The sequence below is a fragment of the Helianthus annuus genome, chromosome 10, assembly GCF_002127325.2.
Source record: "Helianthus annuus cultivar XRQ/B chromosome 10, HanXRQr2.0-SUNRISE, whole genome shotgun sequence".
Taxonomy (NCBI): Eukaryota; Viridiplantae; Streptophyta; class Magnoliopsida; order Asterales; family Asteraceae; genus Helianthus; species Helianthus annuus.
The window spans coordinates 115,112,555-115,184,643 of NC_035442.2; the positions used below are offsets into that span (position 1 = coordinate 115,112,555).

At 39.5% G+C, this 72,089-nt stretch overlaps 1 long non-coding RNA gene across 1 annotated transcript; it reads left to right on the forward strand.

The window, feature by feature from the left end:
• The first annotated feature begins 41,511 nt into the window (after positions 1-41,511).
• Positions 41,512-44,368, forward strand: LOC110881468. Its single transcript, XR_002559746.2, has 3 exons — positions 41,512-41,837; positions 42,842-42,940; positions 44,107-44,368. It is a non-coding gene; the product is annotated as an uncharacterized LOC110881468 (long non-coding RNA).
• The last annotated feature ends 27,721 nt before the right edge of the window (positions 44,369-72,089 follow it).

The window sequence follows — 72,089 nt, forward strand, 5'->3', positions numbered from 1 at the left end:
GGATCAGCATCCGATCGCACGACGATCCGACCAGGTGACTTGTGATTTTCAACACTTAAACATTTTTTTACAAAACTTCGAAGAATATCAGTTCCAAACGAATAGTAATCCGATCGGACGACCATCCGATCGAATGACTATCCTACCAGAAGACCTGAATCTTTGTAAATGTTCTACTTGGACGGATCACCATCCGAGCGAACGGCCATCCGTCCCGATGACCGTCCGATCAGACGACCTGATAAGTATAAACATTTCTCATCTTTTAAAATGCTAAAATGAAAACTTCAAAGTTCAAACAATACACAAACACATCCTTCCCAAATGAATGACCCTCCGACCTAATGGTCATCCGTCCGGATGACCATCCGTCCGGACGGTCATCCGACCGAACCACCATTCGTCACTCGTTTCACTCGACACTGTTTAACGCACCGTTCAACGCTTATACTGTCGTTATCTGATCAGGCTAATCTCTCCAGCGCTCCCTTCAATCCAAGGCTGTGTTTATTTATTAAACACGATCAGTGAGTATACTCGATCCCTTTTTACTTAACGCACTTTTGGGTGTTACATATGTTACTTATATCAAATCACTTCGACACACGACGCAACTACTTTTATACGATAACCGCTCTGCATGTTATATGTGTTATTCGATGAATGCTTGTATGTTATGTTTACACAGTGATTGTTGCCTGACACCTTAGCAACGATAGTACTATAGTTTGGACTCAACACCTGTCGTGGACATGGGTTGTTAAGGGTATTACTTCACGTGTCGCACTGGCGATATGTGTTGCGCATTCTACAACTCGCAGTCATGTTTGTGCATATTTCATTGTCAATAGCTTACATGCTTCACAATTCTACGTGTTACATGCTGGTTATGCGTAAACCGCTTTTCGCTACTATTATACTATTAAACTTGTATGCTCACCTTTACACGATGTGTATTGACCTATTTTAACGTATGTAACAGGTGTTTAGGATGCTTGCTATGTTGCTGAATTTCTGTGGAATCGAGCTAGGGGAGTCTAGAAACAAATTAAACAATTTATGAGTTGTCGGAACACTATTTGTCTTTGAGAACACTATGTCTGTAATAACTGTTTTTATTTGATATGTTATGGTATGGGACGTAACGTTAAATATCTGGTAATTATAGTTGTTATGGATTCTCCTGGACAATCTGTTTCGCTCAGTGCCTCACTCCGATATTTCCGCCATCGATTAGGATGTGACATGAACCCTCTCAACATGATAGGGAGTGACAGATTGTCTTCACAACTTGATAACTATAACTACATCAGTTTTGTTTTCTTTTTTCCTGTGTGAAACTACTTTCATGAACTTAAGTCAACTCTACTCCATTGTTTATTGATTAATTGCTGAAATATTATGCATTGAGTATTGGTACATGTACATTCTCTCATTGCATAGAATTTAATTTCTTTGGGATTTTTAACTTTTTAGCTAATTGAACAATATATTATTGACTATATATGCCATTCAGTTTCTATATGGGCTTTAGTCTCAGCAAAGTAATTGGGCTTGATGGGTGGCTAAAAGTGTGTTATTTTATTCAGATGTATCCTGGTTTTCATCTTCTTCATAGCCTAGGATTAGTTTAATAGAGTAACACCTCACAACTGGACGATCAGTCCACATATCAAATAAAAACTTTTGTGGTTTAGAGAGTTATCAACAGTTACTTTTAGATGAGTTAATTATGTCCTTATAAAACAATGCACACTTATCTTGTTTATGATACTACTGTTTCAAGTGATAATACTATTCTCGTTCAAAAGAGATTTGAGGATTTGAAGAGTTCTAAAGGCTTTAAGGGATTGTACTTTGTGTTTTAATACTTGTAATTACTTAAACTCATAAATTTATTCTCTTTAATTTGAGTATGATGTTACTGTAGTTTCTTTTTAATGTAAAAAAAAAAAAAAGTTAAACATGTTACGTTATAACCAATGTTGTTGATCACGTGGTCAGCCCTCTAGTATCTGTGTGTATATATGTATGATTAAATAGTTAATAAACAATAGAAACAAACTGTGTGGATTAGAGAAGGAAAAAGGTCAGGGCCTCATGAGTAGAGGTGCACAAAATAACCGGTTAATTAATCGTAACCGGTTATTAACCGAAACCGTAACCAGTTAATAACCGTTTGAGAAAATAACCGGTTAGTGGTTATTTTTTTACTGTAGGTTAGTAACCGGTTATAAATATTTAGTATAGTAACCGGTAAACTGGTTAACCGAAAAATTCAAAAAAAGTAAAAAAAAAAAAAAAAACGGTTATTAACCGAAATAATCGGTTAATTAATTGGGGTAGTTAAAAAATAACTGGTTAAAGTAATAACAACCGGATAAAGTCAAAAAGTCAAATTAACCGATATAACCGAATCGATTATTGAAATTAACCGGTTTGGGCACCTCTACTCAGGAGTCACGGTCACGGGATTAGGATGTTGTATGTTGGATCGCATATCAAAACTTGGCCCGAAAGTAGCCCAATGGATTCAAACTCTGTATAGTTCTGGGCTTGAGGAATGTGAACATTCAAACATCAATAACATTTTTCATTTAAAACCCCACTAAAATGATCTTTAACGGTTTAGATACGGCCCACGGGTTTACGTTTGTTTGTTTTAGCAGTTACGAATGCTTATTACCGGGTTGACACAAAAACTATTGATTTTCAGAAAATAAATAACTAGCCGTGAATTATCAACACGATGTTATTTTTTCAATAATATTCTAATCGCTTTTATAAATGACTTAGGAGGTAATATGTCTTTACCATATGATTGTTTTCTTGTTAGCAAATTTTATATTTTCACGTTGAGCACGTTAAATAATAACATTACCTAAATGGACGGATATATTAATAAATGCATTAACATAATACCCGGTTTGCCAATAATCTCTAGATCAAGTGGTGAAAAACTTGCATTTCTCTTGAGAGATGCAGGTTCGACTCCCACTTGGTGCAGAGTGAGGCACTGGTGGGCAATGATAGGAGACCCAGGGAAACCTGGGTTGGATCCTTGAGCCAAACGGGTTTTACCGGTAATTTCCCCGTCTTGTCTACGGGCGGGAGGGTTACCGGGTTTTCCCCGGAATTGGTGGTGGACTCGGGTTACTCTCGGAGTACTCCGTTTGTCTAGTGGGTGCCCCGAGAGTGCTCGGGATTGATTTTGTTGGCCGTTCAATATATATATATATATATATATATAGGTAAAAGATCCTGTACAAAGTCATACTTTTGTAAGAAGTGTGAGAAATAATTTGGTGATGACAAGTGTCCTCTATCTTAATTAATTCAAAAGGGTATATTAGTAATTTACCTTTCTTATTAATTAATTGAGTTTCAAGATAACTGAAAAAAAAAAAAACTGTCGTCCTATTTTTTTGCAAGATCCAATTCCATTTTCACCTACGTATCATTTCTTCATCATCTTAATCGCAACATCTTTTAATCGTATATTATTCATATCTTATTTTCATCATTGCAATACAATGTTTTTTGGATTCCAGATAAAACACCATGACTTGAATCATAGTCAATGTCTCCAGAATGTATCCAGATGTTTTTAAAACACCACGCCATGAACAATGTCTATAGAGAAAACACCATAGCTTGAATCATACTCATGGTGTTTTAAATTCTGGGAATGTTTTGTATTGATTCTCCAGATGTTAATACACCATGGATGTAATCACAATACAATGTTTTTTGGATTCCAGATAAAACACCATGACTTGAATCATAGTCATGGTGTTTTAAAATCTGGGAATGTTTTGTATTGATAAAACACCATGACTTGAATCATAGATGTTTAAAACACCACGCAATGAACAATGTCTCCAAATAAAACACCATGACTTGAATCATAGTCATGGTGTTTTAAAATCTGGGAATGTTTTGTATTGATAAAACACCATGCCTTGAATCATAGATGTTTAAAACACCACGCCATGAACAATGTTTCCAGATAAAACACCATGACTTGAATCATAGATGTTTAAAACACCACGCCATGAACAATGTCTCTAGATAAAACACCATGACTTGAATCATAGTCATGGTGTTTACGATTTTTATACAATGTCTCCAGATAAAACACCATGACTTGAATCATAGATGTTTAAAACACCACGCCATGAACAATGTCTCCAGATAAAACACCATGACTTGAATCATAGTCAATTTAGCCAGTTGTTTTAAAACACCATGCCATGAATCTGATTACAGTTCTCATTATGATAATGTATGACGAATATGCAACCAAAGACCTCCTACAATTAAGGTGAATCATTAATTCCGATATTTAAAGAAAAAGGAGTAAATGTAGGAGTTTTTTGGTCATGTATGATATGGTTACCATATTTCAAACATTGAAAAAGACACTATTGCCCTTCAATTTTACATAAGTTCCCTCTAATTAAAACACAATTTACATTTTTATACTCTATTGATCTCAACCATTAGATCAAATATCCAATGGTTTAAAACACTTCTTACCCTTCTTACATTTTAGACACTTTTTACTATATCCCTACCCTGTATATATATATATATATATATATATATATATATAGAGTAAGGTTAACATACAAAAAGCCTTATCATACATCACGTAGGAGACAATGGTAACCGTTGGATCAGGGGTATAATCACGCATGGGACCACATAATCACGCATGAGACCACATAATCACGCATGGGACCACATAATCACGCATGGGACTATAATCACGCACGTTCTATGATAATAACGCACGTTATATTTTTTGTCATGTATGTTAATGTAGGTTAAGCACTGATGTACATTATACTTTATCTATATATATATATATGTGTGAAAGGTTCAAATGTGAAGAAAATTTTTGTAAGAATAAAAAGAATAAGTTTTAAACCAATAGAAATGCTCCATTTTAGTTCATTTAATATGTGTATTTAATGTTATTAATAAGGGCATATAGGTAAATTTCTAATTGTAATTAATTAGCTAATTTATTAAACTTGTAACTCCCATTTTAAATATACTCTTTCAAGATAAAATAATTTAGGGTGAATGACAATTTTCGACATGTGTAGGATAAATTTTAGTATGTGTAGGATAAATTCTTAAATGTGTATGATAAATTTATATATGCGTAGGGTAAATTTCGGTAAGTGTAAGATATATGTAGGATAAATTTTGAAATGTGTAAGATAAAATGTTTTTTTTTTTTTTTTGCTTTATTAATGAGAGATAACATAATTAATGGGAGGAGTTATAGACTATTTAATGTATTACCATTATGCCCTTTCTTCTTTTTCTTCTCACATTAAATTTCTTCTCAAATGAACATTCCTCATATATATATATATATATATATATATATATATATATATATATATATATATATATATATATATATATATATATATATATATATATATATAATACCCGGTTAAAAAATAACATTAAATAAATGGACGCATTTATCAATAAATGCATCAGTATAATGTCTAGTGGCGGATTCAAGATTTTTTATTTCTAGATAGTTTCTTTTGGTAGATGCTTCAATTTCATATGATTAAACATAAAGATTCTTACTAGTCATTCCAAACAGAATAGGTTGCTGAAAACCCAATTTTTACATACGGGATCCTCCCGATAATGCCTATCCATTTGCTTCAAAGTTCATATAAACATTTTTACGCCAAAGATAATTGCATGAGCTGGAAAAGGCAGCTGTGGTTTAATATCCTTTTGGAAGACCAATAAGGCTACTCGGTATGGGCGAGGCTCGTCCTTGGAGGATGGCCCTCCACCTCAGCGTCATGTCATAGTCCTTGGAGGATGCCCCTCCAAGGATGAAACCAAGGAAACGAAGGATGAGCGTACCCTACCAAATTTATTTATTTATTTTTTAAATAATTTTTTTCTAGATAAAGCAAACTATTAGGCAATCCATAATTATTGCCTCAAAATATTCATAGAGATATTATTATTCAATTGTACATTTATGTGTAGATTTCTTAATTTTGTCAAGGAGTAATTCTCTCCTTTAACTTTGTACAACCTCTTGTATTTATAGAGACATAATACTCAATAACAAATCATTCAAAAGTTATCACAATCCCATGGTATCAGCTTGAGATCCCTGCCCTTCTTCTTTCTTTTTTTTCCTAACTGTCATTCCTCTCTTCTGTCTTCTTCCATCACACACATGGCCTCCTCATCTGATCTCTCTACCATACCCCTCCATTCCCTTACTCATCTCATCAATATCAAACTCAATTCTACCAATTATCTTACATGGGAAAAACAAGAGTTAATTGCCAAAATCACCCCTGAGGTTTGAGCACATTTGCCATTTTCATCCAAAATGACACTTTTGTACCATTTTACCCCCCACGTTTGTAACTTTTTGCCATTTTCATCCAAAAAACTAACTTAGTTTATTTTTTCTGTTAAATTGAAGGATATTTGGATGAAAATGGCAACTATAAACCACAGGGACGAAAATGGCAAATGTGCTCAAACTCTTTTTAATTTCTTTTAGAGTTAATTGCCAAAATCGCCCCTGAGGTTTGGGCACATTTGCCATTTTAGTCCAAAATGACACTTTTGTACCATTTTGCCCCCCACGTTTGTAACTTTTTGCCATTTTCATCCAAACCAGTAACTTAGTTTATTTTTTCTATTAAGTTAAAGGATATGGATGCAAATGGCAAATATAAACCACAGGGATGAAAATGGCAAATGTACTCAAACTCTTTTTAATTTCTTTTATTTAGTTAATTTTGTCATATATATAATAAAAAAGAATGTACATGCAATTTTTATACGAAAAAAATAATAGTTTTGTCAAATATTTTTTATAAATTTTCATCCATCCACTAATTAAGTTAATTTTTTTCTATTAAGGCGAAAGATGTTTTAAATTTTATAAATTAATTTTTTTCTATTAATTTTATAAATTAATACATGATCTTTTATTTATTAAATTTCAAAAGAAATCTAAATACAATTATGAATATTGTTGTATTGTAAATTAGGTATAATATTCTTTTTAACGAGCAACGATACCATACTTCTTTGGTATTGGTACCAAACTGCACCATATCGGTACCAGTTCTCATTTTACATGTTATGGTTACCACCACTATAGAATGAAACATCAGACGCGGTCCACGTTTTTTTAGACACGGTCAAAAAAAAAAACCGTCATAAAAAAGTGAGATAAATATTGTTCAAAATTTGTTTAAGAAACAGCCAAACCCCGTCTAAAGGGTTTTATAATGAACCAATTTAAAATGCATGCATCTTCCGAGCCATCCTACTTCATTTGCTGGATAAAAACAAGTTTAAGTTTTAAGTTGATTTTTTAAAAATTTATTTATTATTTGTATCAAGGTTATTATATGTAGTCTTTTGTTCAATAGAACTTTGTTTTCTTTCTCTAAGTAACATGAATATTTCGATTCTGTTTTTGAGAGTTTAACAAGAAAATAGCTCGTCGTGAAAAGTGTTTATCACAAAATATTAGATGGCATTATACTTACTATTTGGTGAGTAATTTTAAGGTTTGGTAATGGTACGTTGTTTGATGGGGGCACTGGCTTTTGTTTTTCGTTAGGAGCGAATTTAAAAGAGTAGAAGATGAATTACAAACTTGGTATATATGATAATATTTGTTTATTTGACATTTTTCTATAAGGTCACAAGCATTTTAGTTTTATAAAAATTAGAGGTTTAAGTAGATTTATTTTTATAAAATTGATCTATATAAACAATTGGAAATTAATTTTTGTATTAATTTATAAAATTTAAAACATCCTTCGCCTTAATAGAAAAAAATTAACTTAGTTAGTGGTTGGATGAAAATTTATAAAAAATATTTGACCTACTTAGTCGAGTTCAAAGGGTCATGCATAGTAATGTTATGACCCCGAGATCTATGGACGTAGTTTTTAAAAGGCTTAGTTTTGCTATTCAAAAAGGGGTAGCGGCGCAGCTTGTAGCCCGTTTACCAACTATCTCGATGTAAATTATTATTATTGTTAATAAAAGGGTATCTAGGATATAAAAATTGCATGTATATTCTATTTTATTATATATGTGACAAAATTAACTAAATAAAAGAAAGAGTTAATTGCCAAAATCACCCCTGAGGTTTGAGCACATTTGCCATTTTCATCCAAAATGACACTTTTGTACCATTTTGCCCCCCACATTTGTAACTTTTTGCCATTTTCATCCAAACAACTAACTTAGTTTATTTTTTCTGTTAAATTGAAGGATATTTGGATGAAAATGGCAACAATAAACCACAGGGACGAAAATGGCAAATGTGCTCAAACTCTTTTTAATTTCTTTTATTTAGTTAATGTTGGGATTGAACCCTATCAGAGGAACAGCTAATTAAAGCCAAAACTGGATCAGAGCAGTGGATCCAGAATAAGCAGATGTTGACATACAAATCTCTCCCCTTGAAAGTGATTACAACTACTGATGACCTCCTATCTGCTGATCTTGCTAAACTGCTGACCCATAACTGCTGCTCAACTAAAGATCTGATGGAAGACTAAAGTCCTGCTGATTTAATCTACTGCCTTGAGTCAAGCACTGCTGATCCGGACAAGTGCTGCTGGGTTCACAGCAGTAGAAGGTTGCAGCAGCTGTTCTAAAGTCTGTTTTGTAATAGAATGTATTAGCAGTAGTTAACACAAGCAGTGTCTGTATAGATCAGAGGTTAGAGTTTGTTAGGAGGTTAGATTTCACTTTCATGGTGACGTCAGCTAAGATGCTCAGTAGTTTGCAAGTGTCTATAATTAGTTCAGTACTTTGTACTGTTCTATTAGCTCTTTGCATCATTCGTCTTCTTTGCACGAACAAACTACTGAGCTCTGGCTGAGGGGGAGTTTGCAATCATTCATCAATCATTGTAATCGTGTTTGAAATAAATTCAATCTTTCGGTTCATTGTGTAAAGATGTTTGATAAAAGTATTACTCTCGTTTGATTGTATGCAAAGTTTGTGTTCATTATAATATCCGCTGCACACTCATCCATCTTCATCTTATTTACAAACATAAAATACAATCAAAAACAAACTCAGATCCAACAATTGGTATCAGAGCTAGAACAGTCAAATTTGATTTAACAATCATTTTGACGTAAATAGTTCAGCTCAAAACAGTTGATACTGATCGTTTGTTCGTCGTTGAAAAAAAGAGTAAGGATTAATCACCGTTAAAGTTGATTTCTCAGTACCTGTAAAACAACAAGAATGACGTCACAATCTCAGGACGATAAAAACAACATTGGTTCTCTTTTTAAACCACCTATGCTAAAAAGAAATGAGTACAACATCTGGCAGAGGAGGATGGGTCACATCCTCGCTCAACAAAGCACAGGTTATTGGAGGTCTGTCGTCTTTGGTCCCCATGTTCCTACAGTGCCAAGCGCTGAAGATACTAAAAAGTTCGTTCCAAAACCAGTTGAAAACTATACCGAAACCGACTTTCAAAAGTTCGAACTAGATGCTAAAGCGTTTAGCATCATAGCTTCAGCGCTGCCCAATGAAATATATGCTGGACTGTTACACTGTAACAGTGCCAAAGAATTGTGGGACACGCTTAAGGAACAGTTTGGGGGTACTGAAGAAGTCATAGAAAACAATAGGGAAATCCTGAACCAACAGTATGAAACATTTTGTCATGTTAAAGGTGAATCACTGACGTAACAATTTGAGCGTTTTAGTTGTCTCATCAGTGAACTGAGGCTTGTTAAAACCACTTTTACAAACTCAAGTCAAAATAGCAGGTTCCTCAGGTCACTGCCAGAAAAATGGGACACCATAGCTTTTGTCACCCGAAATTCACCTGAGTTCAAGGATCTGACCTTGACCCAACTCCATGGTCGACTCCTGACCTACGAAAGGGAGTTGAACCAGAAAAGGAAGTTACAAGAGTCAGGAAAAACCGTTGATGATTATACATTCGGTAACACTGCTCTTTTGGGTCAAGAAGAATCTGGGAGTAGTGGTAAGGATCAGGGTTTTGATCACTTCATTGACATAACTGCTGGTGCTAATTTTAACAACCCTGATCCTCACTCTACAAGTTATGCATTCACTGCAAACGAAAACCAGATGTCAGACAATCTAAGCTTTGAACTCAATGATCTATAGCATTTTGACCCCACTGATTTAAAGGAAATGGACATCCTGCATCAACTGGCCTTGCTAAGTGTTAGAACTAGCAAGTTTTATAAAAGAACAGGGCGAAAATTCCCAGGGTTGCATGGGAATCTAAGGGTTGGGTTGGATAAATCGAAAATCAAGTGCTACAAGTGTAATAGGTTAGGACACTTTGCTAGGGAATGTAGGAGTCAAACTGCTGGCCCCATAATCACTCATCCTAGTTCAAACCCTAGACCTCAAAATCAAAACACTGTGCACTATGCCCAATATGCCCCAACAGCTCAAGTGAACACTACTCACTATGCTGTTGCCCCTGTGCTAGTACATTATGTCCAAACAGCTGCTCCACAGATCCAATATGTTCAAACCCCTGTCCCTCAGGCACAAGTGCAACCTGCACCTCAAACCACTGCTCCAGCAGCAGTACAACCAGATCAACAAAGCTTTTTCACTCAAGGGTTTGTTGACTGGAGCAGTATGCCTGAAGACCTTAGTGATGAAAAGTTTGCACTCTATGCTTCCAATGTTTCTTCTCATGATGAATTTTGTTTGATGGCATTAGAGTCAATACAGGAGGATGTTGAATCTGAAGAGGAAAAACTGGTTTCTGAAACAGTGGATGTGGTGATTGAAGCAGTGGTTACTGCTGTGGCAAATGAAGTACCGTTGGGAGAAAGTTCAGGCACCCTGATTGAACCACTGACAGATCCATGGTCAGAAGAGAACAAAGAAGAAAAGGTAGGTGAGAAAGAAGAGAGAGCTGAAGATGAGGAAAATCCTCAATGTGATTGTGCAATGATGGCTGCTGCCAAGGTATCACCCCAAGTTCTTGAAAAACTGTGTTCTGACAATTGCATTATTGCTTTTGCTAACATCAAAGAGGTGAATGAAGACCTTCGTTGTCACACCCCCAAAATCCAACTGCGGAGTATCACCGCTTGGGAGCGTGACTGACCAGGATCTTAACCACCAATCATATTGAACGTGTAATATAGTTAAGTATAGCGGAAGCATTTAAGTAAACCCAAGCATAAATATTAATGTATGAAACATCATAAGTGTTCAAATAGCATTCATGATCCTTTGCCCACAACGACCTGCTCCTCCCTGTGCAAGCTCCAATATGTACCTAAGGTCCTGCAAGGCATGCAGCAGAGAGTCAACAACTAGTTGAGCGAGTTCACAGAAAGTAAGTTCAGTAATAGAAATGGTATAGCAAGCATTGCGTTCGTTCATCTAATCATGCATTGTTTTAGTTCGTTCATTGTTCATGTATAGTAATGGTTTCCATCGCGGGCCCTTTCGGCATGTAGGCGAAGATTTGGGTTAATACTCCCAAATATCCTAGACTATGTATATTTGTATCGCTGGCCACCCTGGCATGTGTGCGAAGTTCTAATATGTTTAGTTCGCAGCCTTCCCGAGGCATGTGTGCGAAGATCAGTCATAATTATCGCAGCCAACCCTTGGCGTGTGTGCGAAGATCTGTTCAAGTAGGTATACTAGTCTAGCCGTATCTTATCATTCACCATCCTCACCCTGAGGACTCATATCATTAAGTTCCGTTAACTAAGTATGTACGTATATTTCATTCAATCCCATTCCCACCCTGGGAACCCCATGCCTTGGCTGTGTGAACTCACCTTGGGTTGCTCGGCAGATACACAAAGAGAGAGAGAGAGAGTTCTTGAACTAACAGTGGTCAACCACGTCCTAACAGGGTTACCACATAAGTCAGGTTCGGTTCAAGTAATGCACGTATACATCAAAACAAACACGTATGCACGTAAACAGTCAGCACGTTAAGTACACCACTTGTACGATTCAAATGCCTAAGCCCGAACTATACCCGACCCAACTTATAAGAGGTCCAACATAAAGGTCTCGGCCCAATTAACATAAGCAGTCCAATTAGCAGATATGTAAACAAGTCCAATTACTTGGCCCAATCAATTGGGCCCGTGATAGTGTAGGTCTAAAACAGTGTACGTGCATAGCCGGTCTCGAGTCGCAACCAGCGATCTCGAGTCGCAACAAGGGATTACGAGTCGCAACATGAGATTACGAGTCGCAACTGTGGTTTCGGCTCATCATGGTCCAGTTACGAGTCGCAACATGACTCGCAACCGTGGTTGCGGCTCGTGCTGCTGTGGTCTCGAGTCGCAATCCGGACTCGCAACCTCGAACCCGTGTTGTGCTGCTGTGTGTGAGGTTCCGAGTCGCAACTGGACTCGCAACCGTGCTAAGTCTATCAACTCGTAACCATCTTCCTGATTTCATGCAGATCGGTTACAGGCATATACACAAATCAATTAACATAATTGGTTTCCATGTTTATTAAATCAATTAACAGTTTCCAACAAATCATACAACATATTATCGATCAAATGGGTTTTTATCCTCAAATCCTTATGAACCCTAGCCGGAACATACATGAACATCACTTAAAAACATAACAATTTACATGAACATGCATCATCACATTCAACCCGGAACATATAGCACATCGACTGGTTTTTCATGCATCAACGATTACCATTTGATTTATATCATACCATCCGATTCTTGTGAACATTAACCATACATGTGAGCCGATTAACACGTAATTACATCACAGCCGAATATATATATTCATACATCCGATTCTACGTTAAGATCATAACATCATCATCACATAAAATCAATTCATGATAGCCGATTTACAAGAACATACATACTTAGATCATATAGTTCATCAAATCATCAACCCTAATCATTCAAGTCTAAGCATGTAATCATACAATAAGCAAAACAATACAAACACTAACCGAGATGTAGGAATCGGTTGAATGAGTGCCGTCGGGTTTCCAAGCAAAACGAGAGAGAGAGAGAGAGAGCAAGTAGGGTTTGTGTGTGTTAATGTGTTTTGCAAAACAATGAAATCAAATCCCTACACTTGGTTTTGTGTTTGCGAGTGGGGAGTGGGCCGAGCCCTACTCGGCTGCCTAATGGGTCCACGTACAAGGTGTGGCCCAAATGACTTGTGCGCTCGAGTATAGTGTTGTGCGATCGGATCAAGTTGTGCGGTTTGGGCTCGTTTAACATACATAAATACAATCACATAACATATAGCACCATGCACATAATAGCATAATCACATAGTTATTCAATTAATAACGTTCTCATAAACACGTATCGTTACACAAAGTAATTCTAAAGTCCGAGTTGTCACATTATCCCCAACTAATTGGAAATTTCGTCCCGAAATTTGGTATTTACTCACTGAGGAAGCTAGGTAAACTGATTTTCCTGGGGTGTCACATCCTCCCCCCGTTGATCTGGAATTTCGTCCCGAAATTCCGAAGTAGTAGCTTCAGCCTCAGTAGTGGTTGCGTTGGTTTCGAATAACTGGGGGTACTTTTCTGTCATCCTGTCTTCGCGTTCCCAGGTGTACTCTGGACCACATTTGGAGTTCCAACGAACTCGAACAAGAGGGATTCTCTTGTGTTTGAGGACCTTCACATCCCGGTCCGTGATTTCTACTGGTTCCTCGACGAACTGCAACCGCTCGTCGATAGTGAGTTCCTTAAAAGGAATGATGAGGGTTTCATCTGATAGGCACTTCTTTAGGTTCGACACATGAAAGACATTGTGAACTGCCCCGAGTTCAGCTGGTAGGTTCAATCTGTAGGCTACCTTGCCAATCTTTTCTATGATTTCAAATGGTCCGACGTATCGCGGATTCAGTTTGCCCCGTTTGCCAAAACGAACCACACCCTTCCAGGGTGAGACTTTTAGTAAAACCCGGTCCCCGACCTGAAATTCCAAAGGCTTTCTACGCTTGTCCGCGTAGGCTTTCTGACGGTCGCGTGCTGCCGCCATGCGTTGTCGTATCTGTGCTATCTTTTCTGTGGCGTCCACTACTATCTCTGGACCCGTAATCTGACTATCCCCCACCTCTGCCCAACAGAGAGGTGACCGGCATTTACGTCCGTACAATGCCTCGAATGGAGCAGCTTGAATGCTGGTGTGATAACTATTATTATACGAGAACTCCACCAAAGGGAGGTGCTTTTCCCAGCCGTTGCCGAAATCAATAACGCATGCCCGAAGCATGTCTTCGAGAGTTTGGATCGTACGCTCAGACTGTCCATCCGTCTGAGGATGATATGCTGTGCTCATGTCTAATCGTGAGCCGAAAGATTTATGCATCGCTTGCCATAGTTCTGACGTGAATCGTGCATCGCGATCCGAAATGATGGATGTGGGCACCCCGTGCCTCGAAACAACTTCTTTAAGATAAACGTCTGCTAGAGTGGAGAACTTATCTGTTTCTTTTATAGGTAGGAAGTGTGCAGACTTGGTGAGTCGATCCACGATCACCCATATGGTATCATTCCCACGCTGGGATCTAGGTAGGCCTGTAACGAAATCCATGGAAATTTCTTCCAATTTCCACTGAGGTATCTTAGGCTGTTGAAGTAGGCCCGCTGATTTCTAGTATTCAACCTTGACTCTCGCACAGGTCAAGCATTTTCCAACGTATGTAGCGATGTGGGCCTTCATGCTAGGCCACCAATAAATAGTTTTGATGTCGTGGTACATTTTGTCCGACTCTGGATGTACCGAGTAGTGAGACTTGTGAGCTTCGTCCATTACAAGTTCGCGTAGTCTGCCATAAAGTGGGACCCAAATACGCCCCGTTACATAGTAAGCGCCGTCTGCCTTCTGTTCCAATCGTTGTCGTGAGCCGCGTAAGGCTTCAGCCTTGACGTTTTCGGGTTTCAATGCTTCTACCTGAGCATCTCGTATCTGTGCAGGAAGGCTAGACTGAATCGTAAGCTGTAGCGCTCGCACGCGCTGTGGTAGAGTGTCTTTCCGACTGAGGGCATCAGCCACAACATTGGCCTTGCCCGGATGGTACTTGATAGCGCATTCGTAACCGTTCAGTAACTCGACCCATCGTCGTTGACGCATATTCAATTCCTTCTGCTTGAAAATATGCTCGAGACTCCTGTGATCGGTGTAAATCGTGCACTTGGTACCGTACAGGTAGTGTCGCCATATCTTAAGCGCGAAAACTACAGCTCCCAGCTCTAAATCGTGCGTCGTGTAGTTCCGTTCGTGTATCTTAAGTTGGCGTGAAGCGTAAGCAATGACCTTGTCGCGCTGCATTAACACGCATCCAAGACCCTGGATGGATGCATCACAATATACTACGAAATCGTCCGTGCCCTCTGGCAATGAGAGGATAGGTGCACAGCAAAGTCTATCCTTTAAGTACTGAAAAGCAGTCTCCTGGGGCTCTCCCCAGCGGTAGGTGACACCCTTCTGTGTCAGTAGCGTAAGCGGCTGAGCAATCTTTGAGAAATCCTTGATAAACCGTCTGTAATAACCTGCCAAACCCAAGAATTGGCGTATCTCCGTTGGCGTACGTGGTGCAGGCCAGTTCCTGATCGAGTCTACCTTGGATGGATCGACATGGATCCCATCCTTGTTCACTACGTGGCCTAAGAAGTGGACTTCTCGAATACTATGACGAACTTGTCTAGGTAGGGTTTGCACACCTTGTTCATAGGGTCCTTAAATACGGCAGGTGCGTTCAAATATATCAAACCATCCATCATATCAAACATAAAGTATAGTAGTTAAAATAATTCATAAAATCCAATACGATTGATGTTCAAACCAAACTTTGTTTGAGTAACAGAGACATAATAATGAAAACCCAAAATAAGTTATAAGTTCAAATATCGTTCATTGCGTCTCCTCGTCCTAACATGAAAGCTCGACCTCTTGCCTCGTTGCCATTGTTGTTGTTGTTGTTCCCGTTGCCCTGGTTATTGTTGTGGTTCTGATTCTGGTTCAACTGAGGGCAATCGCGTTTGTAATGACCTTCTGCCCCACACTGGAAACATCCCCGATTTCCACGTTGTGGCTGCTGCTGCTGTGGGTTTTGAGGAGCTGGTGGTGGAAGTTGCTGATTCTGGTTTGCAGGTCGTGAGCTCCTGCAATCTTTGGCTTCGTGCCCTATCTTGAGACATCTCTGACAACGTTCCTTGCGACACCTTCCACTGTGGTGCCTGTTACACTTGTTACATAGTGGGTGTACTCCCCTGTATCCACCCTGCTCCTGACTGCCAGATGATTGCTGACTCGGATTCTGGTAGTCATTCGTCCTGCGCTGCTGTGCTTGAGACTGAACGGAAACTGATCCCCTGCTGGAATCCCCATCCCATTTCCGTTTGTTGTCGTTGGGTGTAGCAGAAGTAGCAGCTGGAGTAGTAGCACTGATGCGTTTGGGTAACTTGTTTTGATCCACCGCCTGATCCGTGAGGCGATGAGCAAGACGCTGAATGTCTTGGATGTTATCGAGGTTTACCGATGTAACATGGCTCTGGATCTCTGGCGCAAGTCCCTGGAGATACAACTCAATGCGCTTCACTGGGGGGTCCACCATAGTTGGACACAGAATGGCCAGTTCGTTTGACCGTTTCGTATAGGCTTCAATCTCTGACCCCGTCATTTTCAAGTGATATAGTTCGTTCTCCAGCTTGTGGATGTCATCACGCGTGCAGTATTCCCTCTTAATGAGTTCCTTGAAGTCGTTCCAGGGTGTGGCGTTAGCAGCTGCCAACCCTAAGATTTGAACTTGGGCGTTCCACCAAGTTAGTGCTATTCCTTCTAGCGTGCCAGTGGCGTATTTCACCCTGCGAGCCTCAGGGCATTCACACATCTCAAAAACTGACTCTAGCTTCTCGAACCAGTGGAGGAGTCCAAATGCTCCTTCAGTGCCACTAAAGGTACTTGGACGACAGTCCATGAAGTTCTTAAAGGTGCAAACTTGCTGCGCTGGTTGACCTATTGTGTACGAATAGGGCAAAGTTTAAATACAAGGGCTAGTTTAGGAATGTAGGATCTAAAGATCCTAGCGTAAGTTGTGACTACAGGATATACTACCTGCTTGAGCAGCTGCAAGTGCCGCAGCAACTTGAGCTTGAACGAGAGCCTCTAGCTGGGCTTGTGTCATGTTAATTCTTCCAGACATGATCTTCATAGTAAAAAGTAACGTGAGTGAGAGTGGTTCGCGAGTAGGGCGATGACAGAAAAGCGTAAGCGCGTAGGTATTCTCATGCAATAAAGTCATGTGTATCTAAGCGTAATGCGAGCAAAGTTCTAAGCAGTTCTAGCAAACAGGCAATAAACATGAACCTTATTACCTAGGATGTCGAGTCTTGCACGTGGAGCGAAGCGTCGTTGTGGATCGTTGAGAGCACTGTTCTGGTTATAGTCTGGTTTTAATAAAAACGTTTTCCCATATTAAAACCAAGTTCTCTATAACCAATGGCTCTGATACCAATCTGTCACACCCCCAAAATCCAACTGCGGAGTATCACCGCTTGGGAGCGTGACTGACCAGGATCTTAACCACCAATCATATTGAACGTGTAATATAGTTAAGTATAGCGGAAGCATTTAAGTAAACCCAAGCATAAATATTAATGTATGAAACATCATAAGTGTTCAAATAGCATTCATGATCCTTTGCCCACAACGACCTGCTCCTCCCTGTGCAAGCTCCAATATGTACCTAAGGTCCTGCAAGGCATGCAGCAGAGAGTCAACAACTAGTTGAGCAAGTTCACAGAAAGTAAGTTCAGTAATAGAAATGGTATAGCAAGCATTGCGTTCGTTCATCTAATCATGCATTGTTTTAGTTCGTTCATTGTTCATGTATAGTAATGGTTTCCATCGCGGGCCCTTTCGGCATGTAGGCGAAGATTTGGGTTAATACTCCCAAATATCCTAGACTATGTATATTTGTATCGCTGGCCACCCTGGCATGTGTGCGAAGTTCTAATATGTTTAGTTCGCAACCTTCCCGAGGCATGTGTGCGAAGATCAGTCATAATTATCGCAGCCAACCCTTGGCGTGTGTGCGAAGATCTGTTCAAGTAGGTATACTAGTCTAGCCGTATCTTATCATTCACCATCCTCACCCTGAGGACTCATATCATTAAGTTCCGTTAACTAAGTATGTACGTATATTTCATTCAATCCCATTCCCACCCTGGGAACCCCATGCCTTGGCTGTGTGAACTCACCTTGGGTTGCTCGGCAGATACACAAAGAGAGAGAGAGAGAGTTCTTGAACTAACAGTGGTCAACCACGTCCTAACAGGGTTACCACATAAGTCAGGTTCGGTTCAAGTAATGCACGTATACATCAAAACAAACACGTATGCACGTAAACAGTCAGCACGTTAAGTACACCACTTGTACGATTCAAATGCCTAAGCCCGAACTATACCCGGCCCAACTTATAAGAGGTCCAACATAAAGGTCTCGGCCCAATTAACATAAGCAGTCCAATTAGCAGATATGTAAACAAGTCCAATTACTTGGCCCAATCAATTGGGCCCGTGATAGTGTAGGTCTAAAACAGTGTACGTGCATAGCCGGTCTCGAGTCGCAACCAGCGATCTCGAGTCGCAACAAGGGATTACGAGTCGCAACATGAGATTACGAGTCGCAACTGTGGTTTCGGCTCATCATGGTCCAGTTACGAGTCGCAACATGACTCGCAACCGTGGTTGCGGCTCGTGCTGCTGTGGTCTCGAGTCGCAATCCGAACTCGCAACCTCGGTCCCATGTTGTGCTGCTGTGTGTGAGGTTCCGAGTCGCAACTGGACTCGCAACCGTGCTAAGTCTATCAACTCGTAACCATCTTCCTGATTTCATGCAGATCGGTTACAGGCATATACACAAATCAATTAACATAATTGGGTTCCATGTTTATCAAATCAATTAACAGTTTCCAACAAATCATACAACATATTATCGATCAAATGGGTTTTTATCCTCAAATCCTTATGAACCCTAGCCGGAACATACATGAACATCACTTAAAAACATAACAATTTACATGAACATGCATCATCACATTCAACCCGGAACATATAGCACATCGACTGGTTTTTCATGCATCAACGATTACCATTTGATTTATATCATACCATCTGATTCTTGTGAACATTAACCATACATGTGAGCCGATTAACACGTAATTACATCACAGCCGAATATATATTCATACATCCGATTCTACGTTAAGATCATAACATCATCATCACATAAAATCAATTCATGATAGCCGATTTACAAGAACATACATACTTAGATCATATAGTTCATCAAATCATCAACCCTAATCATTCAAGTCTAAGCATGTAATCATACAATAAGCAAAACAATACAAACACTAACCGAGATGTAGGAATCGGTTGAATGAGTGCCGTCGGGTTTCCAAGCAAAACGAGAGAGAGAGAGAGAGAGAGCAAGTAGGGTTTGTGTGTGTTAATGTGTTTTGCAAAACAATGAAATCAAATCCCTACACTTGGTTTTGTGTTTGCGAGTGGGGAGTGGGCCGAGCCCTACTCGGCTGCCTAATGGGTCCGCGTACAAGGTGTGGCCCAAATGACTTGTGCGCTCGAGTATAGTGTTGTGCGATCGGATCAAGTTGTGCGGTTTGGGCTCGTTTAACATACATAAATACAATCACATAACATATAGCACCATGCACATAATAGCATAATCACATAGTTATTCAATTAATAACATTCTCATAAACACGTATCGTTACACAAAGTAAGTCTAAAGTCCGAGTTGTCACATTCGTGATAAAATCTTATCTGATGAAGTCAAATTTGAAAGATCTCTAAAAGAACTTAAAAACAAATTGGCTGAAAAAGAGAAAGAGATTAGCAGCATGAAAGAAGAGCAAAGCATAGCCAAAACCCAACTCCAAACCTTGGTAGAAAAATACCAAGCTTGCAAAAAGGAGTTAGAATCCACCCAGATCACATGTGAGAAATGGGTGGAATCATGCAAAGGGTATGAGCTTATGCTTGAGAAACAGATAAAAAGCAATGTGAAATTTGGGGTTGGTTATAGAAAACATGATGATGAAAACACTGCTTTTGGAAAATCTATTTCAACCACTGATGTAACTGCTGAGTTCATCCCCACAAACAAGAATAGCTAAGAAGTGAAAATCACTGACAAACTTGGTAACAAAATCACACTTGACAGACCAATGGGCCCCTCTGCTTTTGAGGAGATTGAAAATCATCAATTTAAACCAAAATGGTCTGATGAGTGTGATATTCTTGAAAATTTTAAGCCAATGGACTTTACATCAACTGATGGTGTTAAAGCTCCAAAAGCTAAAGTCATACCTCTCAAGGACATCCCAGCAGTGGTTAAAACCTCTGCTACAAAGGAGTCTGAAAAGAGAAAGAAGGAAAAAAATTGATAACTTGTTTTGTGAATTCTGTGAGAAAAGGAACCATCTAACAAAAGATTGTTTCCACTTAAAAGCTTATGATATAAACAAAACAAGTGTCATAGTTTCAGCTGAAATTTGCATTGTTTGTGGTAAAACAAACCACAAAACTCAAGCATGTGTGTATCTCAAAAACTTTGATATCAAAAAGAATGAGTACCTTGCTAAAACATCCTTGAGTCCATCAGCATCATCATCGGTCAAATTCACCAAAAAGCAACCACTGTTTGTACTAGTTCAAACAGCTGTCACAAAACAGCTGAACCAAACATCTGTCAAAAGAGATGTCCAGGTTACTGATGCACCCCCTGCCAATCAGTTCAGAAAAGGCAAGGAAAAACAGTCTTACCAAAGGATTCCACAAGTTTATGAGGTCTACAAAAAGCCCTCTAAACCCAGAGTGAACAGGCATCCTTTTGGTTATCAGCAGGTGATTGGTCAAGACCCCCAACAGTGGTTAGCTAGAAACAGTACTACAACTGTCCAAACCTCTGACTTAACCACTGTCCATCACACTGCATCCATACCAGACACTGTTGAGACTCCATCCAAAGCCTTGTTGGCTTTGGAGTCCTTAATGAACTAATCCTTTTACTTCATGTGCAGGGAGCTTCTGCATGCTTTGATAGTCTTTGGTATGTAGATAGTGGAGGCTCCAGGCACATGACAGGATGTAAAGCCCTCCTCAAAGACTTTAAAATCCATGGAGGGGGTGATATATCCTTTGGGAATAATAGTAAAGGGAAAGTTCTGGGGTCTGGTACAGTGCAATCTGGTAATGTAAAATTTGAAAATGTCAATCTAATAGACAATCTGAAATTCAACCTTCTGAGTGTGTCTCAAATGAGTGACAAAGGGTTTGGGTCATTCTTCACAAAAGATTGTTGTAGGATTGTTGGACCAGAAATGGTCAAAAAGATTGAAGCAATAATAAAAAATGGTCAAACTAAACTTGTTGCTCAAAGAAGTGGCAATGTTTATGTTGTTGACATGTCAAAAGAGTGTCCCAGAGCTGATGCCTGTCTGTTCTCAGCTGCCTCTAACAAAGAGACAGAACTTTGGCACAGAAGGCTGGGGCACACAAATCTTAAGACAATCAGTGAAATCTCAAAAAATGGTTTGGTGAGAGGCCTACCACAAAAATTGTTTTCATGTTCTGAACATTGCATTTCCTGGTTAAAAGGAAAACAACATAAAAGTTCTTACAAGTCCATTGAAGAGTCCAAAACAACCCAGTGTTTGCAAATGCTACACATGGATTTGTTTGGCCCAGTTCAAGTCATGAGCCTCAAAAGGAAAAGATATTGTTTGGTTATAGTTGATGACTTTTCTAGGTTTACATGGACTTTCTTTTTGCACTCTAAAGATGAAACTGCAGGCATTTTGCAAGACTTTATGACACAGGTTGAAAAGCAATTTGATCTTCCAGTGAAAAGCTTTAGGAGTGACAATGGCACAGAATTTAAAAATAAGGAGTTGGATGCCTTCTGTGTGAAGAAAGGGATTGTAAGGCAGTACAGCATCCCTAGAACACCAGAGCAAAATGGGGTTGTTGAAAGAAAGAACAGAACTTTGATTGAGGCTGCTAGAACTATGCTTGCAGATTCAGGTTTGCCATTAACTTTCTGGGCAGAGGCAGTAAACACTGCTTGCTATGTCCAGAACAGAGTTTTAATAAACCCAAGCACAAAAAGACTGCTTATGAAATTCTGTATAAAATTAAACCACTGATCTCATACTTCAAGGTGTTTGGCTGCCCATGCTTTATTTTGAACTTAAAAGATTCCATTTCAAAATTTGAGCCGAAATTGATTGTGGTTATCATCTGGGATACTCAGCCACTGCCAAGGCCTACAAAGTGTTCAATACACGAACCAAGGCAGTGGAGGAGACTTTGAATGTAAAGTTCAATGAACTTTCCTCAATGAAAATCCCAGCAAATCCTGCTGGTCTGTTTGATCTTGAAAGTTTACTTTTGAAAATACTGCTGTCAAGACTAACAGTGCAGGTCCAACAGAGGATACAACACCAGACTATGGGTATGAAATCATCATCCCTCAAAGGTCTGCCACAAATGGAATAGCATCAGTTGTTCAAAACAGCTGTCAAAGCTCAACCACTGCTACATCAACAGTTCTTGACCAAAGTAGCCCTTCTACCACTGCTTCCACATCCTCAAACACTGCTGACAAAAGTCCTCAAACAGTGGATAAAAGTCAGCAGTGGTCCACTTCATTACCACCCATTCCACCACCTTTTGAAGCCACTGCTGGGTCATCAAAGTCACCAGCAGTGGTTAGCTCAGATGATACACATTTGCAGCCTTCACCAACAAATGCCATCATACCATACCAAGGAGATTTTATCTTCTTGAGATCTCATCCACCTGATCAAATCATTGGAAACATCAATGAAGGGGTGCTCACAAGAAGCCAAACCCAAAACATTTGTCTTTTTGCTGGCTTTCTATCACTCCATCAGCCAGTCAAGTACCAAGAGGCACTAAAAGACAACAGCTGGGTAGAAGCCATGCAAGAGGAGCTCCAACAATTTAAAAGACAACAAGTATGGGAGCTTGTACCACTGCCAAAAGAGGTTAGTCCCATTGGCACAAAGTGGGTCTTTAAGAACAAAACAGATGAAAAGGGCATTGTTGTCAAGAACAAAGCCAGGCTTGTGGTTCAAGGTTATAGACAGGAAGAGGGGATTGATTATGATGAAACATTCGCCCCTGTTGCAAGATTGGAAGCTATCAGACTGTTCCTGGCCTTTGCTGTCAACCACAACATGAAGGTGTTTCAGATGGATATCAAAAGTGCTTTCCTCTATGGTACATTGCAAGAAGAGGTGTATGTATGTCAACCTCCAGGCTTTGAGGATCCATTTTATCCTGATCATGTCTACAGGCTAAACAAAGCCTTGTATGGCCTGAAACAAGCACCAAGGGCCTGGTATGAAACTCTTTCCAACTTTCTACTCTCAAATGGTTTCAAAAGAGGTACCATTGATAAAACACTGTTTCTTAAATGGAGAGGGAAAGATTTAATGATTGTCCAAATTTATGTGGATGACATTATTTTTGGAAGCACATGTACCAAAATGTGTGAAGAGTTTAGAGAACTCATGACAGCTGAGTTTGAAATGAGTGCAATGGGTGAGCTGCAATGCTTTCTTGGTCTCCAAGTACAGCAATTGCAAAATGGAACCTTCATTCATCAAAGCAAATATGCTAAAGAACTTTTAACCAAATTTGATATGAATGATTGTAAACCATGCAGCACACCCATGGCCACAAATAAGCTGGTCATGTCTGATGAAAAGGATGAGCTGATTGACCAAACACTTTATAGAAGCATGATTGGGTCTTTATTGTACCTAACTGCATCTAACCAGACATCATGTTTGCAACATGTGTCTGTGCAAGAAGTCAATCAGCTCCCAGAAAATCAAATCTCATTGCTGTAAAAAGGATTCTCAGATACATAAAAGGTGCTCCCACACTTGGTATCTGGTATCCAGCTAATGGGAATATCAAGCTTTCAGGTTTTTCAGACAGTGACTTTGCTGGATGTCATACTACAAGGAAGTCCACTTCAGGAGGGTGCCAGTTTCTAGGTGATTGCTTAGTTTCTTGGCAAAGCAAAAAGCAAGCAGCAGTTTCAACATCCACTGCTGAGGCTGAATACATTGCTGCTGCAAGCTGTATAGTCCAACTCCTGTGGCTTCAAAATCAGTTACTGGATTTTGGTATCACTGCCTTAAAGACACCACTCATGTTGGACAGCCAGGCAGCAGAAAATATCAAAGGTTTGATTTCTCTGCAACATGTCCCAACTAAAGACCAGCTGGCAGATGTGCTCACAAAAGCACTTGATACAGCCACTTTTGAAAGCTTGGTCTCTAGGATTGGGATGCTAAACATGGAATAACAAGCAACATCTTGTTTTTCTATGAATAAAAGCAACAAAATGTTTTCAGAAAATCAAAAATCCATCCTTAAAAATAGCTAAAAATGAAAATTTCATTAAAATCCTTAAAAGTCTGCCATAACCACTGATCGTTCAAAAGTCTGCTCCACTTCAAAAAGCCTGCCCACTGCTGAAAGGTAACCTCTGTTCTCTCATTTCTTGATAACCTCTGTTGTTCAAAAGTAGTGTCTTATCCACTGATATGCTATCCACTGATAGTGAAAATCATCCACTGCCCCCGTTCCACTGCTTTCATCAGTTGCTTTCATCAAAAGTACTGTCCTTCATTTTCACCAGTGGTTGTCACGTGGGCAGTACATAGCAGTCAGACCTTTTGTAACGGCTGCCACGTCAGCATTCATTCTCTTTCCTATAAAATTCCCCACTCACCACCAAAACAGGGTTTTACTGTCGAATTGAATTCTTAAAAATTCTCTTCTCAAAGCAGTTTTTCTTCTCATCTCTCACAAATTCCTTCGATCATTCGTTTCAAAAATGACAAAATCGAAGTCATCTGCAAAACCCACATCAAAATCATCGAAAACAGCCTCTCAAAAGGCAACTTCCACTGAAATTCCATACAAATCATCTCACAATCTCCTGGGTCTTCTAACAAAACCAGGAACCACCGATGTTTTCGATTCCATCACCAACATCATGGCAAAATCAAAGTACAAAACTTTGTTCACCGCCGATGCACCAATCTATTTGGCGACCCAAAGGGAGTTTTGGAAGAATGCAACCCTTGACAAACAAGGAGACATTGCAACCACCATACACTCTTCTATAAAGGGTAAAAAGGTCCAAATCACGCCACAATCCATCTCCGAAGTCTTTCAACTCGATGATCAGGCAGGTAAAACTTCCTTCACTAAAAACGAGTTGCACATTGACTTCATTGAACGAGGGTATGAAGCCACAATGATGAAGAAACTAACCTTAGAAAAAGGTTATTTTCCTCCTGCACCCAGATTCCTATTTCATACCCTCCTACTATGTGTTTCAAACAAAACCACTTCTTTTAATGAGATCCCTATAAAGATTCAAAATCTGGGATATGCAATTCTTCAAGAAGAAAATTTTAACTATTCTCGGAAAATCTTTAAAGATTTGGTTAATAATGTTGAAACCAAATCATTCTTACTATTTCCAAGGTTTTTAAGTTACTATTTTGAAAAGAAATTCAGTAAGGATGATTTAGCTTTAATAAACCAAGGTGAGATAACTGTAATAAACTGCCTAACATCTGAAACTTTTTCACGTATGTTAGCACCTTGCAAAACACAAGCAGGGGTGCCTGAGCAGAATTTAGCAGCTACCACTGCTCCTCAGGTATCTGCTGCTGAGCCTACTGCTCTAGGTGATCAAAGCAGCAGACTAACTATTTTGAAACCCACACCTACAAAACCCAAAAGGCTTTACAAAAAGAAAATCAAAAACCCCCCAAACCAATCAAAACGGCAACTCTGGAGGATGAGATACCAGAGTTAATGCATGTGACAACACAAATGTCACAAGAAACCACTGCTGCTTCTTCCTCACAGCAGTTGGTACAAATATCTCAACCCATAACCATAACTCCTCCTGCTTCTTCACAAAAAGAACAGGTTGTACACAAAGGGCCACCATATTATGATGCTCTGGATACACTCGTTTCCATCTTCCACAGCTCAATGCCCGGAGCAAGTCCGCTTTCTACACCAACCATCACATCCACAATTCCACCAAAAACACAACTACTGTTGGATGCAATTGATTTGAACCAGGCATTACCCAGTCCTTCTCACTCACCTGTCAATGAGAATATGCCTCAACAAATGACTGAGCCTGCTGTATCATTCATTGCTAACCCACCAACACAACTTGAGGAGGTTACACCCATTGAGTTACAAATAACTCTTTTTGGTAATCCAAGTGAAGCAGCCACTACAACTGTTGAACCCACTGGTTTTACAGTTGGACAGTGGTTACATCAATAAGACTTCCTTGGAGACAATTCCTTTTATAGCACCTCTGCCAACCACCAGTGGATTTATTTATCCTACTGGCAACATCAAAAGGTTGTCAAGTGTTGAAGGAAGAAGACCCCAGTACCAAGAAAAAGGGGCATCAGTGGTTAATGTTTGGAGTCAACTCCCTACTTCAACCACTGATAAAACCACTGTTAGTGGGAAATCAGATGATCCCATTAAATTGGGTGATGATTTAAAGTACCAGAAATTGACGGCTCGTGTTGAAAAACTTGATAACTCTGTTGTAGAGCTCAAAGATATGCTCCAACAGTTGTTACAGGTACAAAAGGTACAATCCACTGTTGTTCCACCTCAAGCACCTGCTCTCCAACAGGCACCTGCTACAAATGAGCTCTGGAATCTCTTTCAACCTTTTCTCCATCATCAAGCACAAGTAGTAGATCAGCAACATGAAAAACATGTTCAAGAGCTGAGAAATGCTATGGAGTCTAGGTTCAAAGACACTGAGGCTGATCTAAAGGCTCTCAAAACTCAGATCCTGCACAACTCTGGCACTGCTCCTCCACCTGTGTTCTTCATTGATCACCTCCCTGAAGATAATGCGAAAAAAGGGGGAGAAAATTCAGGAGTGGAGAAGGAAAGGAATAACATATGGTCTCTACCTTGCACCAGAAAATTCAAATATGACCAAACAGATTCCTTTGCCAGATGGGAGTAAGAAAATTGATGTGACCACAAATGCACTTGCAGAAGCACTTGCATGTGTGAAAAGGGATAGAGAGGCCAAAAAGAAAGCCAGGGTGGATTATCCGGATCAGGGTACTTCAGGATCAAGAGATGATGAAAATCTTATTGATGAAAAGAAGAATCCTGCAAGAAGAGTAAGGCTACCCAAATCCATTCCAGTCAGACGTTCAAAGTCTGCTAAAAAACCATCACCTAAAACAGCTGTTGTAACTCCTGTTGTATCCGCTGTTGTTGGTACTTCAGTAGTTTCAACATCTGCTCCCACTTCAACACACACCACCTCAACACACACTACATTCACTACCTTACCTCCATCACCACCAAAAGCAAAATCATCTCCTGTCAAAAGGCAGAAGACAGCAGTTGTTATAACTTCTGCTGTAAAGACAACAGTGGTTGGAACACCAGTTGTTTCAACAGCTGTTAGTCTATCACAAACCACTGCCACTACAACCAACCTTCCATCCAAAGCATCATCAGTCTCTCCTCAAATAAAGAGGAGAAGGCTAATTCCTAAAGATGATGTCACTTCACCATCCCAAACATCTTCAAAAATGTCAGTCAACAAATTTCAAAAAGAGCAGCTGAAACCTTGAAGAAAGAGTACATTGAAAGCATTATGTTTTACAAAAGATACAAAGGAGAGAGACACATGTACAAAGAGTGGACTGTTCCTGAGCTTGAAGTTGAAGCAGCAAGAATTCAAGACATGATAAAAAGGAAAGTCACTCACACTCCTCCTAATTGGGCAAAGTTCAGAAAGAATGTACCTGACAAACAGATGGAATTAAAGAGAATGAAAGAAGAACTTGTTGCTGCTGATTATGGTACCAAAAGACAAGTTGCTAGATGGAAAGAAGATGTGGTCAGGACAACCTACAAAAGGTTGGAGGAAATAAGAAAGAAAGATCCAAAAGTTCCTCAAAAACCTGACTATCCTGAAGCAGTGGTTTCAAAAAGACCATCAAAGCTGCAAATCAGGAGAGCCACTGCTCCAACTGGTAATGCCATCTATAAAAGAAGGATACAAAAACAGTTGAGAGATGAAACCATCCAAGAGATGATAGAAGGAGATGACCTTGTAAAAGAAGGCATAAAGAAAATGATCATAGAATCTCTTGGCTTGGGTCAAACTGCCAACACTGCTCAGCCAGTGATGAATAGGCCAGCCTCACCAAATACTTCTGCTAATAAACATCTCCCAAGAAACCCACCAGGCTCAAAAATACAAAAGTGGGAAACTGACAAACAGACCTGCGTATTGACTTTGCTCAGGTCTGGTGGAGAAGTGGAGAAAATATCAAGGGAACAAGCTCTTGGCCTGAGTCTTGAAGATTTGCAGGATCTCCTTGATTTTCCACTTAGCAGGGATGATGAAGATACAGATGCCCTTGACTTTGAATTACAATTTAAAGGTCAGATAAGGGAGCTATTAATGAGGCAATAAAATATCCACAAATAATGAAGAGTTTTGGCATTATCTGTTCCAGGGGGAGATTGTTGGGATTGAACCCTATCAGAGGAACAGATAATTAAAGTCAAAACTGGATCAGAGCAGTGGATCCAGAATAAGCAGATGTTGACATACAAATCTCTCCCCTTGAAAGTGATTACAACTACTGATGACCTCCTATCTGCTGATCTTGCTAAACTGCTGACCCATAACTGTTGCTCAACTAAAGATCTGATGGAAGACTAAAGTCTTGCTGATTCAATCTCTTGCCTTGAGTCAAGCACTGCTGATCTGGACAAGTGCTGCTGGGTTCACAGCAGTAGAAGGTTGCAGCAGCTGTTCTAAAGTCTGTTTTGTAATAGAATGTATTAGCAGTAGTTAACACAAGCAGTGTCTGTATAGATCAGAGGTTAGAGTTTGTTAGGAGGTTAGATGTCACTTTCATGGTGACGTCAGCTAAGATGCTCAGTAGTTTGCAAGTGCCTTTAAATAGTTCAGTACTTCGTACTGTTCTATTAGCTCTTTGCATCATTCGTCTTCTTTGCACGAACAAACTACTGAGCTTTGGCTGAGGGGGAGTTTGCAATCATTCATCAATCATTGTAATCGTGTTTGAAATAAATTCAATCTTTCGGTTCATTGTGTAAAGATGTTTGATAAAAGTATTACTCTCGTTTGATTGTATGCAAAGTTTGTGTTCATTATAATATCCGCTGCACACTCATCCATCTTCATCTTATTTACAAACATAAAATACAATCAAAAACAAACTCAGATCCAACAGTTAATTTTGTCACATATATAATAAAATAGAATATACATGCAATTTTTATATGAAAAAAAATAATAGTTTTGTCACATATTTTTTATAAATTTTCATCCAACCACTAACTAAGTTAATTTTTTTCTATTAAGGCGAAGGATGTTTTAAATTTTATAAATTAATACAAAAATTAATTTCCAATTGTTTATATAGATCAATTTTATAAAAATAAATCTACTTAAACCTCTAATTTTTATAAAACTAAAATGCTTGTGACCTTATAGAAAAATGTCAAATAAACAAATATTATCATATGTACCAAGTTTGTAATTTATCTTCTACTCTTTTAAATTCGCTCCTAACGAAAAACAAAAGCCAGTGCCCCCATCAAACAACGTACCGTTACCAAACCTTAAAATTACCCACCAAATAGTAAGTATAATGCCATCTAATATTTTGTGATAAACACTTTTCATGACGAGCTATTTTCTTGTTAAACTCTCAAAAACAGAATCGAAATATTCATGTTACTTAGAGAAAGAAAACAAAGTTCTATTGAACAAAAGACAACATATAATAACCTTGATACAAATAATAAATAAATTTTTAAAAAATCAACTTAAAACTTAAACTTGTTTTTATCCAGCAAATGAAGTAGGATGGCTCGGAAGATGCAAGCATTTTAAATTGGTTCATTATAAAACCCTTTAGACGGGGTTTGGCTGTTTCTTAAACAAATTTTGAACAATATTTATCTCACTTTTTTATGACGTTTTTTTTACCGTGTCTAAAAAAACGTTGACCGCGTCTAATGTTTCATTCTATAGTGGTGGTAACCATAACATGTAAAATGAGAACTGGTACCGATATGGTGCAGTTTGGTACCAATACCAAAGAAGTGTGGTATCGTTGCTCGTTAAAAAGAATATTATACCTAATTTACAATACAAAAATATTCATAATTGTATTTAGATTTCTTTTGAAATTTGATAAATAAAAGATCCTGTATTAATTTATAAAATTAATAGAAAAAAATTAATTTATAAAATTTAAAACATCTTTCGCCTTAATAGAAAAAATTAACTTAATTAGTGGATGGATGAAAATTTATAAAAAAATATGTGACAAAACTATTATTTTCGTATAAAAATTGCATGTATATTCTTTTTTATTATATATATGACAAAATTAACTAAATAAAAGAAATTAAAAAGAGTTTGAGCACATTTGCCATTTTCATCCCTGTGGTTTATATTTGCCATTTGCATCCAAATATCCTTTAACTTAACAGAAAAAATAAACTAAGTTAGTGGTTTGGATGAAAATGGCAAAAAGTTACAAACGTGGGGGGCAAAATGGTACAAAAATGTCATTTTGGACTAAAATGGAAAATGTGCCCAAACCTCAGGGGCGATTTTGGCAATTAACTCGAAAAACAAATTACCCCAGTTATCAACTACCTAAAACTAATCAGTCACATTGATGGCTCTTCCTCATGCCCATCCAAAACCATTACCACCAACAACGAAACCGCCACCAACCCGGCTTTCACCGAATGGAAATCCGCAGACCAAAAAGTCCTTCTACTTATCAAATCCACCCTCATCGAAGAGGCTATGGCCGAAAACATCGGTCACACCACTTCGTTGTCCGTTTGGAAAGCATTAGCAAATGCTTACACTCATTGTTCTATTGAGCGTATTCATAATCTTAAGGACTCTCTTCTACCCTCCAGATAGGAACCGGATCTGTAACCGAATACGGTAAAAAGTTTAAGGCCCTCTCTGATCAACTTGCGTCTATTGGTCACCCGGTTAGTGATGAGGATAAATACCACTGGTTTCTTTGTGGTTTAGGCGCCTCCTTTGAAAATTTTTCTACCTCTCAACGAACCATACATCCCGCACCTTCCTTTCGCGACCTTCTTGCAAATGCTGAAAATCAAGAAATTTTTCTTCAAAAACTTCATTGTCCGCAACCCACTAAAGCCGCTTTTTACACCCATCAAACCGACAAAAACTAGTCCGCATCTTCTCGGGGTCGAGGACGTTCCAATTCCTCAAGGGGCCATGGTAGTCACTACACCAAAGGCGTCCCTCATTGCCAGCTTTGTCGCAAAGAGGGTCACTATGCTATTGCTTGTCCTACACTAACCTCTTATGCTCAAAAAGACGTCACGCTAGATGCAAATCTAGCCCACGCCTTCCATACTCAATGTAACATTGCATCCGAAACTCCGGATTGGACGGTTGTCACACCCCGATTTCCACGTGTCTCACCGATGGGCCCGGTGGGGGATTACCGTGACGTGGTTGGCAACATAATAGTCAAACAACACAATTATATGAATGCACAGCGGAAGCAAAAGGTAAAATATATTACAATCCGAGTATAAGTAATATCCAGTATTACAACGGAGAGTAAAAAGATCCACAGGCGGATCGATAATAAAACAGAAACAATAGTTCAACAGACTTTGACATCTAGAGCTTGCGAGACTTGAGTAATGATGTCTGGAATAGCCAGCCTATTACGTCTAGCACCTGCGCTTAACCTTTTTGGAAAATACGTCAGTTTACACTGGTAAATACAACTCAACTGACTCGTTTTGAAAAGAGTTTGTAAATTGATTTGAATGCACTTCGGCACAAAACATCTTTATAACTTGGGACAATTATTTGTATATAATCTTGTATACAGATTTACTTATTTGCCGTCCATTAGTACCGGTTAGAAGAGCCGGTTTAAGTTATCTGACACACCACCGGTATAATGCCCACAAGGTAGATTCCTTTAGTGGATTACCAGTTTTTACATAATGCATCTGTCAGGTGTACGCCTACACCCCGTGCTTAGGTCGTGGCCATTTCATAAAATGATGCCAAGGATATCCGGGACATGGTCATTTAACCCCAAGGGCCATACATCAAATAATACAGAACAAAGCGGGTTATGTAAATACATTAATCACAATCCGATTTAAATGACTACATACCCGACCAAGCAGTACTTTTATAGTACCGTATCCCAAGCCCGTATAGGGAAATAAGTTAAGAGTATTTACCTGAGCAAAGTATAATTCCAATACAGTAACTGTAAGTACTTTTACTGGGCTCCTAATCTGGAACGAAGGTTTATTATAACCTATTAGATTTCTAACGGGTCTTTAATTAAGCCTTAGCTTAGACCGGTCAGTTTCAAAGGATAACTATGGTTTAATCGCGTGAAAGCGAAAACCGGGAATGGAATGTGATTTGGACCCAACAAGTTTGAAGACTTGTTTTATGTGGGTAATATAACCACACTCTGGATTTTGGGGTCAAAACAATATGGTTTGACCCGTTTCGACTAGTTTATGTAAACTAGTTACACAAGCCGAACCGTGCGCGCAAATGGCGCAATGGGTAACCGTAAGAGTCCTACACTGGTTTCCTAAGTCAATATGCTTTAAAGAGGTTGTGGTATCAGTAGGATACCTTCCATAATGCCCGTAACAAGTTTAAGTTCATATTATGCCCCGTAGGGGTATTTCGGTCTTTTTAAAGATTATAAAAGAGGTTTCTGAGTTCTACAGGAAATCTGAGTTTTCTGAACAGTTTATAAAGTTCAAAATACTTTATTTATTATTTAAATTCAGTAGCAACTGGAATCGGGTCAAAAGACCTTGTAGAACTCAAGTTATGGCCGAAAAGGGTATATTCGGTATTTACCGAACCGTTGCCATAACCGCAGGTTATGAGCAGGTTAAAAATAATTAAAAATCTTTAAAAATCCCAAAATATTATTTTACATCAGTGTGTAAAAGGTTTGGTGTCGAATTCTGGGTTTAGATAGGCGTTATGCAAATTGCGCTATTTAATTACAAAGTTTACGTAATTTGCGCTATATAGCATAACTCCTATTCTGGACCTCGGATTGAATTGAAATTTTAGAGACATGCTTAGAAATCAGTAACTAAGGTTATGGTTCTTTCATATGTCTGAAATTCTCATTTTAAATTAAAAAGGGCGTTACGGTCAACTTTTAAGCATTTAACGGAAATGTGTAAAAGACTCGGACAAACAACGAACTGGTCACAGAGGGTTATACCATCATGTAACCTGGTCCTAAGAGAGTCCTAAGGCATATCTAATTCATACTTTAACGGGTCAGAACTGAAGTCAATGCAAAAGTCAAAGCTTTGCGACTTTCGGCTCCGAACCGGGTCAAAACAGTAAATGGTCGGATCAAACAAGCTTAGACTAGTTAATATACTTATTATCATGTTTTATGAGTGTTTAAATAGGTTATACACCATCTACATTACTGATTATGCATTAAATCGCAAAATAGCATTTCTGTTGACTTTTTCTAAGCACGTTTGACTCGACATTCGGACTAGTTAGAGTGGGAATCAGAGGGTGCCCTTTTAGGGGTTTAAAGCGCACATGATTACCAACATATAACTACCTTTGATTCGATAAACCACTGGACCATTTGTGATTTATCGCAAAGTCAATCGTTAATTACGACGGATTGACTTTTAAGCTAAACTATGCATAAACTAAGCCACAAAAGGGTAGGCACACTTACAGAAGCTTGGTGCACGACTAGGGATGATATACGAATGCTTTAGAGCTTCAGAGATGAACTAGAATGCAGGTTTGAGGTGTGTTTCAATTGTGTGCAATGTATGTCCTTTTATAGTGAAATTTCATGCACAAGATCATTATAACTCACCCTACAATGGTTCATGGATGATCAGCAGGTGTCCCTGAGTGCTAGGGGGCATGTAGAGGGCGCCCATGCTTCAATTAATGCATCAATGATCGTTCACAAGCTCAAACATTGAACCTGTCCAAGTTTACTGCATCTGGGTGTTGTACGCGGCCCGCTTTAGGATTCAAGCAACTCAGACGCGGGCCGCATGAATCCTAAAGTCAGTAAACGAATCTTCAACTGGCGCGCGGCCCGCATTAGCTCACCCATCTCCTTAACGCGGCCCGCCTGAGGGTTGATTTCCAAGATTTTCAAATCTTTTGTAATCATTAACCTGACCTTTCGGTTTCGAAGGGGTAACTTTGCGATTTGGCCCTCGATTATTTACAATTAAGGGCCTCGTGACTTTTACCCGCATTGTTAAGTCCCCGGTTAGTTTAATTACTATCCGAAAAGCCTTAACTTTTCTTGTTGACGCTTTTAACCCCTCGCATACGAATTTGATCATAACTTTCTCGTTTTAAAACGAAAGTTAGCGAAATTTATATCGTATATTCTAGTGAGCGTATTTTACTGTTACAAAGCCTCGGGTTCGTCAAAGGGTCACTCAGAGGTATAAATTAAACATGTTGACACAATTAACCCCTGTAGCTTGTAATCTCTCACTTTCTCCCGCATTTCGCTCCGTACGATCCATGATTCATTCGTTAAAGGTACGAGCATCATTTAGGGTTACTATACAGTATATTTACCCCTCGTTGACATTTTTAACCCTCGAATTTACATACTTTCAAGGTTTGTCAACTTTAGCCCTTTATTTAGTATTTCATACCACGTGTAAACTCATGACACGTGTCAACACTTTATTGGACACAAAATTTCGAGGTGTTACATCCTCACCCCCTTAAAATAAATCTCGACCCAAGATTTACTGAAACAAATATGGGTATTTTTCTTTCATCGTGGCTTCGACCTCCCACGTGAATTCGGGACCTCTACGGGCATCCCATTTGACCTTAACGATAGGCACATGCTTCCTTCGAAGCTTCTTTACCTATCGATCTTCAATCGACAAAGGTTTTTCCAGAAATTTTAAGCTCTTAATCTATATGCACATCTGTATGTGGTATTACCAGTGATTCATCAGCGAAGCACTTCTTCAGATTGCAGATGTGGAACACATTGTGAATTCCATTGAGCTCTTCCGGTAGGTTTAACTTGTAGGCAACTGACCCGACACGTTCGATAACCTCGAAAGGTCCTATGTATCTCGGGCTTAGTTTGCCTTTCTTACCGAAATGCATCACCCCCTTCCAAGGTGATACTTTAGGTAACACTTTTTCACCTACTTCGAAGTGAAAATCTTTACGCTTTGGATCTGCGTAACTTTTATGCCTATCTTGGGCAGCCTTGAGATGGTCTCGAATCTGGACAATCTTGTCCGTCGTTTCGAAGACTATCTCTGGTCCTGATAATTGGACATCTCCAACTTCCGCCCAACAAACAGGCGATCTACACTTTCTACCGTATAATGCCTCGAAGGGCGCAGCCTTAATGCTGGTATGGTAGCTATTGTTGTAGGAGAATTCGATTAATGGTAGGTTCTTATCCCAACTACCACCCAAATCGATCGCACATGCACGTAGCATGTCTTCCAACGTTTGAATAGTACGCTCACTCTGACCGTCTATCTGAGGATGGTAAGCCGTACTAAAATTCAAACGTGTGCCCAAAGATTGCTGGAAGCTTTTCCAGAAATGAGACGTGTATCTAGTATCTCGGTCAGAGATAATAGACACAGGTATGCCATGTAAGGCTACAATCTTATCAACGTATAACTGGGCTAACATATCGGAGTTATAAGTCTCCTTGATGGGTAAGAAATGTGCTGACTTAGTCAGTCTATCAACTATAACCCATATTGTATCATTTCCTTTCCTTGTCTTGGGTAACTTGGTAATAAAATCCATAGTTACACATTCCCACTTCCACTTGGGAAGTTCAGGCTGTTGTAGCAAGCGTGACGGCTTTTGATGCTCAGCTTTGACTTGCGCACAAGTCAAGCATTTTGCTACATAAGCGGCTACAGACTTTTTCAAGCCTATCCACCAATAATTTGCCTTTAGATCCTGATACATTTTATCTGCTCCAGGATGGACGGAGTATTTAGAACTATGGGCTTCCTGGAGAATGACATCTCGAAGTCCTCCGTAAATTGGAACCCATATTCGTCCATTTAATCGTAAAATTCCGTCCTTGCTAAGAGTTAACTGCTCCTCAGTTACTCCTAGCTTTTCTTTAGGATAGTTAGCTTCCAACACAGCTTCTCTCTGTGCAGCTAACAACCTTTCAATCAAATTATTCTTTACTTCAATGCTCTTGGCATTGATTCGGATGGGTTTCACCCTTTCCTTTCGACTTAAGGCATCAGCGACTACATTCGCCTTGCCGGGATGATTTCTGATTTCACAATCATAATCATTTAAAGTCTCCATCCAACGGTGCTGCCTCATGTTTAATTCCTTCTGATTAAACAGATGTTGAAGGCTCTTATGATCAGAATAGATCACAAACTTGATACCATACAGATAATGCCTCCACAGTTTTAGTGCGAACACAATGGCACCCAACTCCAAGTCATGGGTGGTGTAATTCTTTTCATGCACCTTTAACTGTCTTGAAGCATAGGCAATAACCTTGCCTTTTTGCATAGGCACACACCCCATGCCAGTATGTGATGCATCGCAGTAAACTACGAACTCTTCGGTACCTTCAGGCAATGTCAGTACAGGAGCGTTGCTCAACTTTTGCTTTAGAATATCAAAGGACTCTTGCTGCTTAGGGCCCCAAACAAACATTACCTTCTTCTTGGTCAGGGAAGTTAAGGGCGCAGCAATCCTTGAAAAATTTTCAATGAAACGCCTGTAATATCCTGCTAACCCCAGGAAACTACGAATCTCTGTAGGCGTCTTTGGCTCTTGCCAATTCATGACAGCTTCTACTTTAGAGGGATCCACTTGGATACCACGCTCACTGACAACATGTCCAAGGAATTGGACTTCTCGAAGCCAGAATTCGCACTTAGAGAATTTGGCATAGAGTTTCTCCTGATGCAGGAGTTTGAGAATACAACGAAGGTGTTTCTCATGGTCAGCTCGGTTCTTCGAGTAGATAAGAATATCGTCGATAAAAAACGATGACGAATTTGTCTAAGTATGGCTTGCAAACGCGATTCATGAGATCCATGAACGCAGTCGGTGCATTAGTGAGCCCAAAAGGCATCACTAGGAACTCATAGTGACCATAACGAGTCCTAAATGCGGTTTTATATACGTCTTCATCTCTGACTTTCAGTTGATGGTAGCCTGGCCTCAAGTCAATCTTCGAGAAATAACTTGCCCCTTGTAACTGATCGAACAAATCGTCGATCCTCGGCAAAGGATATCTATTCTTTATCGTGACTTTATTAAGCTCGCGATAATCGATGCACAGACGCATCGATCCGTCCTTTTTCTTGACAAACAGGACAGGTGCTCCCCAGGGAGACGAACTAGGTTTGATGAAACCTTTAGCTAGCAGTTCATCCAATTGTGTCCTTAATTCCTTCATTTCGGTTGGTGCTAGCCTGTAAGGTGCTCGAGCAACAGGTGCTGCTCCAGGGATGATATCGATCCTGAATTCCACTTGCCTATCTGGTGGCAAACCAGGTAGATCTTCAGGGAAAACTTCTGGATATTCCGAAATGATGGGAATGTCTTCTATCTTCGGTTTTGGCTCTTCAATAATCACTTGTGACATGTAGATGACACAACCCTTCTTTAAACATTTTGAAGCCTTGAGCATAGTCACTTGCTCAGGCAGTCCATATTGGGTATCTCCCCGAATGGTAAGCGATTCACCAGACGGAGTCTTTATCACCACTTGCTTTCTGTTGCAGACGATTTGGGCCTGGTTGTGAGATAACCAGTCCATACCTAATACTATGTCAAAACCGGCCAATTTAAAGGGAAGTGGAGATAGAGGAAAAGAGTGGTTCTTAATGGATATCACACACCCATCTAACACAGTGGAGACGGTTTCTATGGTGCCATCTGCTAACTCTACCTCACAGTTTATACTCAAGGTTTTGACAGGCATATTCAGCAATTTGCAAAATTTATGATCTACGAAAGACTTATCAGCGCCCGAATCAAAAAGTACTCTTGCAAAGACATCATTTACAAGGAAGGTACCTGTGATCACGGTATCGTCTAGAATCGCTTCTTTGGCATCCAATCGTAAGACTCTAGCATTTGTCTTCTTGACCTCTTCAGGTTTCTTGGCATACTTATGGCAATTGGTTTTGATATGCCCTTTCTCATTGCAGTTGTAGCATGTGGCATCTTTTATCTTCTTGCACTCTATCGACTTGTGCTCTTTAGACTTGCATATCCCACACGCAGGTGCACCTGAATTAGAATTGGATTCAAGTCTGCATTTTCCAAAGTAGCGTCTCTGGCAATTCGTGCACTTTGGTTTTTCCTCTGTTTGCTGACTGTTCCTTCCAGACCCAAACTTCTTAGAATCAGTGTTTCCATTGCGCTTCTTTTCTGACCCTCGTGAGTTATCATCCTCACGCTTCCTCTTACTTTCTTCAGATTTCTTTAGCGATCTCAACCTGACCGCATCTAAAGTAAGGGATAAGGAGAGATCAGCTGTTGACCTAAACGTAGCAGGTCTTGAAGCCTTAACACTGGCATTTCTGGGGCTAAACCCCCAATGAAGAGAGCAATTCGCTTGGGCTCTGGTGTTACTAGGTAAGGAACCAGTCTAGACAGGGTATTAAAACTGGTAAGATAGGCTTGACAATCTAAGTTTGTCATCACCAATGACAAGAAGTCGGATTCAATCCTTTCGACCTCATGTTGAGGGCAGTAGTTCTCCATAATGAGAGTAACAAACTGCTCCCATGTCATGTTGTAGAGCGGGATTTTCCCAGAAGCTTGAATGAGAGACCTCCACCATGCCAGTGCCTCTCCTTTGAACGATTGGGATACATACTTTACTACATCCCTTTCAGCACATCCGCTGATGTCCACCACCGTATCCATTTCATCCAACCAGGTCATACAATCTACTGCTCCCTTTTCCCCGGTAAAATCTCGGGGTTTACAGGAAACAAAGTACTTATAGGTACAAGACTTGGTATGCGATTCATTATCGAACACTGGCTTCTTGGATGGGACACTGTGTTCATTTGATGAATGACGATCGTCATCCTTCTTTGGTCCTTCATTTTTAGAGGGCGGCTTGTTATGAGGCTCTGAATGAGTTTTAGGGACCGATTTAGAGCGGGGTACAGATGAGGCTCGACTATGCGTCTCACTATACTCCTTAAATTGTTCTTCCATAACTTTAGATACAGCTGTGTTAATCAGTGAACGAAGCTCTCCTTTGGTTATATTAACCCTATCATTATCATCGTGGTTTTCCAAAGGGTGACTGTTTATCTCGTCAGAGTCAGCCATGTAGTCTTCGCTGCTACAAGAAGAAGATAAGGGCAAAGTTTATTTAGAAGCCCTTTCAGTACTATCGTTCTTAAACGATTTATTAACCATGCTTTTAATACACATTTTAGTTAATTTTGTTAAGGATAAAATTGTTCAGGATCTTTATCATAATCCTAAATTATAAGTTAATACTGGCACAAAAGGCCTAGTCACGTAGACAAGTTTAATTTACAAGCCATGATTTCGGAGAATCGGGGCATTAAGGTTCGAATCAAAGTTCAATACCCTTTTCTTGACAGGGAGTCGTAGACTACAACTGCCTTTTGTCTTATATGACAATAAGTATGGCCCGTAGGCGCTACATCACTAATGGATGTTTAATAAGTTTGGCCCGTAGGCACTACATCACTAATGGATGTTTAATAAGTTTGGCCCGTAGGCACTACATCACTAATGGATGTTTAAAAATTGATCATCTTTATTGACGATTTAACCCATGATTTACAAATCATCAATTTGGGCTTTGGAATCCTTAAAAGGATTCTTATATAAGAATGACGCGTGCGATTTTAACGAATCACATCTGCCAAGACGTTAACATGTTTACAGAGGTTAACTGGGAAATCTGAATCTTTTAATCAGGTCTTACCATCTTGGCCGGGTCTTATAATGACACCTGGCTAGGTTTCACTCTTAAGATTCTTTATTTAATAATTAACGTAGAACAATCCTTAATTGGAATGTTAACGAGGATCTGAATCTAATTATGGAACTACCATCTTGGCCCTGCTTTAAAATGACACATGAGCTAGGTCTTGTCCTTTTTAGATTTTGCCATCTTATTATAATGGTAGATCTTATATAATATAGGAATGATATCTTAACATAATCGTTCCTTTTTAAAAAATTTTAAAACAAGTATATGGTTGCCCTAAACGGGACTTCTTAAGAACATGACTTGCCCATGCAAGGGCTAATCAGAAAAATAACAAAGAAGTAATGAAACGAAATGGAATTCGTCCTATGTTCTTGTCTAGACTCAAAATGTGCAATTGCGTAACTGAGATTAAACACAATGGCTAGTGTTTAATTCACTCAGTGTTGGCTCTGATACCAACCTGTCACACCCCGATTTCCACGTGTCTCACCGATGGGCCCGGTTGGGGATTACCGTGACGTGGTTGGCAACATAATAGTCAAACAACACAATTATATGAATGCACAGCGGAAGCAAAAGGTAAAATATATTACAATCCGAGTATAAGTAATATCCAGTATTACAACGGAGAGTAAAAAGATCCACAGGCGGATCGATAATAAAACAGAAACAATAGTTTAACAGACTTTGACATCTAGAGCTTGCGAGACTTGAGTAATGATGTCTGGAGTAGCCAGCCTATTACGTCTAGCACCTGCACTTAACCTTTTTGGAAAATACGTCAGTTTACACTGGTAAATACAACTCAACTGACTCGTTTTGAAAAGAGTTTGTAAATTGATTTGAATGCACTTCGGCACAAAACATCTTTATAACTTGGGACAATTATTTGTATATAATCTTGTATACAGATTTACTTATTTGCCGTCCATTAGTACCGGTTAGAAGAGCCGGTTTAAGTTATCTGACACGCCACCGGTATAATGCCCACAAGGTAGATTCCTTTAGTGGATTACCAGTTTTTACATAATGCATCTGTCAGGTGTACGCCTACACCCCGTGCTTAGGTCGTGGCCATTTCGTAAAATGATGCCAAGGATATCCGGGACATGGTCATTTAACCCCAAGGGCCATACATCAAATAATACAGAACAAAGCGGGTTATGTAAATACATTAATCACAATCCGATTTAAATGACTACATACTGTAACGCCCCAAAAATGAAAACTCAATAAAACAAGTGAGGATAAATAACAAACTTAACATAATTAAGAATTTATGGCAAGATGGTAGTTAAATGTGGTTTAAAGATTAGATTTGTAATTAGCAACTAAGTGAAGGGGGTAAAGTGCAAAGTGATTAAACTTAAATTAGTAAAAAAAAAAATTAAACCCCAAACACAGTGAGTGTGTCTGGGGGATCGATCGAACAAGGCAGGAGGAGGGGGAAACCCTAAACTCAAGAAATCAAGCAATTGAAGCCTAAAATCATAAGAAAATCCAGTGCATGAGCCCTCTTATCGATCATCTAAGCATACCTAGTGAAGTGGTAAGTCGAATTTCTGGATTTGGTAAATTGTAGAAAAAGGGTTTCAACCCAATCATGAATTCGTGGTATGATTTGTGCTAATTAGATGTTAGGGTTACTCCCTAGAGTGGAAATCATGCTTGATTTTAGTTTAATTGAAAGAAAATTTTATAAACCTACTTGTAGTAATAGAGATGATGATATGGATGATTATACATGTTCAATGCTTGTGTGATGTTACTATTTGATGTTGATTGTAAGAAGTAATTGATAGATAATGGTATAAAAGTTATATAATTCTAGTTGAAATTGATAATCTATGTTATGAACTAGGAAGAGTATGCATAAAATACTTGTACTATATGCTTAAATGATGGCATGCACACCAAGTGTTTGATGAAATGCATAGGTGAGATTATTGGATGAGATTGGATGTAAACAATGAATGAATATGTGTAGGAAGTAATAATGGTGTGTTGAATAGTGAATTAACATAAGAAGTGTGCTTTAGATATGATTCATGTAGAAGATTGGATTTGCTAGTATCATGTGGTAGTAGTATGCTTTAGGAATGGTACCTTATGCTTAAATGATACAATGGACTCCATGGGTTGCCGAACTTTCTAAATATGGTTATGAATTAATTGTAAGAACGTGAATGTACAAGGAAGAAGAAATATTCGAATGATGATTTAGGTTGGCGAATCATGGATTATGATGCTACAAGTAGGATTACATAAATACTAGTATGCATGGAAGTTGTTTATGTACATACGTGGAATCTAGGTGAATGAGGTTGTATGTGTCTTACTACATGAGTGTGAAGCGTATATAGTATAATGGGTATGTTCTAACATGCCATGATTTGATGATATGTTAAATTGTATGGAATTGGAATGAAATAATCGTTAAAATAGGACTTGTGTATGTTATAATGGACTAGTGAAAGTCAATGTAACCCATGTGTTGGAAATGGATGTTATTATGTATAAGCATATATGCTAACAATGTTGTAAACATGATAGCTTTAAAGAATAAGAACCATGTCAAGATGGACCAACTCATGGGAAGCAAACGGGTCAAAGAGGAGGCAAAGAAACTAGCATAAACATGGCGAGCACAAGGTAAGTGATTTCCATAATCACTTCTTAGTTTGTTTAAGTAATATAATGTTTAATTATTAAGTTCATATGAAGTTGAGGTCAAATCAATAGATTATTTCGATAAATGCATGAACGGGTCGAATAATTCGTAGATGAATAATAAGCCGAACACGTATAAGTTAAGAAATTCCTTAACTCGGATGATGGATTTCAAGTTCACATGATAGAACGTTAATTTACGATCATGTAGGAAGAAACGTGACGCAAAATGGATGAAAAATGAGAGAGTTATGTCCGTTTCAGTAAGAATTAATGGCTAGAAAAAAAATGCAGAGCTGACACGGCCGGGTGGTGAACTGACACGGCCGGGTGAAGGTTCTGTGAAAAATATTATTTATGTGATTTATGCATTGTAGGCTTCAGTATATTATCCGTGGACTACGGTGAGCCTCCCAAACATGATTTCGAGTGTTCCCTTGATGATTATAAGTTGTAAACCCAAGTCTAAGCCTCATGTAATTTATATAAGAGTATGATAGATGTATGTAATGATGACTAGGGAGGTGTGTTAATTAAGTTAAGTGAATAGGATGGTATGTAGGTATGAATAATTGGAGTCATGGTGAGTTTAAGTCGTATAAACTAGTATGTGTGATGTGTAAAGAAGATATATATATATATATATATATATATATATGTATATATATATATGTATATATATACGTATGTACATAATTATGCGAAAGGCGTACAATGTGTTGTAGTTAAATAGATGCATATAAATGGTTAGCGACCTTTTTACGAAGATGTAGTACTTGAATATGTTGAGATTACGGGTTTGCTAACCAAGTTATTATTGAGTATGTTTGAAAGTGCAGGTTTATGAATGTTGGACTTTCGAAGTGTTGATATAGTAATGAAATGATTGAATGTTGGAAGGATAATCGGGTTGAAGTAACTTAAGCGGTTAGAATATGCTATGGACGTTTTAGTTATACAATATTTTATGTTGGTCGTCACTACCTACTAACGGGTTAGTTGTATGAGAGTATATGTCATACCCATTTAATTGGGTAATCGAATGCGTAAGAGAAATGAAAGTATATACACGAATGGAACTAAAATGACGGTTTTATAAGCAAACAAGTATATCGACTAACTTTTTAAAGCTTTGTTGTTGAATGTAGGTAAATCCTCAAATTAGGCGACTTGGAGAATCGGAGCGAGCGCGTGTTCATGTAATGTCATACCAAACGCTTCCGCTAGCTTGTTCAAATGTTTTTGGTCCAAAATTTGTTGTATTGGTTTTTAGTAGTATCTTGTTGTACGAATTGTAGAATTGTATCTAGTTTGATTATGATTAAAACAGGGGTATGCTCGTCTTATGGACGGGTCATGCCCAAATTTTGTTAAAATTAATGCATATGTTATTGATATCATCGTTTTAAATTGCGAAAAGTTGGACACTCTTAAGAAATTTTTATATTTCTAGTGTCCCTTAGTCGTCTTTTATTAGACGCAAACTTGGGTCCTAACACACACCCGACCAAGCAGTACTTTTATAGTACCGTATCCCAAGCCCGTATAGGGAAATAAGTTAAGAGTATTTACCTGAGCAAAGTATAATTCCAATACAGTAACTGTAAGTACTTTTACTGGGCTCCTAATCTGGAACGAAGGTTTATAATAACCTATTAGATTTCTAACGGGTCTTTAATTAAGCCTTAGCTTAGACCGGTCAGTTTCAAAGGATAACTATGGTTTAATCGCGTGAAAGCGAAAACCGGGAATGGAATGTGATTTGGACCCAACAAGTTTGAAGACTTGTTTTATGTGGGTAATATAACCACACTCTGGATTTTGGGGTCAAAACAATATGGTTTGACCCGTTTCGGCTAGTTTATGTAAACTAGTTACATAAGCCGAACCGTGCGCGCAAAAGGCGCAACGGGTAACCGTAAGAGTCCTACACTGGTTTCCTAAGTCAATATGCTTTAAAGAGGTTGTGGTATCAGTAGGATACCTTCCATAATGCCCGTAACGAGTTTAAGTTCATATTATGCCCCGTAGGGGTATTTCGGTCTTTTTAAAGATTATAAAAGAGGTTTCTGAGTTCTACAGGAAATCTGAGTTTTCCGAACAGTTTATAAAGTTCAAAATACTTTATTTATTATTTAAATTCAGTAGCAACTGGAATCGGGTCAAAAGACCTTGTAGAACTCAAGTTATGGCCGAAAAGGGTATATTCGGTATTTACCGAACCGTTGCCATAACGCAGGTTATGTGCAGGTTAAAAATAATTAAAAATCTTTAAAAATCCCAAAATATTATTTTACATCAGTGTGTAAAAGGTTTGGTGTCGAATTCTGGGTTTAGACAGGCGTTATGCTAATTGCGCTATTTAATTACAAAGTTTCCGTAATTTACGCTATTTAGCATAACTCCTATTCTGGACCTCGGATTGACGTGAAATTTTAGGGACATGCTTAGAAATCAGTAAATAAGGTTATGGTTCTTTCATATGTCAGAAATTCTCGTTTTAAATTAAAAAGGGCGTTACGGTCAACTTTTAAGCATTTAACGGAAATGTGTAAAAGACTCGGACAAACAACGAACCGGTCACAGAGGGTTATACCATCATGTAACCTGGTCCTAAGAGATTCCTAAGACATATCTAATTCATACTTTTACGGGTCAGAACTGAAGTCAATGCAAAAGTCAAAGCTTTGCGACTTTCGGCTCCGAACCGGGTCAAAACATTAAATGGTCGGATCAAACAAGCTTAGACTAGTTAATATACTTATTATCATGTTTTATGAGTGTTTAAACAGGTTACACACCATCTACATTAATGATTATGCATTAAATCGCAAAATAGCATTTCTGTTGACTTTTTCTAAGCACGTTTGACTCGACATTCGGACTAGTTAGAGTGGGAATCAGAGGGTGCCCTTTTAGGGGTTTAAAGCCCACATGATTACCAACATATAACTACCTTTGATTCGACAAACCACTGGACCATTTGTGATTTATCGCAAAGTCAATCGTTAATTACGACGGATTGACTTTTAAGCTAAACTATGCATAAACTAAGCCACAAAAGGGTAGGACACTTACAGAAGCTTGGTGCACGACTAGGGATGATAGACGAATGCTTTAGAGCTCCAGAGATGAACTAGAATGCAGGTTTGAGGTGTGTTTCAATTGTGTGCAATGTATGTCCTTTTATAGTGAAATTTCATGCACAAGATCATTACAACTCACCCTACAATGGTTCATGGATGATCAGCAGGTGTCCCTGAGTGCTAGGGGGCATGTAGAGGGCTCCCATGCTTCAATTAACGCATCAATCATCGTTCACAAGCTCAAACATTGAACCTATCCAAGTTTACTGCATCTGGGTGTTGTACGCGGCCCGCTTTAGGATTCAAGCAACTCGGACGCGGGCTGCATGAATCCTAAAGTCAGTAAACGAATCTTCAACTGGCGCGCGGCCCACATTAGCTCACCCATCTCCTTAACGCGGCCCGCCTGAGGGTTGATTTCCAAGATTTTCAAATCTTTTGTAATCATTACCCTGACCTTTCGGTTTCGAAGGGGTAACTTTGCGATTTGGCCCTCGATTATTTACAATTAAGGGCCTCGTGACTTTTACCTGCATTGTTAAGTCCCCGGTTAGTTTAGTTACTATCCGAAAAGCCTTAACTTTTCTTGTTGACGCTTTTAACCCCTCGCATACGAATTTGATCATAACTTTCTCGTTTTAAAACGGAACTTAGCGAAATTTATATCGTATATTCTAGTGAGCATATTTTACTGTTACAAATCCTTGGGTTCGTCAAAGGGTCACTCAGAGGTATAAATTAAACATGTTGACACAATTAACCCCTGTAGCTTGTAATCTCTCACTTTCTCCCGCATTTCGCTCCGTACGATCCATGATTCATTCGTTGAAGGTACGAGCATCATTTAGGGTTACTATACAGTATATTTACCCCTCGTTGACATTTTTAACCCTCGAATTTACATACTTTCAAGGTTTGTCAACTTTAGTCCTTTATTTAGTATTTCATACCACGTGTAAACTCATGACACGTGTCAACACTTTATTGGACACAAAATTTCGAGGTGTTACAACGGTCGACTCAGGTGCAACCACACATATGCTTAATAATATTCATGGTTTATATAATTCTAAACCACACACGGGTAACATGCGCGTTACCTTTGGTAATGGTCAAACATTGCCCGTTACTCACATCGGGAACACATCTCTAACTAACTCCCTATCTTTAAAAAATGTTGTTGTTGTTCCAAATCTCACAAAGAATCTACTATCAATTAGTGGACTCACAAATGATTCTTCGTAGATGTTTTATTCTCTAACAATTATTTTCATATTCAGGACCGAAAAACGGGGGAAGTTCTTGCTAGAGGCATTTGCGAAAATGGTTTCTATGTTCTTACTTAAAGTCACAAGTCTCTTGTTGCCGCTCTTTCCGCTTCACATCTTCGTGCTTCGTTTAATAAATGGCATAGTCGCCTAGGACATGTTTCTTTTGATACTATCACTACATTAAATAAACTTGGTCATGTATTTGTTACATCCCTCTTGCCCAAACCGGGTTTATGTAATTCTTGTGAGCTATCAAAGGCTAAACATTTACCTTTTGTTTAAAATAACAAACGTGCGCAACAAGTTTTAGACTTAATTCATTGTGATCTTTGGGGACCCGCACCCATTGCCTCAACCGATGGCTACTTGCATTATGCAATATTTGTAGACGATTATTCTCGGTTTACATGGTTTTATCCTCTAAAGGCTAAATCCGATTTTTATAATATTCTCACCATCTTTTTAAACTTTGTTCAAAACCAATTTTCCAAAAGTGTCAAAGTTTTTCAAAGTGATGGTGGAACCGAATTTACAAACCACCGTGTTCAAAATTGTTTTCAAGAGCATGGCATACATCATCGATTATCTTGCCCTCACACACCGGAACAAAATGGACGGGCCGAACGAAAACACCGTCATATCACCGAAACCGGATTAGCAATGATGTTTAATGCTCATGCTCCACCAAAGTTGTGGTTTGATGCTTTCACTTCCGTTACATACATCATAAACCGACTCCCAACAAAACACCGTCATATCACCGAAACCGGATTAGTAATGATGTTTAATGCTCATGCTCCACCAAAGTTGTGGTTTGATGCTTTCACTTCCGTTACATACATCATAAACCGACTCCCAACAAAACTTCTTGAAAACAAATCACCATTTGAAATTCTTTTTACACAACCTCCTTCCTATTCCAATCTTCGCATTTTTGGATGTCTTGTATATCCATACCTACGAGACTATACCAAACACAAACTATTACCACGAAGTGCTCCTTGCATTTTTATTGGATATAGTCCAAAATACAAAGGTTTTAGACATCTAGACCCTTCAACGGGACGAATTTACACCACTAGACATGCTAAATTTGACGAAGATGTGTTTCCCTTTCAATCTCCTTCCGCATCCTCCGACACTTCCCAACTTTCTTTCACCAATTTTGAAGATTCTCTACCCACTCCTAACACACATAAAATTCCCACCTTGCCTCATACCTCACAAACTCTATCCACAACTACACCCTGTACTCACTGTTCAAATCCCATCCTTCCTCACCCACCCTCCAGCCCAACGCCAAGCCCGCCCAGTTCTCCTTTAAGTCCACCACAAAGTCCACAAAATTCGCCCACCATTAGCTCCCCTCCTATCCTCCAATCGGACCAAACCCACAATCCTCTTACCTCAACTCAAGCCGAACCCACTTCAGCCCAACCTGATTCATCCTCTTCGGCCCAACGATTCTCATCTACCCAATCTTCACTCCCACCACATCCTCCTTCACCTATTGCCAACCCGATTCCAAACACAAATAATCATCCTATGACCACTCGTTCCATACATGGCATTTACAAACCCAAACATTTTGCCAACTTGTCTCAGTCTTCCTTTCATTCTCTTATCTCTTCTCATGTACCCAAAGGAATTAAAACCGCCTTGAAAGATTCAAAATGGGTCCATGCCATGAAGGATGAACTTAAAGCCTTACATACAAACCAAACTTGGCACCTTGTTCCTCGCTCCACTTTGACCAACGTCATCGGCTCTAAATGGGTTTATCGGATCAAATACAAATCTGATGGCTCCATTGATCGCTACAAAGCTCGACTTGTAGCTCAAGGTTTCAATCATGTTCTGGGTCTCGACTTTTCTCATACCTTTAGTCCCGTCATCAAATCATCCACAATTCAAGTTGTCTTAAGTCTTGCTACCATTCACAAATGGAAACTTCGACAACTAGATGTTAACAATGCTTTTCTAAATGGCAATCTTACCGAAACCGTTTTTATGGAACAACCTCCGGGTTTTCAAGACCCAAGCAGTCCAAATCACGTTTACAAACTAAATCGTGCTATTTATGGCATGAAGCAAGCTCCACGTGCTTGGTTTAAACGATTAAGTTCCTTCCTCATCACTCTTGGTTTTCAATGCAGTCGGGCCGAACTATCATTATTTATTTTTAATCATGATGGAACTTTAATTTATATGCTTGTATACGTGGACGACATAATCATCACAGGAAACAACGAACAAATCATCGCCTTTTTCACCAATCATCTTCACAAGGAATTTAAATTAAATATCTTGGCTTACTAAGCTTTTTCCTTTGTTTGGAAGTTACTCACACCAAAACTGGCCTCTTTCTAAATCAGTCCAAATATGCCTATGACATACTCTCAAGAGCCGGGATGCTTGATTCCAAACCGGTTGCCACACCTCTCACACCCAAAGACACTTTCAACTCCACTAGTGAACCCTTTCATGATCCCACTCTATATCGTTCTCTTGTGGGTGCCCTCCAATATCTAACCATCACTCGTCCTGATCTATCTTATGCCGTCAATCAAGCGAGTCAATACCTTCAAAATCCCACCACCATCCACTTCCAACTTGTCAAACGAATTCTTCGTTATGTCAAGGGAACTCTTTCACATGGCTTAACATTTGATAGGCCACCTAACACTGTTTCATTAGGTTTTTCTGATGCAGATTGGGCTCGTTGCATTGACACACGAAGATCCACCTATGGTTGTTGCATTTATTTAGGTGGAAATTTGGTATCTTGGAGTGTAAAGAAACAACAAACGGTGGCTCGCCCAAGTTGTGAGTCGGAATATAGAGCTATGGCTAATACGGCTTCAAAGATTATTTGGGTCACTCATCTACTAAGTGAATTACATGCCTTACCATCGGGACCGCCAACTCTTTTTTATGATAACAAAAGTGCTCTCTTCCTAAGTCAAAATCCCATCTCACACAAGAGGGCAAAGCATATTGATCTCGACTATCATTTTGTTCGAGAATTGGTTGCGGCTGGTCGTCTTCACACCAAAGTCATCTCCACGGATCAACAAGTTGCCCACATCTTCACAAAAAGTCTCCCCAAGCCATTATTTGAGAAATTTAGAACAATGCATTGTCTCAAACCTCCTCCCTCTCGCATTGACGGGGGGTTTTAGGCAATCCATAATTATTGCCTCAAAATATTCATGGAGATATTATTATTCAGTTGTACATTTATGTGTAGATTTCTTAATTTTGTCAAGGAGTAATTCTCTCCTTTAACTTTGTACAACCTCTTGTATTTATAGAGACATAATACTCAATAACAAATCATTCAAGAGTTATCACAATCTCACAAACGAATGAACCCCCCAATTTGCCCAACACACACACTCTCTCTTTCTCTTTCTATCCCCCTTTTCACCAACATTTTTAGGGTTTCACAAGCCATAATCTCTCGATTTCACTTCGAGTCCCACCGGAAACTTTAAATGTTGAGCTGTTAGATCAATTGGGTGGTCGGAGATGTCAACGACGTCGACGGAGACTTGGAAGAAAGACGAGGAGGTGAAGGGTGGGGAGTTGTTGTTCTGTGGTACGGCGACGTGGGGAGGTGAAGGAGGAGGTTAAGGGTAGGGAGGTGAAGGAGGAGGAGATGTCAACGGCCGCCGGAAAGGGTTGCCGTCTTCAGCGTCCCACTCTCGGTATATGTTTCAACAACTATTTTTTGTCATGTAGTGCCAGTCTTCAGCGTCCCACACTCGACGTTTAGGATGACGACGTAAGCTTGGAAATGGTGTTGAGTCCCGGCGACGGGCCAGAACGGGCCACGCCAGGCCCCACACCGAGTGGCCTAAGAATATCGGATTGGTTACGGGATATAAACGGTCAGAACGTATTTGACTTCAAACAATTTTTGTTCAATTGCCACACATGCCTATAAATAGATAGTTTATCTTTTAAACATGATAAAAAGGTGAATTTTTTTAATAAAAATAAGTTTGCTCAAAAGGTTAACAAATGAAATATTGACTTGGTTCTTATCAAAATTGATAAAATCGTTGGTTAAAACGGCTAAATTTTAAAACATGTCCTAAATGTAGTCTTTTTTTATTTGTCTTAGGGTGTCCGGGGCGTTTTGCGGGGAGGGGTGCAGTGAGACGAGTCTCTGAGCGGGAACACCGCCACCCACTCCTCGAGGAGGCTAAGCGGGGAATGGGAGCGGTGGGTGTTCACCGATGAGAGATGCCATTTTTTGAGTTTTTCTTTTTCTTTTTTTGTTTTTTCCTTGTGAGAGATGTAGGAGGATGAAGAACAAAGTGCAGGTAATGAAGAAGAAGAAGGAGATGAGGAAGAAAGAAGAAGAAGAGATGTATATTTTTGAGTTTTTGTTTTTTTTTTCCCTTCTTTTTTTATGTTTTTTCCTTGTGATTTTTTTTATTACTTTTAAAAATACCCATCAAACTTGTTTTTAATTAAATGAAATGTTCTATTTTTTTATTTTTATTTAGTTTTAGTTTATTTAAATTATGTTTTACTTTTATAAAAATATTTATATAAAAAAATAAAACTAAGTCCCCAAGAGAGGAGTGCCGCCATCAAATTGAGGGTGTGGGGGGAGTTAAGGGGGGAGTTGACGTGGCGCGTGCTGATTGTGTGTGTGTAAGAGAGGTCACTCCCCTCTTAGAGGAGTGCCCCCTCACCCTTAAAAAATGCTAGTTAAAGCTGAAATATAGCTGACGCTTTTTTTTTTCTACACTAGAATTTAGCCTACGCATTTTTGGATGACGGCAAAAAACGATACTCGTGTATCACTTTGATATTATTTTCGTGGATCATATTGTACTTAGGCTTTAGTGTGGAGGGTGTGGTTGGAGCCCCTTAGGGGCTTTATCAGGCCACGTAGTATTCACGTCAGCCATGAAGCCTCCCTTTAATTTGCAGGGTGTGGATGGAGTCCCCTATTAAACAAAATTAAGAAAAAATTGATTGGATTACATGTTGTGGGCCCCACCTGAACACATTAATCTTCTCGTTACCATGTTAGCGCCTCAACCATGGCGCCCCCCTCTTAAAATGGAGGGTGTGGTGATGGAGCCCTATTGGGCGCTATATATGGTGAGCTGGCGGGGGTGACGCCCCCACACCCTCCAGCCTTAGGGTGAACAGTGTGGTAGGTAAACACCATCGGTAAACGGGTTTACCGATCGCTAACACCGCCGTCGATGGTGTTTACCAATCGGTGAATGTGTGAGAGCGGTGAAGCTTTACCGATCGAGAATGGGAGCTGTTTTTGAACGTTGGAGACTTCAACGGCTATAATGCCTTTTAAAACAAAAAAAAAATGATTTTTTTTTAAATTTAACTATAAATACTAAACATTTAAATTCATACCCAAACACATTCAAATTCATACCCAAACCAAACCAAAAAATATCAAACATTTACCCAATCATTCCAAAACAAAATGGCGGATGAAATTCCGTTGTTTTTTCCACCCAATAGTAGCGACGAATTATCCGGTAGTAGCATTCTTTTTTTCCAAAATCTCATCGAAGAAGCCGAACTTCAAGATCCGGGCACATATAACCGAAGAAGATATATTGAACGTCAACGTGAGCTTGCGCATGAGACACTAAATTAATTGTTTTAATTTAGTGTAATTTTAGCACTTTTTAATTTTATGTAATGTTATTTTTAATTTATTCTACATTTATTTTGTTAAAATACATGTTTAATTATTAAATATACTAGTTTAAAAAATAAAAAAATAAAAAAATAGTTTACCTAATCCAGGATATGTAAAACCACCGTCAACATTTTTAAGCATTAGATAAACAATTTAGGTGAATTGACATGACACTAATTATATAAATAGGAAATTTACCTATTACAATTCCAAATAGGTAACCACTTCCTTCACCCTTACCTAAATTTCACTCACACTTTAATATCTTTGCTGGAATGGATACTTGGAGCTTAATTTGACATGTTTTTTTTTACAATTTGATTTTGTTCGGAAAAATAATTGACTACTTCATAAGTGAGTTAAAATTAAGTAACAACTAGTATTAATTCTCCCGCGTTACGGTGGGTGAGTAAAACCGTGACAAATAGCACCAAGGCCACAACACCGCCAACGACCACCAACACTGAAGTTGCGACGTGTTAATGCGGAGAAATTAAACCGAAACATAAAACATAGAAAATAATAACTAAGTTGAATTTAGGACCCGTGCGTCACGATAAACCTATCAAATGGGAAAAATTAGACGGCCATAAAAACGTTGAACCACACATGCACGTTGCGTAATGTTAACTCGCAAAATTTAGAATGAAAGGTAAAACAAAACGTAAAAACGTTGAACCACACATGAACGTTGCGTTGTGTTAAATCGCAAAATTTAGAACAAAACGTAAAACGGATTTTTTACGAAATATGAAGAGTATAGGGTACAAGTTGAAAGCAAAAAAGTTATGAGGTTACAATTGACAAAGATAGAAAGATTTGGGGTTAAAAGTAAAAAACCAAAATAGTTTTACATTAAAATTGTAATTATATCAAACTTTTTTGTAAACCTCCCAAAGCAAAGAGTACAACTACTCTATGCATTACAATGTTGTTAATTTATAATTACTAGTATTAAGCATCCCCGCGTTGCAGCGGGGGCGAATACTAATGCCACACTACTGTCAGCAACCACCGACACTAAGTTGCGGCGTGTTAATGCGAAGAAATTAAATCGAAACGTAATACATAGAATAAAATAACTAAGTTGATCTATGACTCGCGCGTACGATGAACCCGCGTCTATTTTTTCTCGTTTGATAGGTTCATCGTAATCTATATATAATATATATCATTACCACTATACAAACCATAATGCATACATTACAACAACCATTGCATCAATATGTTGCAAATTATATTTATAAAAGTTTTTGGCTAAATTAATTAGATTATTATAAATAATAATAATTCACAAATAAAACAACACAACTTTGAATGGATCAAACCGATTGAATTTGGTAAGATAATGAGACCATTATTTGATTAGGGTACAACCACTTAAGCACGATTTACAACTATACATACATACAAAACAGATTGAATTTGGTTAGATAATGAAATCATTATTTGATTAAGGTACAATAACTTAAGCACAATTTACAAAAATGTTACAAAATAATAGTATATAAATAAATTAGATAATGAAACCATTATTTGATTAAGATACAACAACTTAAGCACAATGTACAACTATAAATGCATACAATTGTTACAAAATAATATTATATAAATATATAAATATATAAATGTACCTCTAAATTATTATTTTACGAAGAGCAGTTAAGTCCGGTATGTAAACACCAATTGCTTTGCGAGCCCTATGCGAGATGTTAATAAAAATTCATAGTGTTATTACAATTAACTGGTTCAATCGGTAACTGTCACTCCATTATGACTAAACAATGTAAGAAGTTGTATGCTTTGAAAATATAGTTATGAATCGCTTTAAAGATGTATTTGGTGCTGGCCAGTTGCGACCGATGTAAATTTATTTACTGTACGTTTTTCTTTTAGCTTATTTTATTTTAATTAAAAGAATTATATATCTATCCATCCCTTAAAAGATATCCCTTTTTATAGAACACAGAAATCCGATGGCAAATCTTAAAGGGTAAGAGTGTAAAAGTATGACTTTGAGCGTCATGTGATATTCATATATATCATATATGGTTCTGCAGTCATATGGTACAATGAAAATATTCAGTTGACTTTTGGTGTCAAAATGTGGTTCAAAATTGCAAATTATAAGGTCAATTATTAAGAGCAATATTGCTTTGGGTCACCAACAGTAGATGTGTTTTGTGTCTGGGGGTAAACATTTTTTCAAAAATAGTCATATGAAGCAGCTGAAACAACTTTGACCAAACATTTTTTCAAAAATAGTCATATGAAGCAGCTGAAACAACTTAAAAAAATCCTTTCAAATCAACCAACCCATGAATCCGGATATTCTTAACTCTAAATGGTACTCACACAAAAATCCAATAATCTGCTAACAAGAAATTAGAAATCATGTGTGTGTGCGGCTGCGCGCGCATGCTGTATGCATTTTTTGCATGTGTTATATGGTAAGGATATGTATAATGTGTTAGTGATTTCGTGTCATCATTGTCGTTTTAGTATAGCTGAATATACATAAGACCGAAGGAGAATTTAGAATAAACATTAATACGAGTTAGAAGGTTTGGAGTAAACACAATACTATTATGATTTCAGGCACCTAGGAACCTCATAGCTTTCTAGGAGGTGAAGCCGATGTGTAACATCTCAATTTCAATAACAAATGGATTAAATATGGTTATGTGATCATTAGTGTTTTGGTCAAAAATCAGACAAGGATAATGCAACCAAACTCTCTGTTACGGGGTATGATGCTTGAATGGGTAAACAACAAAGAGGATCACTCAGAAATGAATTACACAAGTGACACAAAGATTTATACGAGGAAAAAGCCATTGATCAATGAATGATCTCGGGCATAAAAAACCTCGGGTGATGGAAACTACCGATCACCAACTCAAATTAAACAATAATTCCTTTACAACTTCGGATGATAGCGAGCTAGGTACAAGGATCACTATAGTGTATCGTGTAGAAATGTATGTAAATTGCTAAGTGTTTCGCCGAGAGCTGGTGAGTGCAGTTGTACGAGTGTGTGTAGTCAAAAAAATGACCAAGTGTTCTAATAATAGCTCGCTATCCCCTTTAAAAATAGAAACTAGCTAGCCTAACTAACTGTCCGCATTTCGTGCCTTCTCCCCACGTTCTCCACAACGTTCACAACGGTCAAGCACGTGCAGAATTGAAGGGAATATGCTCGAGGAATATCGCCATGACCAAGTCCAAGCCGGTACTCCTGCAATACAACACTGAATTCAAAGTGAACAATCGTTAGTATAAGGATCCTTATGATGATCCATGATCCTGATCCTGAAACACTTCTGAGGATCACTATCTGTCACAGAAGTAAGGATCACTAAACAGGATAACACATGAGGATCATAGGTCATTAGGAAATCCTCCCCTAACAACTGCCCCCAAAATATAAGGAGTGATTATGTAAAGAAAATGAGTTATATTTTGTTAATCTTATCCGCAACTAACTAACGGATATATAGCCGTTAAAATCGAACTATCCGTTGCAATCCTGACGTCACAGAAGTGACAAGCCTGCAAGATCATGATTATAATTAGGAGTTAGAGATAGGATCAATTTGCATTTAAATCTAAGAGAAACTCCCTTTATATTCTCATCCGAAGATCAATCAGGTATTCTCTTTTCCTCTTCTTCCTTCTCTTACTCTGTTTTACTTCTTTTACCATCATCTCGTCGAAAATGATGCTCCGGAACTCTCCCGCTAAGGATCTCAAGAAGAACAGCCCTTTGAAGAGTCAAGGGATCATCAAAGATTCTGCTAATGAGAGGTGCTGCTTTACTGACCCTCAAATTGATAAAATCCGGCACTACTTTCCGGCGAACACCTTCTTTAAACCTTTTGATCCTACTGTTCTGAGCGACTACATTTCTGAGACTTGGGTAGCTTTCCCGGTCACTCCTTTCATGATAGGATACTCATATCCTTTCCCTCGATTCACCCAATCTTTCTTCTCCCTCACCGGCATCTCCTACATCCAAGCTATGCCGATGATCTGGAGGGTTTTATATACCCTTGAAAGGATCATCGAGCAGGAAGGGATTTATCTAGGAATGTCAGAATTGGCTGAGATGTATGATCTCACTACTTTTGGATCCCACCGATACTTGTTCAAACGAAAAGCTGGTGAAGAGCACCCTATTTTCAAAGCCACCAAAAATGATATAAACTGGAAGCGACGCTTTTTCTTTGTCAGAAGAGACACTATCCCAAACGGAAAGGATCTACCCAGGGAGTGGTCCACCCATGGTAGGATAGAGGATCCTGAGAAGGATCACCAGATAATCTTGTTTATGCATAAGGATCACTAACACCTTTTTTGTTTCTGATGTACAGCTATCACTGTTTCACATCTCATACCATCACCTGCTACCAAAGAAAGACTTGCTGCTTTTAGAAGGCTTAATCCTGCGTCAAGAACATTCAACACCAACACCCAGGATTCACAAGAGATATCCTCAGGCTCAGTCACCATGTCAAGTAAGTATCCTGTTTTTAGTATAATTAAGAATTTAAATAAATAGTTACACAGAAATAGGATAAGGATACTTATCTTGTTTTGAACGTGTAGGTGCAGGAAAATCCTCCAAAGCTGCCTCCAAGTTTGGCATGGCCGATCTTGAAACTGTCAAATCCAAGAAGAAGGCTATTGCAAGCCCGAGCGTCTCAATCCCCAAGGCACCCACCAAAGGAAGGGGTGGCAAAAAGAGGAAGAACTCTGAGGTTGAAGACCTACAAGGCCTGCCACTGATCCGCCACCAGTTCCTCGAATACTTCAATGACGTAAGGATCACTGATTCTGGTTATATATCCTGCTCATATATCCTGCTTATTTGAGGATCACTTGACCTTGAACTGCTTTGTCTTCTTTGCAGAAATTTGCTGAAATTGAGGATTACGTAGGGAGCGTCGAGGAGCTGGATAAGAAGATTGCTGACCTCCAACAAGTCTCAGTGCTCAAGGATCACAAGATCGCTGATCTTGAAAAGGCCCTCCAAGCTGCCAGGACCGAAACAGCCAAACTCCTGATTGACATCGACTACGAGAAGCATGAAATCGTGGAAGGTGCAAAGGTCTCTGCTGCCATCACAATGTACAAGACAAGACTGCAGATGGCCCAGGAAGCCCAGGATCCTAACTTCGACAGAAGCAGCTGGGATGTTGAAGGCTGGAAGGCAAGGCTAGCTGACCTGGAGGATGATGAGGAGGCTGAGGAGGTTTTGGCGCTTGAGGCTGGAGGCAGTGAAAGGATCAGGTGAAAGATGCTGGAGCTGGAGGGGATGAAGAAGCAGCGAAGGTGTAGGCTGCATGATTGGGCAATGATGGACACTTCTAGACATAGCTGGAGCCATATTTTTTAGGTTTGATGGTAGTTTTTGTGGTTGTGATGTTTTCAAAACAATTATGGTTTGTACTTAAACAATAGTTTTAGGATTAAGGATCCAGGATCCTTTAGACAATAGGTAGGATTGCAAATGGTGGAGGGATCCTCTGTTTGGGGGATGAAGCCATTGTGATCCTGTCGCTTTTTATTACCTGCAAGCTATGACCGCACAAACAATGGACACCCGTTGCCAACCCATGTGGACGGGCCACGTTTTGCTGGTAGAAACGTGGGTTGGCAATTTTGACAACTTTTGATGGTTAAACCTTTGTTAATAAAATAACTTTAATCTTTTTTGGCTTATTTTGTGTTGTTATCCTTGTATATCCTTTTAATTTTCAATTGTTCTGATATACACTTGTCTAAATAAGAAAAGTTGAACAAATTAGATAAAAAATATTTTAGGATATGACCCAGGATCAAATATCCTACAGCTGAAAAATTCCAAAAGTAGTATATTTTAAGGATCATAAGTTCAGTTGTCAAAGTACAAGGGTTATTCAAATAAACCATGAACAAAATTAAAATAGTTAAGGATCATACATGAGGATCCAAGTTAGGATCCTAGTCCTTAATACCATAACTAGGATAACTATAAGGCAAACCTTAGTAAGAAGTAAGGATCAAGAATCCTTGGTTGTTTAACTTCAAAGACCTGAAATAGAACATGACTTGGGACTAAGCCAATATAAGATAAGAGTTAGCGACTGGGGACAAGCCCAAGGATAACTGGGGACAAGCCCAAGAATAACTGGGGACAAGCCCAAGGATAACTGGGGACAAGCCCAAGGATCGTGTGTAAACTGGAGTATGGCCCTAACTGGCGACTATCCAAACTTAGTGGTATGAAAATGCCAAAACCTTAGCTAACGTGAAAACGTTAGAAACCTTTGGAACGGATGTATGGTACGTCTACCATTATATGTAGGATCCTAGGTATAGCCAGTACAATGGAATTATCAGCCCCTAAAGCGAGTACTGGTCCCACTGCCATGAACTATACCAAGATCATCATGCGCTACAGGCGGAACTGGGGTCAAGCCCAAATAACTGGGGTCAAACCCAAGTAACTGGTTGCTTTTGTGGATAACCATTCTTTTGCTAAGGATACCTGAACTTTCAAAACTCAGAATCACGTGGGAGGTGGATAAAGGATGCAGAATCCTTATCCTTATGTAAGAAAGTAAGGAAATGAAATAGTTTGAGATTAGAATGTTACCAAAGTAAGGATCATCTGTGCTCCAAGGATCCTTCAAGGATACTTATGATGTGAGGATCACGGGTTCTGCTCACATGAAGTATTTCTTCAAATGGACAACATTCCAGGCTCTTGGTAGCAAATCACCTTCCATTGTTAGCAATCGATATGCCCCCTTTTCTGCCTCAGCTTCAATCAAATAAGGGCCTTCCCACTTTGGTGCCAACTTTCCATCAGCAGGATTGGTGGTATTTTGAAATGCTTTCCTTAACACTGTTTTGGTTAAAAATCTAATGAGGATAATGCAACCAAACTCTTAGTTATGGGGAATGATGCTTGAAATGAAGAACAATAATAAGGATCACTTCGATGTAAATTGCACAAACACAAGGATTTATACGAGGAAAAAGCCCTTGATCAATGAATGATCTCCGGCATAAAACCTCGGGTGATGGAAACTACCGATCACCAAGCTCAAATAAATCAATAAAAGTTTACAACTTCGGATAGTGACGAGCTAAGTACAAGGATCACTATGGTTAATCGTGTAAAAGTGTGAGAATTGTTAAGTGTTTGTTGAGAGCTTTGAGACTGCAATTGTACGAGAGTGTGTGTATAACCGAAAATGGCTAAATGTTCTAATTTTAGCTCGTCACCCCTTTAAAAATGAAAGCTAACTAAGCTAACTAATTGTCCGACTTTTGTGCCATGCTCCCACGTTCTCCACAACGTCCATTTCTATTCAAATGTGTGCGAAATACCCGTGGAATATTCCATAGTAACGTTGCCAAGACCAAGTCAAGCTCAATACTCCTGCAAAACAATACGAAACACAAACAGCCAATCGTTAGTATGAGGATCCTTAGGGTGATCCATGATCCTGATCCTGAAGCTCTTCTGAGGATCACTATCTGTCACAGAAGTAAGGATCACTAATTAGGATAGCAAATAAGGATCACTAATTGTTAGAAAATCCTCCCCTAACAATTGCCCCCAAAATATAAGGAGTAAAATGTAATATTAACGAGTTATGTTTTCTTGATCTTATCTGCAACAAACTCAACGGATTTATAGCCGTTAATACCGAACTATCCGTTGCATTATGACGTCACAGAAGTGACACCCCTGCAGAATCATCATTATAAATAGGAGATATGGATATGATCGTATGCATTTAAATTCCAGAGCTACTCCCTTTATAACCGCATTCAGAAGATCAAACAGGTATTCTCCCCTTCATCTTCTCTCTTTGCTTGCTCTGTTTTTCTTTCCTTTCAATTATTCTACCAAAATGTTGCTCCGAAACTCCCCTTCCAAGGATCACACGAAGAACAGCCCGCTAAAAAGCCAAGGAATCATTGAAGATTCCATTAAAGAATGATGTTGCTTCTCCGATCCACAAATCGATAGGATCCGCTACTGCTTCCCGGCGAACACGGTGTTCAAATCCTTTGATCCCAACACCCTCAGCGATCACATTTCTGATAACTGGGTTGCGTTTCCTGTTACCCCGTTCACCATAGGTTACACATATCCCTTTCCAGCTTTCACCCAATCCTTCTTTTCCCTGACCGGCATATCTTACATCCAAGCCATGCCGATGATCTGGAGGGTTTTACATACCCTTGAAAGGATCATCGAGCAGGAGGGGATAGATTTAGGTATGGCTGAGTTGGGAGAACTGTATGATCTTACCACCTTTGGTTCCCATCGTTATCTGTTCAAACAAAAACCTGGGGAGGAGCATCCGATCTTCAAGGCTACCAAAAACGATACCAACTGGAAGCGGCGTTTCTTTTTTGTCAGGAGAGATTCTATCCCTGATGGGAAGGATCTACCCAAGAAGTGGGCTACCCATGGTAGGATGGAGGATCCTGAGAAGGATCACCAGAGAACTTTATAATATGAGGATCACTGATATTGTTTTGCTTTCTTGTTGTGCAGTTATCTCCGTTTCACATCTCAGATTGACTCCTGCTGCTAAAGAGAGACTCTTGTCCTTCAAGAGACTTGACCCTGAAACAAGAACTTTCAAGACTACCACCCAAGATTCTCAGGAAGTATCCTCTGGTTCTGTCATGATGTCAAGTAAGTATCCTTGCTTAATAATTCAAATAAATAATGAAATATAAGTGAAATTAAGATACTTATCTTGTTTTGGTTGTGTAGGTGCTGGAAAATCCACCAAGTCTGCTTCAAAGTTCAGCGTCGCCGATCTCACCACCGTCAGATCCTCCAAGAGAAAAGCTCCTACCAGCCCGTCAGCCTCGATCCCCAAGGCACCCCTCAAAGGAAAGGGAGGCAAGAAGAGAAAGGCCTCCGAAGCTGAGGATTTGCAAGGTCTCCCCTTGATCCGCCAACAATTTCTGGACTACTTCAATGAGGTAAGGATCACCATCTCCGCCCCTATATCCTGCTGATATGAGGATCATTTGGTTCTGACATTATCCTTTGTCTTCCTTGCAGAAATTTGCTGAGATTGAGACCTATGTTGGCCATGTTGAGGATCAGGATAGCAAGATTGCTGATCTTCAACAAGTTGCAGTGCTGAAGGACCTCAAGATAGCTGATCTTCAGAAGGATCTCCAGAATGCCAGAAACGAAACGGCCAAGGTGTTGATCAACTTTGACTATGAGAGGCACGAGATCACCGAAGATGCCAAAGTCCCCGCCGCCATAGCAATGTACAAGACTCAGCTGCAAATGGCCATGGAAGCTCAGGATCCTGCTTTTGACAAGAGCACCTGGGATGTGGAGGGCTAGAAGGCAAGGCTGGCTGAACTGGAGGATAAAGAAAAGGCTGAAGAGATCCTGACCATTGAGGCTGGAGGCAAGGGTGAAGGTGGTGAAGCAAGTGGAGCCGGAGGTGGTGATGCAGCAAAGGTCTAGGCTGCAGGATTGGGCGATGAAGGAAACTTCTAGACATAGCCGGAGCCCAATTTTTTTTGTTTGATGGTAGTTTGTTTTGTTGAACAATGATGGTCTGTACTTTTGAACAATAGCTTTAGGTTTAAGGATCAAGGATCCTTCAGACAATAGGCAGGATTGCAAATGCTTCCTTTAAACTTTCTGGAATTGGATTGATTTCCATCCTCTCCCTGTATTGTGCTATGTGTTCCTCAGGATCCGTTGTACCATCATACAGCTTCATAGTTGGAATATGGAATCTTTTGGGTATCTCAGCATCACAAATTGGTGGTGTGAAACGAGATACCTTATGGCTTCCATCTGCAATCTCCGGGATAGGTTTGACTACCCCTGGAACACTTGATATCATATCCTTTAGTTTCTGCAGTTCTCTGGCCATAGCATGGTTGATACCTGTATCCTGCATGAATCCATGGTTAGTGGTAAGAGAATTATTAAAAGTGTTACCTCCCATCGGGTTCAAGTTAGGAACACTGGATGTGAATCCATATTGCTGGGATTCTGGGATAATGGAGGGACCAGTGGAAGCAATGGTCTGCATCGGAATAAAATCTCCTTGATGGACATCTGAACTTCCTATCTGCAAACTCTTCGAGGATCCTGGCATCTGGAGGGATCCTTGAAACTGGGATGATCCTGGAACGAAAGAGGATCCTAGAACCTGGGATGATCCTGGAACTAAGGAGGATCCTTGAACCTGGGATGATCCTGGAACAAAGGAGGATCTTTGAACCTGGGATGATCCTGGAACAAAGGAGGATCCTAGAACCTGCTGTGCTCCTGAGTAGGCTCCTGAATTCATGAAGGATCCCATATGCTGGGTATAGGATCCTGCTGGCTGGAAATATAAACCTGATGCCTGAGTCACTATTGATGAGCCGAGGTGTACTTCTCTTGATCCACCCACATGTTGAATGTCTGGGACCTCTGATAGCTGAGAAGTAATCATCGGAGTATCAAAATTCAAAGATTTGGGCATCAGTGGAGAATGATCCTCTGCCATTTTCTTTTTGCCTTTTGAGATCTCCGATTTCCTTGAGGATCCTGTCATTAGTTTCATCCTGCTGCTGCATACGATCCCTCATCTGCAAAATCAAAGTAAATATATCACTAGTACTGGGAGCAGAAGAAGTTAGAGCAGAAGAAGATGAAGGTTTAGAGAAAATAGGAGTTGGTCTCTTCTCAGCATTTTTCTGAGATCCAGCTGGTGGTGGAGGCAAAGGTGGAACGCCCTTAGATGAATTGACTGCAGACATCGCTGTGGAGGTATTCTTCAACGATGAAGCCATGCAACACTCCGGAATGATCACCAACAGAAAAACTTTCTTATGAATGAAGCACCAATTGCCCCACGGTGGGCGCCAAACTGTTTTGGTCAAAAATCACACAAGGATATTGCAACCAAACTCTCTGTTAACGGGGAATGATGCTTGTAGTGATGGATAAAGTAAAGGATCACTTAAATGTAAATTGCACAAGTGACACAAGGATTTATACGAGGAAAAAGCCCTTGATCAATGAATGATCTCCGGCATAAAAAACCTCGGGTGATGGAAACTACCGATCACCAAACTTCAATATAATAAACAATGTTTACAACTTCGGATGGTAACGAGCTAGGTACAAGGATCACTATGGTGTAGTATGCTAGAGTGTGTAAGAAGTGTGTTGTGAATGCTCAAGAGTGCAATTTATATAAGCGTGTGTGGTCGAATTTTAGGCAAGTAACCTAACTACTAGCTCGTTACCCCTTTAGAAATAGAAGTAAATTTAGCCTAACTAATTGCCCGTAAATTGTGCTGAGTTTCCTTATTCTCCACAACGTCTATTTCCGGCGGTGTATGTGCGAGATTTACGTGAAAGATTCCTTAATAACGTTGACAAGACCAGGTCCAATTCGTAATTCCTGCAAAACAACATTAAATTCAAAGAGAACAATCGTTAGTATGAGGATCCTTAGGATGATCCATGATCCTGATCCTAAAGCTCTTCTGAGGATCACTATCTGTCAAAGAAACAAGGATCACTAGTTAGGATATCATGTAAGGATCACAGGTCATTAAAATCCTGCCCTAACAATTGCCCCCAAAATATAAGGAGTAATTATGTAATATTAACGAGTTATATTTTGCTGATCTTATCTGTAACTAACTCAACGGATATATAGCCGTTGTGAACGAACTATCCGTTGCAATCCTGACGTCATGGAGGTGACAGCCCTGCACAATCATGATTATAAATAGGAGATATAGATAGGATCGTTTGCATTTAAATTTCAGAAGTACTCCCTTTATAATCTCATCCGAAGATAAACAGGTATTCTCTCTTCATCTTCTTTCTTCTCTTGCTCTGTTTTCTTTATCTTCCCACCATTCTGTCCAAAAATGCTGCTCCGGAACTCTCCCAGCAAGGATCCTAAGAATAACAGCCCTTTGAAGGGTCAAGGGATCATCAAGGATTCCCCCGCCGAGAGGTGTTGTTTTACCGACCCTCAAATTGACAAAATCCGGCACTGCTTTCCGGCGAACACCCTTTTTAAACCTTTTAGCCCTACCGCTCTGAGCGATTACATCTCTGAGACTTGGGTAGCTTTCCCGGTCACTCCTTTCATGATAGGATACTCGTATCCTTTCCCTCAGTTCACCGAGTCCTTTTTCTCCCTTACCGACATCTGCTATATCCAGGCTATGCCGATGATCTGGAGGGTTTTATACACCCTTGAAAGGATCATCGAACAAGAAGGAATTGATCTGGGTATGGCGGAGTTGGCTGAGATGTATGATCTTACAACTTTTGGATCCCACCGATACTTGTTCAAACGAAAAGCTGGAGAGGAGCACCCTGTTCTCAAAGTTACCAAAAATGATATGAACTGGAACCGGCGGTTCTTTTTTGTGAGGAGAGATACCATCCCTGATGGGAAGGATTTGCCCAAGAAGTGGGCTACCCATGGTAGGATAGAGGATCCTGGAAGGATCACCGTAGAACTTATCCTTTAGCATAAGGATCACTGATGTTCTGTTGTTTTCTTGTTGTGCAGCTATCTCCGTTTCACATCTGAAGTTGACACCTGCTGCAAAAGAGAGACTCCTGGCCTTTAAGAAGCTTGACCCTGAAGTCAGAACTTTCAAGATTACCACCCAGGATTCTCAGGAAGTATCCTCTGCTTCTGTCACAATGTCAAGTAAGTATCCTTATTTAAGGAGTATTTATATAATGAGAGTCAAATAAAATTAAGATACTTATCTTGTTTTGGTTGTGTAGGTGCTGGAAAATCCTCTAAGTCTTCTTTGAAGTTCGGCATCGACGATCTTACTATTGTCAAATCTTCAAGGAGAAAGACTCCTGCTGCTAGCCCAACTGCTTCAGCCCCTAAAGCACCTATCAGGGGAAAAGGAAGCAAGAAGAGAAAGACCTCTGAGGATTTGCAAGGTCTGCCCCTGCTCCGCCAACAGTGTCTGGATTACATCAACGAGGTAAGGATCACTGTCCCTGCTTGTGTATCCTGCTAGTTTTGAGGATCACTTGTCTCTGACATCATTCCTTGTATTCCTTGTAGAAATTTGCTGAGGTAGAGACGTATGTTGGCCATGTCGAGGATCAGGATCGCTAGATTGCTGACCTTCAACAGGTTGGGGTGTTGAAGGATCTCAAGATAGCCGATCTTCAAAAGGAGCTCCAGGCCACCAAGAATGATGCTGCCAAGATGCTGATCAACTTTGACTATGAGAAGCACGAGATCACCCAGGATGCCAAGGTCTCTGCTACAATAGCTATGTACAAGATCCAGCTGCAGATGGCTATGGAGGCTCAGGATCCGGCTTTTGACAGGATCACCTGGGATGTCGAAGGCTGGAAGGCTAGGCTGGCTGAACTGGAGGATGATGAGGAGGCTGAGGAGATCCCGATGCTTGAGGGTGGAGATACTGGCAAGGATCAGGGTGGAGAGGCAAGTGGAGCCGGTGGTGATGGTGCAGCGAAGGATTGAGCTGCAGGATTGGGCGATGATGGAAATTTCGAGACTTAGCCGGAGCCCAATTTTTTTGTTTGGTGGTTCGTACTTTGAACAATAGTTTTTAGGGTAAGGATCTATGATCCTTTGAACAATAGGTAGGATAATAGGTGGTGGAGGGATCCTCTGTTTGGGGGATGAAGCCACTTGTTATCCTGCCGACCCTTATTTCCTGCACTGCTATGACCGCATGAACAATGGACACCCTTTGCCAACCCATGTGGACGGGCCACGTTTTGCTGGTAGAAACGTGGGTTGGCAATTTTGACAACTTTAAAGGGTTAACTATTTTGTGAATGAATAAAACTTTAACTTTTGACTTATCTTGTGATGTTATCCTTGTATATCCTTTAAATTCTCAATTGTTTTGATTTATACTTGTCTGAGTAAGAAAAGTTAAGCAAATTATGTTTAAGAAATTTAGGATATGATCCAGGATCAAATATCCTATAGTCGAAAACTTCCAAAAAGTAGTTCATTTTAAGGATCATAGGTTCAATTGTCAAAGTGTAAGGGTTATTCAAAATAATGAATGAAATCAAAACAGTTAAGGATCATACCTGAGAATCCAAGTTAGGATCCTAACCTTTAATCAGGATAACCATAAGAAAAACTTTAATGGATAATAAGGATTGAGGATCCTTAATTGTTTAACTTCGAAAACCTGAAAATAGAATATAACTTGGGACTAAGCCAATATAAAAGACAAGTTAGTAACTGGGGACAAGCCCAAAGGATCACTGGGGACAAGCCCAAAGGATAACTGGGGACAAGCCCAAAGGATAACTGGGGACAAGCCCAAGGATCTTAGGTGAACTGGAGTATGGCCCTTACTGGCGACTATCCAAACGTAGTGACATGATAATGCCAAAACCTTAGCTAACGTGAAAACGTTAGAAACCTTAGGAACGGATGTATGGTACGTCTACCATTATACGTAGGATCCTAGGTATAGCCAGTACGATGGAATTATCAGCCCCTAAAGCGAGTACTGGTCCCAAAGACTTGAACTATACCAGGATCATCGTGCGCTACAGGCGAAACTGGGGACAAGCCCAAGGATAACTGGGGACAAGCCCAAACAACTGGGGTTGAACCCAAGGATCTGAGTTGCTTCTGAAGATTGTCGACAATATGCTAAGGATACCTGGACTATCAGAACTCAAAATCTCGTGAGAGAAGGATGAAGGATACATGATCCTTATCCTTAAATAAGAAAATATGTAAATAAGAGTTCGAGCTTAGGACATTACCAGAGTAAGGATTACCGATACTTCAGGGATCCTTGAAGGATACTGCAAATGTATGGATCATATGTGCCAGAAGGATCCCGCTTACATGAAATATTTCTTCAAGTGGACAGCATTCCAGGCTCTTGGTAACAAATTACCTTCCATGGTTAGCAATCTATATGCCCCCTTTCCTGCTTCGGCTTCAATCAAATAAGGGCCTTCCCATTTTGGTGCCAATTTCCCATCAGCAGGATTGGTGGTATTCTGGAATGCTTTTCTCAATACCATATCCCCAACTTGGAATTTCCTTATCCTGACATTTTTGTTATAAGCACCAGCCATTCTTTGTTGGTAGCTAGCCATCCTTATCCTAGCCAGATCCCTGATTTCCTCAATAGTATCCAAGTCTTGAGCTAGGTTTGCATCATTTTCCTCAGGATCACGGGTATTTGTTCTAGCAGTTGGAACCACCATTTCTGTTGGGATCACTGATTCTGCCCCAAATACCAAAGAGAATGGTGTTTGACCAGTAGCATTCTTGGGGGTTGTCCTATCAGCCCAAAGCACATAAGGTAATTCTTCTGCCCATTTCCCCTTCTTGGATCCAAGTTTCTTCTTCAAATTGTTGATGATGATCTTGTTGGATGATTCTGCTTGACCATTAGCTTGTGGGTGGATTGGGGTTGATGTTATCATATTAATCCCCCAGCTGTCACAAAAGTTAGTAGTTCTGCTCCCAATAAATTGGGAACCATTATCACATACAATTTCAGAAGGAATGCCAAATCTAGTTATAATATTTCTCTTAATAAAGGATATAACTTCCTTTTCTCTGACTTGGGCAAAGGCTTCAGCCTCTATCCACTTGGAGAAGTAATCAGTCATAGCAAGCATGAACACTTTTCCACCAGGTGCCTTAGGGAGCTTGCCAACTATATCCATCCCCCATCTCATAAATGGCAAGAGGATAGTATAGGATGTAGAAATTCAGCCGGCTGATGAAGGATATTGCTGTGTCTTTGACAAGGATCACACTTCTTAGCATACTCCACAGCATCCCTTTTCATAGTTGGCCAGTAGTATCCTGTCCTTAAGATCCTTGAGAACAATGCCCTGCCCCCAGTGTGGTTTCCACAATCTCCTTCATGGAAGTCTTTTAAAACTTCTTGAACTTCAGGATCCTCGATACATCTTAAATATGGTCCTGCAAGAGATCGCTTATACAGCATGTTATTTAAGATTGTGAATTGAGATACCTTAATTCTGAAAGCCCTAGGGTTTTCTCCCATAGGAATCTCTCCGTGTTGTAAGTATCTCATGATTGGTGAGATCTATGATCCTGAACAAGATTGAGTATCCTCACTAGGGATCATTGCAGCATCCTCTTCTATTTCCATGGCCACCTGATTTTCAATAGCAGGAGCCAGGATATGGATGATGGGGATACTTATATCCTCTGGGATCTTCAAAGATGATCCTGGATTGGCCAATGCATCAGCTTCTGTATTTTCTTCCCTTGGTACCTGTGTCAAACTGAAGAAAACAAAGGAGAGTGCCAATTCTTTGACTATCTCTAAATATTTGGTTAGTTTTTCACCTTTAACATCATAGGATCCATTAAAGTGATTAGTGATTAACAATGAATCCACGTATACCTCAAGATACCTGATCCCCATATGCTTAGCAATTTGCAAACCAGCGATTAAGGCTTCATATTCAGCCTCATTATTAGTGGCTTGGAACTCACAAGCTATGGAGTGGGGTATTATGTCCCCCTGTGGCGATTTTAGTAGTATACCAAACCCCGTGCCTTTAACATTTGAGGATCCATCAGTATGCAGTATCCAAGGATCCTTGATTTCATCCAGCTGCTGGACTTCCAATTCGGCTTCCTTTTGTAAATCACTACTGAAATCAGCCACAAAGTCTGCCAATGCTTGAGATTTGATGGCTGTTCTAGGCTCATATCTTATATCATGGGCACTACGCTTTACTGCCCACTTAGCCATCCTTCCGGACATTTCTGGTTTCCTGAGGACATTCTTAACTGGAAAATTAGTTCTAAAAACAATAACATGGGTTTCAAAATAATGTCTTAGTTTAGTAGATGCCATAATTAGTGCAAGAATAAGTTTTTCAAGGTGTGAATACCTGGATTCAGCATCAAGTAAACTCTTACTTACATAATAGACAGGATATTGTGTACCTTCATGATCCTTAACAAGGACTGCACTTACTGCTTTTGAGGATACCGCAAGATATAAGGATAACACATCTCCTTTTTCTGGATTCATCAATGCTGGAGTTGAGGACATGTATTCTTTGAGGGCTTGTAAAGCATTCTCATGCTTTTCAGTCCATTCGAATTTCTTGTTTTTTCTTAGGATATCATAGAATTCTTTACACTTTTCTGAGGATTTGGATATAAATCTGTTTAAAGCTGCTATCCTGCCTGTTAGTCTTTGCACATCCTTAGCGTTGGCAGGGGATTTGATATTCACCAATGCTTTGATTTGTTCCGGGCTTGCTTCAATTCCCCTCTGGGTTACCATATATCCTAAGAATTTGCCTGCTTTAACACCAAAGTGACATTTTGAAGGATTAAGCTTCATGTTATAACTATCAAGGATATCAAATGCTTCCTCCAAGTCCCTTAGGTGATCCTCAGCTTTTTTGGATTTTACTACCATATCGTCTATGTATACTTCCATAGTTTGTCCAATTTGATCTTTGAACATCATGTTCACCAGCCTTTGATATGTTGCACCGGCATTCCTTAATCCAAACGGCATAGCAATATAACAATATAAACCGGTTGGGGTCATAAAAGCCGTATCCTCTTGGTCAGATGGTTCCATCTAAATTTGTTGGAATCCAGATGATGCATCCATAAAGGTTAACAGTTCATGACCCGCCGTTGCATCCACCATGGAGTCAATGTGGGGTAATGGGAAAGGATCCTTGGGACATGCCTTATTTAAATCAGTGAAATCGACACATACCCTCCACTTTCCATTTTTCTTTTGAACAACAACCACATTGGCCATCCATTTTGGATACTTTACTTCTCTAGTCATACCTGCTCGTAGTAATCTTTCTACTTCTTCCTGGATAATGGCATTTCTTTCTGGTGCAAACTTCCTCCTTTTTTGATGGATTGGTTTAACTGACCTGTCAATGCCAAGTTTATGAGTGATAATATCCTTAGATATACCTGTCATATCCTCATGTTTCCATGCAAAGGTAGATTTTCTTCTTTTGAGGAAGGATACAATGTCTTCTTTAATTTGTCCAAGGATCCCTTATCCGATGTAGATTTTGGATTCAGGATCATCAGGATCCAAGAGGATTTCGTCCACATCCTGCTCTCTTGCCTCCAAGACACCCCTTTGAGGATACTTTAATTGCTATTGCTCCCTTGATTTCGAGGCTGGTTTCATTGATGAGGTGTAACAATCATTAGCCTCCTGCTGATCACTATCGATCTTGATTATTCCCCAAGGGCTAGGGAGCTTCACACATTGATGGTAGGTGGATGGGACTGCCTTCATATCGTGTATCCAGGGCCTGCCAAGGATAACATTACAACAAGACAAACAGTCAATAACACAAATTTTTGATAATTATGTAATCCTTCCACGTAAATTGGGAGTTTGATGTCCCCCAGGGTTTTCTTAGTTTCGCCACTAAATCCCACAAGCACGGAGGATCTTGGTGTGATGTCTGATTCAGGAATACCCATTTTCTTCAGAACATCAAGCTGGATAATGTTTACTGAGCTTCCTCCGTCAATTAGGATCATGCGGACAAAATGGTTAGAAATAAAGAGAGTAATAACTAAACTATCATGATGAGGATCCTGGACGTCTACGCGATCATCCTCATCAAAGGTTATCACTTTTCCTTCCGAGACACTTGATTTTAGCTACTGAAAAGGATGTACCACAGATGTCTGATCCTCCAGAAATAAAGTTTATCACTTGTGCATCTGCCGGAGGAGCTGGAGCTTTTTCAGGGATCCTCTCAGGATCCTGAGTCCTTTGCTTTTTTCTTCCCAACAACTCTTTTAAATGCCCCTTGCTCAGCAGATATCCAATTTCCTTTCTTAATGCGATGCATTCTTCTGTTAAATGCCCAAAATCCTCGTGGTATGCACACCATTTTGATTTGTCTTTAGCTGCGGCTGGTTTGTCATTTTTTCTGGGCCATCTGGCTTTTTCTCCTAGATTCTGCATTGCAAGGATAGGTTCATGGTTATCAACGGAAAAACAGTATTCAGAAATCAGAG